The sequence below is a fragment of the Myotis daubentonii genome, chromosome 5 (assembly GCF_963259705.1).
Source record: "Myotis daubentonii chromosome 5, mMyoDau2.1, whole genome shotgun sequence".
Lineage (NCBI taxonomy): Eukaryota > Metazoa > Chordata > Mammalia > Chiroptera > Vespertilionidae > Myotis > Myotis daubentonii.
In genome coordinates, this window is record NC_081844.1 from 71,972,034 (window position 1) to 72,043,609 (window position 71,576).

General features: G+C 45.0%; 3 protein-coding genes and 1 long non-coding RNA gene across 9 annotated transcripts in view; 1 reads left to right on the forward strand and 3 right to left on the reverse strand.

Moving 5' to 3' along the window:
* Positions 1-10,629: 10,629 nt before the first annotated feature.
* Positions 10,630-15,564, reverse strand: SPRY1 (sprouty RTK signaling antagonist 1). 4 transcript variants are annotated; one of them, XM_059698089.1, is made up of 3 exons: positions 15,425-15,564; positions 14,597-14,847; positions 10,630-12,868 (listed from the first exon to the last, which is right to left on the reverse strand). In XM_059698089.1, the coding sequence occupies exon 3, from the start codon at positions 12,811-12,813 to the stop codon at positions 11,854-11,856; it is 960 nt and encodes a 319-aa protein (XP_059554072.1). In that variant the 5' UTR covers positions 12,814-12,868; positions 14,597-14,847; positions 15,425-15,564; the 3' UTR covers positions 10,630-11,853. The 4 variants fall into 4 exon arrangements, with proteins under 4 accessions (XP_059554072.1, XP_059554073.1, XP_059554074.1 ...); XM_059698090.1 differs by lacking the exon at positions 14,597-14,847 and having other exon boundaries at positions 15,425-15,557; XM_059698091.1 differs by lacking the exons at positions 14,597-14,847; positions 15,425-15,564 and adding an exon at positions 12,995-14,450.
* A 17,459-nt stretch (positions 15,565-33,023) lies between these two features.
* Positions 33,024-34,557, forward strand: LOC132234308 (uncharacterized). The gene is made up of 3 exons (XR_009452884.1): positions 33,024-33,242; positions 33,921-34,045; positions 34,170-34,557. It is a non-coding gene; the product is annotated as an uncharacterized LOC132234308 (long non-coding RNA).
* A 19,427-nt stretch (positions 34,558-53,984) lies between these two features.
* The window catches only part of AFG2A (AFG2 AAA ATPase homolog A), a 276,000-nt gene continuing 258,408 nt past the window's right edge, over positions 53,985-71,576 (reverse strand). For 2 of the 3 annotated variants that reach the window (XM_059698095.1, XM_059698094.1), the window contains one exon: positions 53,985-54,361. In XM_059698095.1, coding sequence (XP_059554078.1) covers positions 54,185-54,361 — 177 coding nt within the window. In that variant the 3' untranslated portion in view covers positions 53,985-54,184. The remainder of the gene's footprint in view (positions 54,362-71,576) is intronic. The other variant, XR_009453050.1, reaches the window with a different exon arrangement.
* LOC132235551 (CXXC-type zinc finger protein 1-like) lies at positions 66,105-68,413 on the reverse strand. The gene is given in 3 exon segments (XM_059698093.1): positions 66,105-66,764; positions 66,767-68,141; positions 68,143-68,413. Coding segments are annotated over 3 exon segments (1,971 nt in total). The 5' UTR covers positions 68,353-68,413; the 3' UTR covers positions 66,105-66,378.

Sequence of the window (71,576 nt, forward strand, 5' to 3'; positions counted from 1 at the left end):
TCGAGGAAAGAAGGAGACATGTAATACTTTAAACAATTTAAAAAAATAAAAAGGTAACGAGCAGTGTACACAATGCTGTTACTAAAGAATTTCTGGGAGAGAATATTTTGGCACGATTCAGTCAAAGAAGGAGGATTTAAACCCAGCAACACAAGAACAGGGTTAAAAGGGTAAAGGATGTCCCTGAGGTCAGGATTCACAGGTGGGTTTCAGGACACAGGGTGAACCAGTTGCACAGGATCAAAGATTTGTCCTGCGGAAAAGCGGGAGAGAAGGGTGAGAGGGCAGGTGGGGAGTCGGGAAGCACAGCCATGGGTGCCCAGAGGTGAGTTTTACTTTAATTCTATACTAATGTCAAGGGTGACTTCAGGAAAAGAGGGCAGGGCCAGAGGGACAGAGAACACTGGGGCTCCAAGAAGACATACAGTCTGATGAACTGGAAAAGATTAATTTTTAATATGCTTATTTGTTATGCAGTCATGCTGTAGGCCAGGAACATCATATGATAAATGACACAAATGTTTCCAAGCGTAAATCATCATATTCCAACGAGGCAGCCACCAGCAGACACACATTTTCCATTGGGTCAAAAGGACCCAAAATTTTATTTGCACACAAAAATACAGCTCTGTGTTTTTCCCCTTGAGAAACTGCCCCATAGGTAACACGTGAACGGCCCAACGTGAAATCACCGCTCTGCGCTGAGCGCACCCTGCGGTTGACTTAGTCACTTGTTGTGCCATAGGAAGGGGGTGACAGTTACTGCCTGGACGGCTTGGAGGCCATAACCTCAGAGGAACTTCCTCACACTCTATAGTAGAAAGGAATAAATGTTTGTTTTGAAAGATAAGCGTGGGTAAGTAGGAAAAAATGCTGGAGGGCAAATACTTTTGGGGGGGAAAAAATGCTTCATGAAAGAATGTTGGGTTTTGTGTTTTTTTGTTTTGTTTTGTTTTGTTTTTTTTCAAGAAAAGCAAGTTCAAACAGATCTTTTTCTTTTTTTTTTTTTTTCAAGAGTACTGCCTGCTTTCCTTCTTTCCGAAATTTTCCTGATTTTACCATCTATAGGAAGCATATTTTCCCTAAGGATTAAGAGAGACTCCCCCCAGATAAAATTTTTAGTTAAGAAATGAAGGGACATGGTACCTAGTTCAGGGCCAAGGAGGAAAGAAAACCCTATTATCTACATAGGACACAAAGCAATGTGGACTTTCACACTTGACTTCTTTTTCCCCCACTAAACTTCTGAAATTAAGCAGTGCCAGCTTCCCTCCAATTCAAGTTATTCTGCTTTATAATGATCACCTCTAAGAGCCCGTGCAAGCCTCCACATGCGCCACATACCACCTATAAAAGGTAGACATTTTAACTCCAATACTAGCATTTACAAGCGTTTCAAAATACAAGAGAGAGACAGACCAGTTCCAATCCCAAAGTGACTTGGCTCTTTATTTCCTAGAGCTTCTGCAAGACTGTGGATTTTCTGCACCTGCCTATTGCCATGTGTATTTCAGAAATGTAACATAAACTCCCAGGTTGCCGGCATGGACCAGGTCTACACAATGGAAATAGTACAGACCTTTACAAAGTACTTTTCACATCCTTTTCCCTTTCTGCTGGTTCCCTTTGAGTTTTCCCTTGAGTAAGTCATTTCACCTCCCTTCCACCCCACATGAGGTCAACTTTCTTTAAACTGAAGAAAAGGAACAAAGTGGCCATTATGGTCCCTCCCAGGTTTGAGTTTGAGTGCATTCAAACTACTCTATAACCCTAATTCCCAATCATCTAATACCCATGTTCCCCAATCATCTCCTTCCTTTGTCCATTATCACGGCCATTTCTGACTTTGACAAACAGAAACATACAGGGAAGAAGGACAACCAGGATACTGAAGTTACAGACGTTTTTAAGACACTCCAGTGATTGAAATGCAACGCCTGGGGGCGGGGTGCAGAAAGCATGGGGGATTAACGTTTTCAGACAACCAGGAGAAAGTGGTGGGCTTGCTGAATTTTCTAGTTCTGGAATTTAGTTATTTCTCACAATGAAGTCTGGATATATGATTCACTTCTCTGAGTGATATACGATGAACTCTGGGGAGCGGGGGTGGAAGAAAGAATTAATAATTTAAGTTTGTTTGATTTTCAAAGCCTTTGATTTTTCTCTGCCTTCTTGCTCCCTGCCTAACGTCCACTTCATTACTCATTAACTGTTCTGGGAGAGATGTTGTCTAGGAGGAAAAAAGGATTCTTGAATCTGCATGAGTGCTAGAATGCTCAGTGTGGAAAATTTTGGTCTCCTTGTGCAGTTCACTCTTACAAGTGCTCTCTCTGCCTTAGGTTACCAGAGAGGAGTTGATCCAGTACCGAGTCACCAGATTCCTCCTCACTCATCTTCCTCAATCCATCAAGTCACACCCATCACCCATTCACCCTTTCCTTCCAGTCTCCATGGCCCCGCCCCATTCATTACCTTGGCCATGGTATGACTACCTTGCTGGCCTCCCTCCTCCACCCCAATGTCTCCTCAAAAGTGCTGCCCGAAGAATCTCCTGAAACCCCCATCTGGTCATGTCACTCTTCTGTTTACACTCTGCCCTGTCTGTGACTCCCTGCCACCCACAGGAAAGAGCTCAAACTTTCCAACAGGACAGCCACACTTCCCATGACCGGCTCCCATCCTTCCCACAGGCACCTTACAGCCCAAACCTACTAACATACCTGCGAGTTTCCCATCATGCCGAACTTGTCTACCTGATGGATTACCGATCATCTCTGTGGTTTCTCCATGAAGCCTTCCCCAACGTGCACAGACAGATGTGGCCACTCCTCCCAGAGTGTTTTCACAGCCCCAGTTACCACCGCACATAATCGCACCAATCACATGGCTAAACACCTGTGAATCACTAGTCATAGACTGGGATCCTCAGCCCCTAAGATATTGCCAAATGAATGATTAAATACAGCAGTTCTTATTTTCCTCAAAATTGCCAATATTGTTGATACTAGAAACAGTATCAAAAACCCTGCAAAACCAAAAATTCAATTTGGTCACTAATCTCAGCATCTGTCCTTAGTCTGAAGCTTTTAGAAAGACAAGTATCACATGATCTCACTCATGTGTGCAATCTAATGAACAAAATAAACTGATGAACAAAATAGACCCGGAGACATAGGCGTATGGAATAGGCTGATGACTTTCAGAGGGAAGGTGGGCGAGGAGAGATTAACTAAGGAATGTATACTAGTATGCATAACCCATGGACACAGACGATAGCGTGGTGAAGGTGGGGGTCTCAGGGGGTGGGCAGGCTCAGGGTGGAGGGGGTCAATGGGAAAAAATATTTTGTAATACTTTCAACAATAAAGATAATTTTTTTATAAAAGAATAAATCTAGCAAGGCAATCAGCAATAAATATTAACTGAGTTCTTAGTCTATGGTAATAAGCACTGTTCTAAGCATTCGATGGCAAGAAATTAAACTGATAAATTTTAGTTTTATCTTTATTTCATCTACCCTAATTGAATTGTGTTTCTGGTACTAAAGGACCAAAGCTAAAAATAGCCAAAGGCAGACACAAAGAGGAAATTAGAGGTAATTCCAAGAGCAGGTTTATAAACCACAAAGAAACCAGTTAGAACTTCACCTACTCTGCAAATAACTCTGACACCAGCAGCTTTCTTTGTAAAGACAGGCCTCTCTACATTTGGAGTAGAAGGCAGGTTCTGGGTGAACTAGAAGAATAAAATGTACTTCTGCTACGGCAACCAAGTTTACTCACAGCTTGCACTGCAAATCTGCAACACGCAGACTGTGAGGTAGGCGGACTAGGCTCCGGGACCCAACCCTCTGCTTTCTGACCTGAACGAACGCTTCAAGGAGGGACTGGGAAAGCAGGTCTTTTGGCTCCGTGTACTATTTTGACTGAATTGACGAGTTAATCAATTTTCATGAAGTTATTTTCTTTACCAATAACATGTTTTGTGAATAGACCATGTGTGCTGTAAATGAAGTACATCCCATTGGAAACAAATTCTACTCATTCACTAGTTCATTCCTTATGAAGAAATCTGACATTTTTATCAAATCTGATATACTGACTTTATAATCCATTAGCTTAAAAACAAGTCCCTTCCGAACATAAACAGCAGCCTCTGAATTTTCCTCTCCACCTCCACCTCTGCATTTAATACCTAAATTAACAATTCTGCTGACACATGGGCCTGTGTTCGCCTCCTCTTCATCCTTCCCTCCAGAAGGCTTCCCGTTACCTCAGCTACCCATCAGCACAGAGAGTCCAGATCTCCTTGGCATTTAAAAACAGCCACCTTCTAAGATCATGACCTGAACACCTCCTGTCCTCAGCTGTATCCGGTCCTCTTCCCCTGCTCTCTGTGAAACTGTCTTTCCTCCTCATTGCAACCTTTGTACACTCTGGGCAGTCACACCAGCAAATACCCAGACCACGACTGCCCTAAGCCTCCTGACCTCCTTCAAGTTCACCATTTCATTCTGGCCCCTCATGCTCTGCTTTAAATGCCCCTCCAACCAGCTGCTGCAAGGAATGTCTAGATGAAATCTGAAAACTATTTAGTAGCTCACAAAAAATATTTTCCCGTCCAACGTGAGCTGAGCTCTCTGCACCGCTCTGCCCTTGACCTGTTGACTGTGTATGGGCGTCACCATATCAACCCATTCTAGACCCAAGTTCAGTCCCTGACACATCGTAACTATCAAAAGAAGACCATCCTCTACTTACCAAAATCAGGGTGTAGCTCCCTCTTCTTGTTTTCAAATTCCACTGTCTTTCTCTTCCTTCTCTTCCTTTACTCTTCGTTCTGGGAGAAGAGCCTTGCTTGCCCAGTGAAAGGACCCCTTGTGCCTCCTCTCCCATCCTTTCCTCCCACGTCGGGAATTGTGTCCCTTCGGCCCTTTCCTCTTTCCCAATTGCCCTCTCTCTCTTCCTCCAGAAAGGCTCAGGATTCTGTTAGTCTAAAAATCCTCCTCACCTGTTACCTGCCTCTACTTCCTTCCCTACCTCAAAATTTCTAGAATAGTCTAAACTATTACCTTCAGGTGCTCACCACCCACCCGTTTCTTCATCCCGGGCAACCTGGTTTTTATTATCACAACTTCACCTGAATACCATCCACCAAGTTGAGTTGGGAGTCTCTGCAGCATTTGACATTTAATGACTAACTTCCATCTTGAAAGTCTCCTGGAAATTTAAAACATACCAATCTCTTGATGCTCATGCTTCTTGGACCACCCCTCACCGACTGGCCCTATATTCTGCCTACCCCCTGAACGCAAGTTCGTTTCTCAAGATTCTGTCCCGTGCCCGGCAGCATGGCTCAGTGGTTGAGCATCGGCCTATGAACCAGGAAGTCACGGTTCAATTCCAGTCAGAGCACATGAACACTGAGGTTTCGGGGTTGATCCGTCATAGGAGGCATACAGGAGGCAGCCAATTGATGATTCGCACATCAATGATGTTTCTCTTCCTCTTTGAAATATATATATATATATATATATATATATATATATATATATATATATATAGTATTTTTTAAAAGAGTATGTCCCCAGCCTGATGTAATCCCGTCCTTTCCCTTCGGGATCTATCTTTAGGGATCTGTGACACAGAGTCATCGTCCTCTCCCTTCCACCCCACCTCCCCAGTGGGTCATAGGACCACTTGCCTCCTTTACACTCTAGACTTCTTTCTCAATGACCTGATAGAAACTCACTGGCATTTTCAGAGTTTATTCCAACAGAACTCACAACTTTTCCCATTCCACACACCTCCTAAGTGAATACCACCCATTTCTTCTAACAGAATTATGGTTTGCCTGGTCACCTAGGTCCAAAATCTCAATCTCACCTTCAATTCTTTCCTCCATCTCAAGCCCACATACAAATAACTACAAAGTCTTAAAGGTTGACCATTTGTACTACTTCCCACATTGACCCCTTCTTCCCATTCCCACTAACCCAGCGATTCTGAACCTGTGGGTCGCGACCCCTTTGGCGGTCGAATGACCCTTTCACAGGGGTGGCCTAAGACCATCCTGCATATCAGATATTTACATTATGATTCATAACAGTAGCAACATTACAGTTATGAAGTAGCAACGAAAATAATTTTATGGTTGGGTCACAACATGAGGAACTGTATTTAAAGGGCCAGAAGGTTGAGAACCACTGCACTAACCTCTAAGCTAATTGTGATCCTTAATACCTCTGCCTTTCTTTTTCTAAATCTGCCACTTTAATCTCACACAATCCCCCTCACATACCTAGAATCTACTCACCTGGGGTGCTTTTAGAACAAACCAAAGCCAAAGCCCCATCCCCAAAATTCTGACTGACTGGCCTGGGGAGGCAGGGGTGGTCTGGGCACAGGTATTGTTTGTGGCTGCTTTTTACTCTCAGGTGATTTTAATGTACAGCTGAAGTTTTCAACTGCGACCCAAACCAGAACTCAGTTTTCCCAAATGCATACCTTGTTTTCTTGCATCAAATTTATTCAGCTAGTTTTCTCTGATTCCCTTCCATTTCTTTCCCTCAGAGTACCAGTAGTCCATAGTACTTTAACAAATTTGTTCAATTTAATAACATAAATTAACCTGCAACTTTCATTCAAACCATCACCAACTTCCTTCCTTCCAACCATTTACCACGGGTACATATACAGCAAGTAGGTTTCTATAAAGTTTGTTTTATTTTTGGCACCTAGACCTGACTTCCAGTAAGTAACCTCTCTGAACCTGGCTTTCTCATCTCTAAATTAAAGATTAATTAAATGACCGTTAAGTTTCTTTCTAGCACTAAGAGTATGAGTCTACAATTATTTCATCAAAAGGAACTCGGACTACTGGTGAATGATGGAAGCTTCTGGTATATGTTTCCAGGTACCTAGTTTAAAACAGTTTTAGGTTCTCTGATGGTTTTTGCAGTTAGAATTACTACCATAACTACATGACTCTTCTGACAGGTAACACCAATCTTTTTAATAGGACAAAAGAGAACATTTAGGTCTGCTTTTTAGTCGCAGTGATCCCAATGCAACCAGGATAGTGGTAAGAAGTATGATCACACAAGTTCTTAAGTCTAGATGCCAAGTTCCTGCACCTTTCACAAACTGATTACATCAACTTGCTCATCTAAACCTGGCCAGAGGAAGCACGCATGCTCAGTCTTCAAATGAAGTGAACTTTAATATTAGCATATGAAACATGATCATGGCAATAAAGTCATTTGCTACTTATTCCTGGGCGCTAAGTGCAAATATATGCAGAAAAGCATCCCATGTCCTCAACTACGGTCAAATACATTGATTGGGAAGGGGAGGCCTGCTAGTGGAGAATGATGGTGAAGCTGACATGCAGGGGGGAGGTGCTGGGCTTGCTGCTGAGAGATGAAGAAAATCCCAAATCCAGCGAGGGTCCCGGTTCTGCCCTAGGCATCAGCAACCGTTTATCTGCACAGGCCAGGCCTTTGTTCGTCATCCTCAAACTGAAGACATCAAGCTAAGGAAACAGTTCAAAACTGCCTGATAAAAATCATCTGAGAAGTGTTTTTAGAAACCAGAATACCATGCCCTGGCCTGTGTTTCTCAGTGGTTAGAGCGTCGGCCCTCACACCGAAGAGCCTCAGGTTCGATTCCCGGTCAAGGGCATGCACCTGAGTTGCAGGTTTATTTCCTGGCACTGGTCCGGATGTATGGGGGAGGCAGCCAATTAGTGTGTCTCTCTCATACTGACATCTCTCTCTCACCCCTCCTCCATTCCACTCCGTCTACAAGCAATGGAAAAATATCCTTGGGTGAGGATTAAAAAACAAAACCTGAATACCTAGCTCTTGCTCTGGAAATGCTTCTGATACCGTGGGTCTGAGCTGTGGCACAGCCTTCTGAAATTGTTCACTTTTTAACTGGTGACCTATTTGTTTTCATACTTCGTTGAGAAACATTAAGCAAGACAGACTCTGAGATCCCGTTCCAGCTCTGGCATCCTTCTGCATACAGAATAATGCCCCTGGTAGGTGTTCAATAAATGTAGCGACATGGCTTGGGAGTAGTCTGAGCGAATATTAGAAGAATCAACACTTGTCAATTAAGTACATGGCTATTTGGGTTATATCTAATCAGTAAAATAATGGGAAAAAAGTCCTCCAACTGTCAGTTGGCCAGAAGAAGGACTTAATGTTTTGTTTTCGAGATATTCAAAGATTCCAAACTATTTCTTGCAAGTTAAAAAAAATCTATATGGTGTAGAGTTTTAGATGAGAACTGTCTAGACACTTTGTTTCAGTGTTTCAACAGGGAGTGTTTTTTGTTTTTTCTTTGCTAACCAGCTATGCGTAAAAATGGCCATGAAATATTAAGAAACACTCCATTAAGAAAAGATTTAGGAAAAGGAGACAATTTCAAAAACTAAATCAATCTTCCAGAAATGAATCCTCTGAGTTGCTTCCAATATCAATTTTAGGGTAAAAACACGATTAGTTTCTGACTTGCTTCCTTTCACTTTAAAGACCACTGTTTTTTAACTTTTCTTTTTCTTAGTCCTAACTGGAACATTCTAGGGTTTGGATTTTGAAAACCAGAAAATAATTGTAACCGACTATAACTTAAGGATTCACCTTAGGCCTTCACAAAAAGAAGCATTATCTACTTTTTTGCATTTCATTTTTCCACTAGGTTCCATTTTGTAAACTCTGTTGACAGGAAACTACTCAATTACAGGGATCCGGGATTGGTTTCATTCACAATTAAATTCTCTAAAACTCCCTGGGAAAAGAACTGGCAGTCAGAGACCAGGCTGGAAAGACTCTATTGAACAGAAAGGCCCACTCTGTCGAGCTGCAGAAGAGGAAGAGAAACAGGACTGAGGAACAGAAAGGACAGGTTGGCCCATCTACCTGGCATGTCCGTTTCCAGGGAGCAGGATCAACACAGGGCAGCGGGACTGAAGAGATGTCAGCTTTGCTGGTGCTTTCAGGGCCTTAGCACTTTAAATGATGATCAGTATCAGGTTCAAAAGCTCTTATGGGGACACACCCTAATATTTTTTTCCTTCTAGGTTTAAACCATTATATAGGAGGAAGTTTTGCCACCTGACAAGCCTGCATTCGCCTGCACCTCTAACCTGTTGCTGCTTCCTAATGTTGGCCTGACATTCAGGCAGAGGACACACAAACACACAGCGTTGAGCAGCAGCCAGCGGCTCAGTACTGTGATCTTAATGCATTCCGCAAAGAGCCAGAAGTTAAAACTCCCCAGCATACCTCGTGCTCATAAAAGTTACACATTTCTTTCAATAGAAACTACAGCTTCTTAGTCTGGTTATTATAACTACAGACAGTCCTCACACCAGCTCATTATGCCAAGGGTCTGAATAATAACAAAAACGTTACACAGTATTTTGAGGGAGCCTGTACTTACACTTCAGTCATTAAGGAGCCACATTCTCAATGAAACACTGAGTATTAAGGGGCCAGTGATAGCATCGCAGAACTTGAGTACCAGAGGGAAGAAGTTCACATCTTGAAATACTGGATCATGAAGTAGCCTCCAAAACACAGATATCCATGCGCTTTCAGAGATGAGAGATACCATTTGATTATCAAATGTCACAAGAGGTTTAGTGGCTTGATGGGGCAGCATTGAAACAGGCTTCTATCACGCATGCCTTGTCTGAATAAAACAAAACCAAGGCCAGGTTACAAAGAACAGGACTTCTAAAGCTAGGAGCCCAATTGTCTAAGAGATACCCATCCAAACAAAAAGGCTGGGTAGGAGTTTTGAAAGCCTAAATCCTGGGTTCACAGTATGGCACGTTCTTCTCAAACCCGAGGAATTGTTCAGGTTTGACATACCATTTAGGCACAGGGAGTCAGTGACACTGAGTCTGAGGACTCACTTGAACAAAATGTTGTCAGACCCAAAGGGACTAGCTATGCAGTGGTTTTAGCTAAGTAAAAAAATTAAAATATTTACTTTTCCCATAATATAGTTTCAGGCCCCCAGATTCCTTATTCCACAGGACATGATGACAGATAATGTGACTAGGCCACGTTAAAGACTCACTAAAGGACACGAAAAGGTAGGGACAGGAATATTTTTAAAGCATCTTTCTGCTATTGGGAACTACTCCCTTGGTGCACTCTGCCTTCTAGAATGTTTTATTACAGCGACAGTGCCTGAGACTCCTAGCATGCCTGCCGAACTAAATCCTTTTAAGTTTTGCTGATGAAGACTAACTTCTGATTAATCCAAGAGTTAAGATAAATATTTTTAAGAACTTCTAGATATGGGCCATTCCAAGACACTAAGACCTACACAAAGCCTCTTGCTTACAAAACAGCCAAAGTGGGAGTGATTGTTTATACTAATTACATTTTTACTTCATAGCAACTCACTTGGGAATTTGTTGAAACAGAATTTGGATTACAAATTTTGATTAATGCATTTTCCAGGAAACATCTAGTTCAAAATTTGAAGTCACCTGTGTCTAGATTCAGGATATTAAGGGAAAGAAATTAAATGAGTGTGCATGACCAGTCAAAGCAAATGACCAACATCACCATAACAGTACAGGCCAATAAATGAAGAAATCCAGAGACAGTTTTGTTAATTAATATATTTCTGCATTATAGTTAACATATGTACTTTCTTCGTATCACCTTATTTTCCGTTATGTATTGATATTTTGTTATATTCAGACATGAGTACATTTCAACAGTCTTTTGCAATAAATATCATAAAATAATAGAGATTCGCATAATAAATATTCTTTACAATAAAAAAGTTTAACAGACTTTTGTCTTAAAAATAGTCAGAATTCAACTTTGTGATTTATACATAAAATATACAAAAAGCACCACAATTTGTGGCTAAGGCAATGAGAACACAGAAGAGATTAGACTTACTCAGCTGTTAACTAACCAAGGCAAAGGGACCATTCAGGAGCCAAGATCACGTCAGGCAGCATACCTCTCTGACACCTGCAGACTGATGAGCTATAAATAGCACCTTCAGTAACCCAGGTGCCCTCAACACAAGAGAGATTTGGTGAAAGGTGTGGGATGTGGAAGGAAGGCAGCTGAGACCTTCACGAATAAGAAAGCTAGAATAAAGATCAGCAAGAGACAACCAATATATCTCCAATGTGAAGATTTACCTTGTAGAGTGAATCTAACATTCCATACAAAAAAAACCAAACAAACAAAACCATGGCATCGCTACATAAGACAATGCCAAAACTGAGGGGAGGGAACTCTGAGGGGCAAGAAGGCAGTGGTTAAAGGAAAACTTTTATGTTATAACAAAAATATATCCCCCGTGCTACTTAAGGGTCCAATGCTAGGAAGACGGCACTAACTGGAGAGAGACTGAATACATAGCTTATTTAAGCAATTAAAGGGTTGCTTTTTTAAACACCAATTTCCCTGCTCCCAGAATAACCCCATCAAAAACAGCTGTCAATCACTGTCCCCTAGGGGTGTGTGTGTGTGGAGCGGGGGGGGGGGGGGGGGGGGGGGCGGTTGTTGTGTGGGCAACTTTGGAAAGTTGCTTGCAGACCAAAAAGGCTACAAAAACCCCAAGCCAGTGGCTCCCAACACCCTCTCGGTGGGTGGCAGAGGCTCTCGTCCTGAGCGGGACCCAGTCCATTCTCATTGATTGTCCACGAGAGGGTACCATCCACAAGTCAAGCCTTGGGAACAGAAGGAGAGAAGGCAGGAAATGGGAAAGTCGTAAAGAAAATAAAATCAGTATCAAATAGCATCTTTTTCAACAGCCACAGCTCGAAAGTTAGGAGTTCAAGAGGTCCAACCCACCTCCCAAATCATGAAGGCTTCCCCTGAGCCCGGGAGGGGCAGCTCTCCAGCTTACAGTAGACAGTGTTGGAGTTCTTACATCTGCACCCCGGGCGGTGGGTCCAGTCATAGCACCCCCTGCAGAGCTTCAGGCATCCCTTGGCAGGAGGGTAACAGAGTAAGCAAGGTAGAAACAGAGACATGGCTCCCATGCACAGGTACCGAGAGCAGCAGTGTGACTGGGAGCAGGAGCAAGGGCTATCCGAGTACGAGTCGCCCTCATCGTCGTTGGAGCAGTGGTAGAAGATGCCCTTGACCAAGCACATGCAGGTCCCGTACTCCACCATGCTCTCTGCCGAGCAGAGGCACTGCCGGTCACAGGCCAAGCAGGACGGCAGGGTCCTGGGAGCCGTGCACTCGCCACACTTGCACTTCCCACACTGCTCACAGATGAACTTGTGCTGGGTCAGGTCCTCTTTCAAAGAGCCCTTCAAGTCATCCACCGTCAGCTGCTTGGGCTGGGTCCGGATGGCCCTTTCAGACCGATGAGCAGGGATAGGTCTGGCGGGCGGTGACCTGCCCAGCAGCCCCTGCTCAGATGATGCGCTGCTATTGCTCCCAGAACTGGCCGCGCTCCCAGTGCTGGTAGATCTGCTCAGAACAGGGCCTCGGGCGTGATGTGAGAGTCCCGCGTGTCCCAGGTGGCTCGCAGGTCTATGCTCGTAGTTGTTATTCACATTAATTGGTATAATTTCATGAGTCCTCTCATGCTTTTCTTGTCTCGGGGCTGTTCGAGGAGCAGGTCTTTTCACTACTGACGGCCCTTCCGTGTACTCATTGCTGCCTCTGATGGCCTTGATCTGGTCTAGGGACAAAATAGCAGCAGGTGGGATCTCTCTGTCATAGTCGAGCCTCTGCCGGCTGTCCAGGGCGGGCGGCTGGGTCACGACCAATGAACTGCCACTGCCATGCTGGTTTGGGGGATCCATGTGTAGTGATCTCGAATTCTGGCAATCAGTGGAAACCTGGCATGCATCTGAAATCCTAAAAGGAAATCGAACATGAAAAAGACAGAGAGAAAATAAATGACAGGAAGTGTTTTGGGAGGGGGGTGCGGGGGGAGAAACCCTGTCAAGTCACAAATTGCCTAAAGCACCTGGTAATGATCACCTTCATCAGTGGATTACAATGATGCTGGGGTTCTGGCCAGAGTCCAATCCAGGAGAGGCCGAGGACCACATCATGGAAGAAGAATGCGAGCAAGAGACCCCATGCCATAAAAATTAGGCTATTCAACTTGTAAAAAGCAGAATCAAGAAGGAATGCCTTCCTGTTGGTGAAACTAACAAATAACGAAAATACGCCCTTGTAGGGAATACTGAGCATGAGCACTGGAATAGAGAGCTCAGCATCAGTTCACCTCCATAAAGGAAAGTCCCACTTAAAAACGGCTTTGGTGCTGCTGCTTTTGTGCCATTTGTTTGCTGTTACAAGCATTTGATTCATGATGAAGAAACTAGTCAAGGCATATACTTCATTCATTAAAAAAGAGATCCCAAACTAAAAGGGAGTCTCCAAATGAGAAGTCATTTTCTGTAGCAACCAGGATTTTCAAGCTAGCTCATGGACGAGACGCAAAATGAATACAGACGAGGATAGCAGTTCTTGCGTGTTTATAGTGTGTGTGTGTGAACACACACACACGCCTCAATGTACAGTTCCATTCATGTTGGAGTATTCACATTTGAAATCATGAAAAGACTTTTTAAAGTTTAAATAAGGGCTCACTCACATAACAAGATAACTTTTCATGCACAAACAAATGTCAGGCCTTTAAAGCAGTACGAGGAAATCCTGGCCATTTCAATTATCTGTATTTCCTCTAATTTAAAAATCTGCATTGACATGACAGCCTGATTTTCAAAAGCACTGCCAACTCCAAATTAACATGCTGCTTGCAATAAAATAAGTACGGCAATACCCTGATAAAAATGAGCAGTTGCGTTTCCTTACCAACAGTAAATGACTTCTCACTTATTATGCATTCCTTATAAAACAAACGACCAAACATAAAAACGTTTCCGTTTTCAATTAGTGGTAAACTAGAATATTTCTCACACAAATTCCTTCCGGAGTCTACAGATTCCACTCAATTCAAGAATGAAAAGAAAAATGCCCTTTCTCCACTGCCACTTTGAGCCCCCCCCAAAAAAAATAATAAAATAAAAATACAACCACCACCAGCTTAAGGAATAAAGCAAAAAGAAGTCCATTTCACCTAATAACTAGAGTGAATATCTTGTATGTTCATTTCTGGGGGTCCCTTCCCTCCTCCCAAGATTCTGCTTGATTCGTCCTCTCTGTCCATGGGGACCAACACGCGCACAACCTGCCGGGTTCAATCCCGGCGCCCTAAAGGCTGAGAAAAACCAGCCCGTCGCCACCGCACATCACTCCTCACTTGGTAACCCAGGGCTTGGAAAGCAGAGTGTGTCAGAAAACAGGAAGGAAACACGATGGAGAAGGATGTGAAGAGTGTACAAACCCCAGGCACGCTGTGGTCACCAAGTCCCCGCTGGCTGGGAAAGCCAGCAGAAGGTGAGCGAGCCACCTCTGGCCTGAAGCAAGGCTCCCTGGGCAGCAGGTACAATCCTCCCCCACCCCCCCACCCCCCCCCCACACACACCACCACCACCACCACCACCACCCACAACATGCTCATTGGCTCTGGGCAAGCGGTTCGCCCCGCGAAAACACGACCCAAGCCGATACCTTCTCGGACAAGTCGCTCATACACTGAGGACCGCCGTGGGTTCTCCAAAACCGGTTTGCGTCCCCACCGCGGGGGCGCACCGATCCCGAGCGGGCCCGCGGCACGGCCGGTCCGCCGCGCGCGTCTGCACCTGGACGCACAGCGGCCTCCGGGGCCGGGGACGGAGGCGCGGGGCCGGGGCCGCAGCGCAGCGCCGCCACAGCGCCCGGCCGGCGGGGGAGCGCGCCCTCTGCGCTCCGAGCCCGGAGCGCTGAATAAATAGTTGACGGAGAGGAAGGAAAAGGAAAAAGTTATGAATGAAAACAAGCTCTCTCCCCCGCTCCAGCGGGCGGGGGGTGAGGGGGGGCGGAGGCGGAGGTGTCCATGACTCGGAGGGCGGGCTGCCCTTTAAAGGGGCCGCGCAGTCCTCGCCGCTCCGCGGCTGGCAAACAGGCAGAACGTGGGGCTGGGGGACGCAGGCTGGTTCTGTCTGGGGGGGACCCGAATTCCGGGTCTGCTCACCGCACGCGCGCGCGCGCACACAAATACACACGCGCGCACATGCGCGTGCGCGAGCGCGCTCACGGCCCTGCCCGGTGTCCCGTCGCACGGGGACCCCGCCACAGAAAGCCCGACGCCCGCACAAACCCAAAAGCTCCGAGCCCTCCGGGAAGTAACCCCATAAGACTCCTCGAATCCACCTCTCACGTGGAGGGTTCCCCCAAAAGGACGCCCGGGCCATGGCGCCGCCGCTTCAGGACACGGGACGGAGACCCTGCCTGGTTGTCCTCCGCCCACCCGGCCCCTGGCCCGCGCCCGCACCTGCCGCCCGCCCGCCCCACACTCACCTAGGCCGCGGCGGGGGCGGGGGGCCCAGGTCCCGGTGCGGGCGGCGGGCAGGCGCCGCATCAAGCGCGGCGGGGCGGGCGAGGGGGCATGGCCCGCGCCGCCGCCGGGCAGGAGCGCTCCCCGCGGCCCCCTTCCGGCCGCGGAGCTCACGGCTCCGGCTCAGCCCGCTCACTGCTCGCCTTGGCCTCGCGGCTCAGTAGCATCCGCCTCTGGGCTCTTCTCCGGCGGCCCGTCCAAGAGCCGGAGCGCAGTCCCCCTAGGAGGCTCCGCACCCTCGGGCAGCAGGGGAGCGGCGGCGAGGTCGGTGCGCGCCGCGCGCGGAACGGAGGGCTTCTCGGTGCCGATCGCTGCTCGCGCGACAGGCGGCCGTGGACGGGCAAGCTCCGCGTCCCGGACTTTCGAGTCTCCGCGGCCCGAGTCGAGTCTCGAACCGGCGTCTGCGATGGGGCCCGGGAGCGCACGCCCGAGAGGCCGAGGCCGCCGCTCCCCCGGGGTGAGGGTGGGGGTGGGCCTTTTTACCCGCTCTTTTCGAGGGGCGGTGAAGGGAACGAGGTTGGGGGGCTCTCTTGGGGGAAGAGGCGGGGCGTCGTCCGGCCCGCGCAGGTCCAGGCACCGTCCCGATCCGCGCTCTGCGCAAGTGGGGCGCCGCGTCCCGGGCGCCGCGGTCTTGGCAGGTCAGCCTCCGGGGCCAGCGGTCACTCCCAGTCCTCCGAACCTCCCGGTCATCAGCCGAGGAGCCTGCACCCGAGGGTTGGAGATAAAAACACATTAATTTCCCTGTTTCCAGGCGCTCGGACGCGGGGCGGGCCGCCCGCCGCCCGCTGCCATGTGCTGGCTGTTGCTGCTCCCGGTGATTGACAGGCCGGCGCACAGTCGGCGTGTCAGCAGAGAACCACAGTAACATGCAATCTTGCACGTTTTTGCCGAAGTGCTTTTGCCCCTTCGGAATGCCCAAGAGTTCAAACAGCGTTCAAGCAACGCCTCTGCGCATTGGAAATCAATACACAGAGACGGGAAATTCAGGTTTTAAACAATTGCTTCTCCGACAATGCCTAAACAAACAGCATTTGGTCCACACGCCGACAGCCAGCCCCTCTTCCGCACAAACCGCCCAGTTTGCCACACACCGGACCGCTTCAGAGGTTAAACTTGTTACTTCTCGGATAAGGGGGGAAAAAAATCAAAGGGACCCTGCGGGTTTTCTTCCTCTTCCCCCCCCCCCGCTCCCCCCACCCCCGCCCGCCATAGCATTTACTTTGAGAGCACTGGTTTTAGCAGTGGGAAAGCTACTGGAAATTCGAATCGCAACCACATTATAAAGCGAGTTCAAAGAAACATTCAGTTCCTTGCAAAAGCCAACATTTCTCACCTAATCTTACCTAAGACGCCTACAGAAGGAGAGGAAGAAAACGGCTCTTACCTAACGCAAAGGTTGGAAATTGCTTTTCAGACACGTTTACAGCGGCCGTAGCTACTCCTCATCCGGGGCAGGGAACTCTGCTGCTATCACTCTGCAAACCACCGCATGCCTCGCAGAGCAATCCCACTCTAGCTCCCCACAATTTCAGCTCCTCGCCTCCACCTCCACCTCCACTCCAAGACACGCCTCCCGTGATATCATGTGTCAATCACATGGCTGCCTGAAAACCTGGAACAGGATTTCCCCCACAGTTGTTTCCTCTTTCGTTATAAGTGCACCAACTTGGAAATGTTGCACTGTACACGCATGCAGTAAACATCCTCTAAAAGGATGCCTCTGACAATCCTGCAAATGCAGTTTGCCGTAAAATACCTTCAAATTCAGTCATCAATCTTCAGTTATCTCAGTAAAAAAAAAAAAAAAAAATGGATTCTACCTTTAAAGTTGAGTTAGAAAATAATTTTGAAGCATAAAAGAAGATTAAAACGTTGTATGTGAAGCCATCGCTTCTGATCAGCTAGAGAGAAACTGTATATTGATATAAAAAGATGATAATATTACAGTTCCTATTTAAAGCAAAGTTCAGAATATGCAAAACCTGAAGGTTTGAAAGGTGGACTCCTTACTGCAAATGTGTATAACAGTATGTCATGGAGCTGAAATTTCTTGCTGTCCGTTTTATCATACTTGCTTTATCATCTTGATTTGTGATATAATTTCTAAAAAAATCAATCAAATTTTAAAATTCCAAATTCCTTAAATTTTGTAATATATTTGTATACTTTCGCAAAAAAAAAAGCGCAGCCCATTTATTTTTTTAAATTAGCTAAATGACAACCAATTAAAATAGAAATAATTTACCAAAAAGCTTTATAATTCTTTTGTCACTGGGGTTAAAAAATAATTTTTACCAGTAGGAAACTTGCTTTTTGTTTCCTTTGAAACAACTAGATTTTAGATGTTTATTATCAAAATCACACTTAATGCTGCAGTTAGGCTAACTAATGTAAAATTTAAGGTTCCTCAGAGACTTTTAAAAGACAGCTAAAAGTAAAAAAAAAAAAAAAACATAGTAAGTGGAAAGGAAATATTTTCTTCAGGTACTACATTTAAAAAGTAACTTAAAGTCTTCTCAGCAAACAAAATAAAACTCTAGGATTAAGTCCCATATAAATCTGAGTTTTTGAAATTTTCAGATCAAAGTAATTTTTACATCTCCTTCACAATAACAAGTGATTCTGTTGAAACTAGTTTTGTTCTCTACTGGACTACGCATGTTTGAGCATTAAGGTGTCTTTGGAATTACCTGTAAGGAACCGAGGGCAGTGCTCAGGCCATCAGCAAGAATAAAGCATAGACCAAGAATCATCTTTACTCTTACTCTTACTCTCTTAAATTGTAGTAAAGTAGGCTGTTTAAAAAGATACAAATCAACTTTATTATAAACATCTTCTATTTTTTTCATAGATCTCATTATATTCTGGGATGTAATGAACTTTAATGATGGATAGCCTTTTTTACCATTATGAATCGATGTGTAATCATCAAATCAGAAATAGAATATCATGTCATGGGACCTTATTTGTTTCTTCAAAATTGTTTTCTCAGCCATCAGCAACCGTTTGGGATGGAAGGTCAGTTCACCAATATGATAAAACCAGGAGAGGGAGCACTCAACATTCTACTTCCATAAATCCTACAAAATAGGTTTCATAGATTCCTATCACAAATAAACTTCCGACTATTTCCACCATAGATGTCTGAAATTACAATTTCCATGAGATTAAGACTTTTTAAATTATAATAATCTATAAAACCTGAGACATTTTATCTATAACACCTATCTATACATGGGTCATATTCTATTTAGAAATAAAATACTATGCTGCACAAAGTTGACCAGTGACCCTTTACATCATTTAGCACTAAAATACACCAATATGTTTTTTTTTTTAATACTAGATTACAAATAAATAGAGGGATAGCCTTGCCACCTGGATCTAGAAGACATTTAATAAAATCCCCCTTTCGTTTTGATTGCCTACAACTATAAGACTTTATAGAAATTCTAAATTTTCAGCTTAAAATAGTGTTTTTTGTTTAGTAAGTTTAATTACTGTGCACCTTGGCTACAATTATATAGCTGGAGTATAAAATTCTTAGAAGGAAAAACAATGTAAATAAATATCCTTGGGAAAGTCTTACAATAATTTTCAGTTTACTATAGTAAGATATATCTAAACGAATAAAGTGGATGGTAACTGAGCCCTGACTTGTTCATTGTCATGTGAAAACAAGATCAGCCATCTCTCCTGCTGATTTGATTTTTGAAGGAAAAAAAAAAAGGTAAAATGAAAAAACAATCCAGTAACTCCACCCAACTGCTAGTGATTTAAAAAAAAAAAAAAAGTGGAGTACGAAGAGGCTTAACTTATTCATTTATCTACGTTATATGCCAAAATTGCAGACCCATAATGTATTCCAAGCTCTCGAAAAATAATACCTTAGTAATTCTTGTAATGTGTCTGCGGAGTCGTGATAACAAACCCAATCTTTTATCTTGTTGAGAAGCAAACAAAAATAATCACAGAAGTTGGTGAGTTAGCTTATGAGTATCTAATAAACCAATGAAGGGCCAAGAACAAAACGAAGTCTTTCCTTTTAGGGCAATAGTCACTATTATTACTGTGCTTCCCAAGAAAAGCTGGCAAGCGCAGGCCATTTTATTTTCAGTTTCCTTTTGTAAACAATCTTTGTAGTTGACAGAAATAGACCAACATACTCTGTAAATTTTCCATAAACATTCTCTTCATTTTCATAAGCGTAATTCTCATCCTGCCCTATTTGAAATACAAATGTTCTGTATTAGTTTCAAATTCTGGAGGTGGGTACATCCAGCAATACATGGAGTAAATTACACTGAATGATTTGTGGGGTCTCTGTCAGCCCTCGAATTCCACACCTCGCCATTTGTGTCCTTTGTGACAAGTGACTGTTTTTCTACAAGTTGTAGGAAAAGAAAGACATGCAGATGGAAGGGCTCTGAATTGGTGCCTAAGTGTCATATTCCTTTGCAGAGAATCAAAGTGACAAGTTAGACAAACTGTATCACTTCTATACAGCAAGGATCTCACTAATTAAATGCACCTGGTAGGACTGTTTGAGGGCACACCTTTGCTCTGGTACAGTCTTCATTTCTTCTCTAGACAATTGAAGAATAAACACCGGTTTCTCTCCTCCTCCATGATAGTGTTTCCTTCCGAGCCCTCACTTGTTCTTCATTTTTAAAAGAAAACAGGTTTTTCCATCTCTTCTGCTGATTTGGTTTCTGAAACAAGCAGTGGAGTGGCCCTTTTCATGACCACTTGGTGTTACCTTTGATTCTGATCGGCAAAAGTTACTAATCTCCCATTTCCATTTCTGCCTACGGCCAGCTTCATCTTCAGAGACAAGTGCATAAACACATTGCTCAATTTAAACGTGTATCTGCCCCCACAGATAGGAGAGTAAACAAACAAAAACCATGTTTTCATTAAAACAAAAACAACTTAAAAGTCGTGCCCACTTTAATCTTTAAAATTCCTATTGAAATAACCTACGCCAAAGGCTATAGTTTATCCTTTCTATGGGAAAACAAAAGTACAATATTCGTTTGATGAGTGAATCTAGGCATGTCTTCTATCAGAATGCCTAATATTGAAAAAAAGAAAACACAGAAAACTTACAAGAGGTTTTCTTTTTAAAAGAGAATTGATCGCGTTTTCTCTGATTTGCAATTCTCTTGGAACATCCTAAATAATTCCACTTATAAAAACACTTCACACGGTCTGTAATCCTGATAGGATGTATATATTAAACTCGGAGTTTTTACTACACCCTTCTTCTGTGTCATGGTCTATAAATTCAGCTGAGATACCCCATTTTCTCATAACAACCCAAGTGTGAAGATGACATGGTATTGAGAAAAGGCCATCGGACGTAGGGTCAGTTGACGTGGAGTTCATGTCCCAGCTTTGTCACTTCCTGGCTGGGTGAGCCTTACTTATTCCTCTCAGCCCGCTTTCTCATTAATAACCCGAAGCAATAGCAATACTTTGCCTTCCCATATCACAGTGCAGGTGGGCTCAGCCCGTGGGCAGCTCTCTCCGAGCTTCCCAGCTCTGTGTAAATGCTTGTGTCATCATCGCCTTGAACACCCAGTGTGATGAAGGAACGCTTCAGGTCCCCCTTTCCTGGTGCTCCATCCCCAAATACTAAATTCATCTGTCTTCTAATTGTTTCGAGATAATTCAGTTTTACTTTTGTTTTTCTCAGGCTGAACGCTTAGGTTTAAGTAATTGAATGCTGTGGGGTGCGTGTGTGTGTGTGTGTGTGTTATGGAGAAGCTAACTGCCAATAATTTCAGATAACGGAACTTAATGAGCCCTGATCACTTCAATACTTATCTCGAATTTTTAATCTTTTACATTTTACTTCTAGTGAAGATAAAGGTCATTGCAAATATAAACAGGCACATCTATAAAATTTGTAAACTCTGTGATCATAAAGAGTAAAATAAAAGCAGATACGTGTTTTTTAAAAAGTAACTGAATAGCAATTTACAAGTTGAAAATAAGTAGAAAAGTAAAACACACACACACACAAGACACAAAAAACGCATTATCCTTACACATATTTCCAGAAAGTACATTAGAGCTGCTTCTTTTGGATAATCTCTTAGACTCTTAATTGTGATCATAAATATGGCAGATACAACTTCTGTCAATTACCAAAGTACTTTATGAATCTTTATGGTTTGTATTCATTTTAAAATATGTAGCAGAGATTATTTCACATAGCCAATGCATTTCAACGAGCCAAAAACCTATGAAACGCCACCTATTGTTGAAAATAAGTCATTTCAAAGTTCAATCAAAACCTGGAAGCTGTGATTGAGCCCTGGAAATGGGTATTCATGTTGACCACTGCTTTAGAGGATCGTGCCCAACTGTGGGCTAATGTATGTGTTCTGAGCACATGCCAGGTGGACGAGGCTAAGCTATGATGCTCGGTGGGCTAGCTGTGTTAATGCAGTTTCAACTTGCGATATTTTCAGTTTACAATGGGTTTATCAAGATATTGCCCACCCTACGTGCAGGAGCATCTGTACCGGTTCTAAGTAACTACTTTGAGTAGATAAGCACCTTTTGGATACATTCGTCCAAATGTGTTGGTTAAAAGTCAGTATCACTACTTCATTACCTTTCCATTGAGAGTGTAGCTTCGGGCAGGCACAGTGGCTTTGACTTTTAGATGCCTCCCAAAGCATCCAGAGTCAAAGAGGACACCAGGTGGTCATTCTAAGGGCCACTCCACTCCTTGTTTCAGAAACCAAATCAGCAGAAGAGATGGGTAGTCTTGTTTTCTTTTGACAGTGGAGAATGAGCGATGGCTCAGAGGGGAACACTTGCTGTTATGGAAGAGGAGAGAAGGCTTTATTCACCATCTCGCTGGTGTCCTCCTCCCCACCTTGCTTGCGAAGCCACGTGTCGTCGGAAAAATGATCCAAGGGAATAGCAGACTGCTCCCACCCAAGACCACTCACCGGGGCTTTGGCTCCTCTGGTTTTTCCTGTGTTCTTCTTCCTTTCACCTTCCCACCTCAGGGAATTTCACGTGCAGTATCTTTGTGAGACAGATTCCTGCTCAGGGCCCATGGTGTCCATGTGCATGTTAGTGCTTGACGTGCTATATTTAAGATCCCAAGTTTACCTTTTAATTCCATACTATTTTTGAATTCAGGAACAAATCAGAGGTTTCAATCAAGAGACATCTGGAAATAAAAGAAAGTTCTGTCTCTTATTAACACCTTTCCCTGCAATCCCTCCCCCCACCACACACACACACACACACACACACACACACACACACACACACACACACGGGTTAGGTGGAAAAAATGGGACAGCACTGATGATCAGATATGGTAAATAGAGTTCCTAGGTAGATTATATGAAACCCAAGTGAGAAATGAGTGAAATTTACCTGATTATGGGATGCAATTCCTGGGTGATTTTGGGCAGGTAATTAAACTGCTTGCCCTGTCGCCGTTTAGCCAAGAAAGCATGATATATACACAAATATGATATCATGCTTTAAAATTTATTTTCTGTGTGGCACTAAATGCATAAGAAATCTGCTCTTTTCTGACAACAATGTGCACCCGATAAGCCCCTTTTCTTGTGCCCCTAGTGGTGTCTATGCAGATGTCATCACAGAAACGGAATGTCCAGCACCCCTTAGCTCACCAGGGCTCCTCAAACTTTTTAAACAGGGGGCCAGTTCACTGTCCCACAGACTGTTGGAGAGCCGGACTATAGTTTTTAAAAAAACTATGAACAAATTCCTATGCACACTGCACATATCTTATTTTGAAGTAAAATGTGGCCCGCGGGCCGTAGTTTGAGGACCCCTGGCTCAGACCTTTCCGTTTCCATCTTTAACCGCCTGCATTCTCACTGCAGCAAAACCATCAGAGCCAAAAAGTGTTCAGAGCCGTTGCCCTGAAATGTGTAATATCGTGATTTGTCGGGCAGGGAGCATTTTCTGCCTCTAGGGGATTTGTGTTGAATCATAACAACTATACCCAGTAAGATGTTTATTAAAAATGAGGAAATAGCAAATGTCAGGAGATGCATTTGAAATGAATGTGTGCTTTTACTTTTTAACATGCACTTGCATCTTTTACCTGCTTTATGTTTAATTTTATACAGAAACCTCACTGACACAGTGTGGATTAGCCTCTTGCCCCTGAATTTTCTTTCTCTCTGGTGACAGGTGGGTCTGTGGTTAGTCACGTGCTCCCTGGGGCTTTGGGTTTGCAGGTGAAGGAAGTGAGGGGGAAAGGAGAGGGAACGGACATCCTGGAAGACGAAGAGAGGGGTGTCTTAACTGGTAAAAAGTCTAAACAGTAAGTAACATTCAAAAATAAACAGAGGTGTATGCCTTGTATACTACATATAAAACCTAAAGTTCCAGAAAGAGTAAAGTTAAACTCACAGCAGTTTACTGTCCCATAACTATTTAATACAGTCACTCTGGGTTCTGCCTTCTATTTTGAACAGTGACCTTTCTACTGAACAAGAATCACATCTACCAGGTCTGAATTATTGCCAGTTCCAAAGTGGGTTCTGAATTAATGAGATTAATGAGATTTTTTTTACACTATCCAGAGAACTTGATCCTGGGTAGGAGTTTTATTAATGAGTGGCCCTGCCCTCCATGACAGTGTGCTGTTTGACGGGTGTATTTTTATAAGGCCCTGTGCAAACATCACTAATTGGCTCTCGCTCGGTTCCCTGTGACAGTCAGGATCCTGAGCATACATCATAGCAGCGATCAGGGTTCGCCCGAGGAGGCTGGGGCTGAGGCTGTCCCTTCTGCAGCAGTGTCGTAGAAAGGTTATGCTGTGAACGTTGGTCTCAAGGATATTTCAGGCTTACCTCGAAGATACTGCAGGTTTGGTTCCAGACCACTGCAATAAAGGGACAATCTAGCCTGTGTGGCTCAGTGGTTGAGCGTTGACCTATGGACCAGGAGGTCATGGTTTGCTTCGGTCAGGGCACATACCCGAGTTATGGGCTCGATCCCCAGTGTGGGGTGTGCAGGAGGCAACCGATCAATGATTCATCATTGATGTTTCTATCTCTCTCTCCCTTCCTCTCTAAATCATAATCTAAATTCCAGCTTTGGGATTTTCACAAGTAGGAAATCAATAAAAAATATATTTAAAATACATAAATAAAAGGACGACCTAAATAAAGCAAGTCTCATAAATTTTTTGGTTTCTTAGTGTCTATAAAAGTTATGTTTACACTATACTGCAGTCCATTAAGTGTGAAATAGCATTACCTGTAATAATAAAAGCATAATATGCTAATTAGACCAGCCGGACGACCTCCAGATGAAGCTGGGGCTGTGAGGGCTGAGCCCCTTGCACGAATTTAGTGCATCAGGCCTCTAGTGTCTAAAATAAGAATGGACGTACCTCAATTTAAAAATGCTCTATTGCTAAAAAAAAAAAAAAAAAATGCTAACCATCAGCTGAGGCTGGGGCTGAGGCTTCCGTGAGTGGTCAGCTTTTCGCTGGTAGAAGCTCTTGCCTTGATGTTGATGGCTGCTGACTGGTCAGGGTGGTGATTGCTGAAGGTTGGGGTGGTTGTGGCAATTTCTTAAAATCAGACAACAGTGAACTTTGGCACTTTGGCTGATTCTTCGTTTCATGAATGATTTCTCTGCAGCATGTGGTGTGATCTGATTGCATTTACCCACAGCACTTCTCTCCTCTAAACCCCGGCCACTGCTTTATCAACTAAGCTTATGTCATATTACAAACGTCTGTTGTCACTCAACACCCTCCAGAGCACCTGCACCAGGCAAGGATTCCATCTCCACTTCCCCTGCTCATCCATAAAGAGCAACTCCGCATCCATTAAAGTTCCATCATGAGGCCCTAGAAATTCAGTCACAGCTTCCGGCTCCACCTCTGATTCTAGTTTTCTTGCCATTTCTGCCACATCTGCAGTTACTAGTACTTGCTCTACTGAAGTCTTGAACCGCTCAAGGTCTTCCATGAGGGCTGGAGTCAGCTTCTTCCGAAGTCCTGTTAATGTTGTGCCTCTTCCCCTGAATCTGGAATGTTATTCATGGCATCTGGAATGGGGAATCCTTCCCAGAGGTTTTCAGTTGACTTGCCCAGAGCCATCAGAGGACAACCAGCAATGGCACCTATGGCCTTATGAAATGTACCTCTCAAATAATAAGACTCGACTGTTCTGATTCCAGAACGACACGTATCAACATTTTGTATCATTTTTGTCCAGAATAGCTTCTATAGTGTGAACTCCCTAAACACTGGTCACTTTTTTTTTAACATAAAAACTTATCAATTGCTTCCCATTGTCCACAGTCTCCCATCCCAACTTGTGGCATGGCCTTGGGCCCCTGTGATCTGGCTGCTGCCTCTCGCTGCGGCCACATCCTGGTTCTTGGTGCTGCAGCCGCATTGGGATTCCTTTAGTTCCTGGAATGTGCCGAGGTTTTGCTAACCTCAGAAGCTTTGCCGGTTATTTCTCCTTCAGCTACAGGATGTTCCAACATGCTGTACTGCTTTGCATGATTTTGCACAACTGTAATTAATTATTTGTTGACGATGAGTACTTTGTTTAAAGTCCATCTTTCCTTCTAGACGGCGAGGCATGCGTGCAGACATTGTGTGCACATCACTGCCCCCCATCCCCAGCCCCTGTGGAGTCCTGAGGCTCAACCCACGCATGTGCGCAATTACCAGAGGTCCCTCTCTTACAGGAAGAACCTAATTCATTGATGAGGATGGAAATTCAAGTTCCTCCTGTGTTCTGTAACAATCAAATCAACAAAGTATTAACAAGAATTGTTTGTGTATTTCTCAGTGCAAACACATTGTTGTATCTTATTTTGGGGGGCTTCTCACTGTCTCCCCAACAATATAGGGATAAGAATATCTAATAAATCCCCTTCTCACACGATTGGCTCATTTGCATGAAGTTAAAAACATAAGGTAGAAAATGAGACAAATCATAATCTAAATTCCAGATTTGGGAGTTTCACAAGTAGGAATAAAGAACAAGCAGTAACTCGGTGATTTAGTAAGTCAGCTGTTTCCTTTCAGGTTAGGGGCGAATCACAAGGGTGCATGCTTAAGACAGCTTTCCAATCAAACATGGCTAATCCGCTGATTTCCAACATCCAAGAAACCCAGGAGAGACCCAACAGTGTAGTTCTTTGTGTTTCTTCTTTAATGAGTATTTGGCAAAACAATGAGGTGGAGGAAAATGTTCTTGAAGGCACAGAATCCAGTGTCACTTGCTTACAAAGCGACCATTGGGACCCGAGGTGACTGGCCATCTGTTTTCAATCGTAGGTCAAAATTTCTTTTAATCCAGGATGTAATTAAACCCCCGGTATGTACAGAGATATCTATTTCACATCTGTAATTCCCTAGATGTTTAATTATAAAGTAGTTGCAATCATTTGCACAAATCAGCTCACATGATGTTAGTCTGACAGCAGGTTTACATGTTTTGGAAGGAGCTGCATGGGGCTCAGATGGGAGGAGGTTGGCGTTGTCTCCTCTCCTTCGTTTTCATCTGCCCACCAGGCTGCTTCCCTATCTCGCCTCTTCCCCTGGCATTAAGACAGGGAGAGGTAATCTGGTTAAATCTACGCCTGGTGGATTTGTAGTTACCCGATCTAGGTCAGGGTTATAAGGGGATTTCTTATATTTTTCTTAAAATAGGAACATCATTTTCTTTAAACTATTAGTTATATAGAAAGCAATACTACTTTAAAAAGAAACCTTAACTCTGAGTAAAACAGGAGAATATAATAGATAGTATTCGTCATGTTGTAATGTCTGCGTCATGATTTCCTCCTGTCGGGCACCTGAGGTGGTTTCCAGATGGAAAAAAATCAGAGACTTTTCTTCCTGATTCATTTTCTCTAAATCCACATCACATAAAGAGTACAGACCCCCGTTACCACCCATGTATTCCATAGTTATATTTTTGTATTCTACACACAGTTATAGAATCAAACAGTACAATGAATAAATAATAAACAAATAAGCCGAGGTTTTCGGTCTATTTAAAGTAATAGGAAGAAGAAGCGGAACTTGCATTACAATTCCTTTGTAAAGACAGGCTCCTCTGAAAGTCTTACTGTGTGTTGTGTACATGATTCCTACATCTTGGTAGGACACCTGGAATGTAAAGTTATCTGTGTGTTCGTGAATACACCTTTCTAAAGTTCTTTCCTGGACACACTGGGAAATGTCTATTCCAGAATCGATTTCTATTTTCATACTTCATGGTGATGCTACTTCACACTATGTAGACATAGTTACTTTATAAAAAGGCAAAGAAAGAGACACTAGCATTGGTCTAGAAATGAGGAAACAAAATATTTAAGCTTTAAGCCAAATCCAGAAGCCAGAATGAAAACTGTAAATTAAAACATTCCATTGCCAAGAGATAAAATTTATTATCTTTCCTTCCTTTTAAAAAAAAGTCTTTGTCCCTTTTTAGTTTATAAATGTTTTTCTTATTTTTATTTCCCCAACACCTCATCTGCAACACTGGCATTTCCTTAGCACTCTGGTCAGCCGCTTCCTAGACTACTGCCCTCGCCATTCACCTTGTTTGTTTGTTTTACACTTTACCTTCTGTCTTCTCATCGGTCGGTCAATGACCGCTTTGAGAAGAACTTACTGAGTGTGGCAGTGGTCCTCCAGCAGTCACACTGTGTGCAGTGCTATGTGGCAGGAAGTGTAGCTCCTCCCTTCTTTACAGGATTAGGTCAAGGGCTACTGGAGGGCAGGCATCATGATCCTGCCACACAGGGGTCCTGTTCCAGCCGAGGGGGCCAGGCGGGCAGGCTGGGAGTGCAGACGAGGGTTACACTTGAGGAGGAGCCCATGTGGCGGAAGACCCTGGGGGCCCTAGAAGTTCCACTAGCCCGGTAATGGCGTGGTGGTTGCTGTGGAAGCCGGTCCTGTAGCGGAGCTGGGTGACAGGGGAAGGGGCCAGAGGAGACTTGTTCGGAGGCTATTAGAGTCGCCGTGCAGGAGGTGAGGCAGAAACGAAACAGAAGGCATTGGAGAGGGGGGCAATTCATAGGACGTGGCAGCCGCTGGGACCTGTGATTCCAGAGATCGAAAGGCAACATGAACGTTCTGTGCTCATAGGAGGCAGAAAAGGCACTACACCACATTTCAAATGGAGCTCATTTGGCAGGAAAGAATAAGTTATATTTGAACGCAACCGTGCGAATGAGATGTCTGAGTCTCATGCACAGAGCAGATGGTTGAATGTATGGAGAGAACCCCTAAGGGAGAGAACAAAAAAATAAAAGGAAAAAGAGGTTGAATGCAAAACATTAGGATTTAGGGGCTGTTCATACATTTAGCAAAAAAAAAAAACTTCACTGAGGCACGGTGCTAAGTGAGCGCTGCGGGATGAAGAAGATAAAAACTCAGTTCCTGCCCTCACATGCCTTACAGGTCCAGTGGGATGACAAGTCAGCAGTGTTTGGATGAACTAAGGGGGACACAGGCAGCTGCAGTCACAATCGTGGGGTCCGGGGGCTGGAGGATGAGAGGGGAGAGAGAGGCAGGCTATCCTGGTTGAGCAAAAGCAGAGGCCAGGAAGTGACAAAGATGTTCCAAGTCCTGCAAGTTTGGAAAAGCCCGGTGGATGTGGAGGACTCGGATGGCCATGCCGTGCTGGTGAAAGGAAGTGTGAGACTCACTGTCAAGAATGCAAAGCTCACGGGGTGTGTAGAGCCAAGCGCTGGTGCGTAGTGGGGAGGACTTGGCTGAGGGTAGCATTACCTGGCATAGAGCTGATGCTCAATAACTATTAAACAAGTGCATTAACAGCTGCAAAACACTCTTACATACATTATTGTGGTACCATCTCTTCCAGAGAGTAGCAAAGGAGAGAACACTTTCTAACTTCTTTTATGAGACTAGTATTATTCTCTTATCAAAACCAAAAATACAGGAGGCAGCTGATCAATTATTCTCTCTCATCATTGATGTTTTTATCTCTCTCACCCTCTCCCTTCCTCTCTGAAATCAATAAAAATATATTTAAAAACAACAACAACAAAATATTACAGAAAACAAAACTATAGACCAATATGTCTTAGCAGCTCAGATGTAGAAATCTTCAAAAAAAAATTAGCAAATTCAATACAGTGATGTATAGAAAGATTTATACACCATGTCTAAGTGGGATTTATTCGAGGTTTGCAAGATCAGTTTAATATTTTTTAAATCAATCAGTATAATCCGGGTAAAATATGAAAATCACATCAGCATATCAGAAAAAGCACTTGACAAAATCCAACACCCTTTTATGATTTTAAAAAGCCCTGCAAACTCTCAGCACATTAGGAATGAGAAGAACTCACCCAACTTGGTATCAAGTGTCTCCAAAAAACCTGCCATTATCATCTACCTAGTGCTGAAAACAAAATGCTTTTTCTCTAAGACTGGCAACAAGGCAAGGATGTTCACTCTCACTACTCATACTCAACACAGAGCTGGAAGCTCTTGTCACTGCAAAAAGGCCAGAAAAAGAAAGAATTTTTTACTGCTCACACAAGGAATCATGAGCCAAACAAATTAAAAAGGAAAAAACCCAAACTGTCTCTGTTTGAGATGACACAATTGTCTGCACAGCAAGTCCACGAACTAATAACTGATGAGAGATCAACATACAGAACCCAATGGTACTTCTATACATGAATAATAACATGTTGTTAAAAATTATTTAAAATATTTTTATTACATGAGATTTTTACATGGGTCAAAACACAGAAGTGCAAAAATGTGTAATGCCCTATCTCCCTAGTCCCTAATCCTTCCAAATAAGGAACCACAGCTATTACATTTTGAATATCCCTTTCAGAATTTTTTACTGCTCACACAAGGAATTATGAGGCCTGGTGCACGACATTCATGCATTGGGAGGGTGGGGGCGTCCCTCAGCCCAGCCTGCACCCTTTTGCAGTCTGGAAGCCCTCGGGGGATGTCTGACTGAAGGCTTAGGCTCACTCCCTGAGCCTAAGCCAGGGGTGGGCAAACTTTTTGACTCAAGGGCCACAATGGGTTCTTAAACTGGACCAGAGGGCCGGAACAAAAGCATGGATGGAGTGTTTGTGTGAACTAATACATGTTAACACTGCTGCTGGTGAAGGAGCAGAGGGGAGAGCAAAAGAACCCTCCGTTCTTTCGGCTCCGCGGGCCGGATAGAACAGCCGAACGGGCCGTAGTTTGCCCACGGCTGGCCTAAGCTATCAGTCGGATATCCTTAGCGCTACTGTGGAGGCAGGCCACTGCACTTGCCAGCTGTCAGCCCAGCTTGTGGCTGAGCAGTGTTTCCCCTGTGGGAGTGCACTGACCACCAGGGGGCAGCTCCTGCATTGAGCGTCTGCCCCCTAGTGGTCAGTGCACATCATAGCGACCGGTTGTTCTGCTGTTCAGTCGCTTTGCATATTCCCCTTTTATTATATAGGATATCTTTTTTCCACTTAGCCCACTATTTTCATATAACTAGTAACATAGTCTCCACACCATTCTTTTTAAAAATATATATATATTATTGATTTTTTACAGAGAGGAACGGAGAGGGACAGAGAGAAACATCAATGAGAGAGAAACATCGATCAGCTGCCTCCTACACACCCACTATTGGGGATGTGCCCGCAACCAAGGTACATGCCCCTGATCAGAATCAAACCTGGGACCCTTCGCTGCACAGGCCGAGGCTCTGTCCACTGAGCCAAACCAGTTAGGGCATCCACACTATTCTTTACCTTGCCCTTTTCACTTAACGTTATATCTCGGAGAGCTCTCCATCCTAGCATTTACAGAGCTTCCTCGGATTTGCAGCTGCATAGTATACTATTTCACAGATGATTATAGCTTACCGAAACACAGGCACTGAGGATTTTACTAATATTTTGCTATGACAAGAAATACCTCAAAGAATAAACTTGTTCATCCTTGTAGGAACATATCCGCAGGATGAAATCCTGGAAGTGGATTGGTGAGGTTTTTGGAGTTGTGATTTTGTTAGATATTTCCAAATTCCCATCCACCAAGATAGCACGATTTTTCACACTCATTAGAACTGTTAAAAGAGAGTTTTTTCCTCCAGGCCTCACCAACACAGTGTGTCATCAAGTGTTTGAATGTTTGCCAATCAGATAAGTAAAAAATGGCACTTAGGTGTGGTTTTATTTGACATTTCCCTGATGGTAGCAGAAGGGCGGGACATCTTTTCAGAGCACACTAAAGACTGGGTGTATTTCCTTTCCTGTGAACTAACTATTCAGCTATCTATTTGTCTATTTTATTGTATTTTCCATAGATTTATTTTGTATGTATTGGTATCTGCTACTGCTGTTCTGTTTTCCAATTTGTTAATTTCTGCTCTTATTATTGTACTCTTTTTTTTTTATTTCTTAGCATAAGTTGTGCTTAAGATACTTAATTTGTTGCCACTCTTTGTTTATTGATGTAAGCATGAAAGGCTATGAAGTTTCCTTCTACAAGCTGTTTTTGCTGTATCCCATAGTCCTGATATGTAGGTTTTCTATTCCTTGTATTTTCTATATATTTTCTCTATTTCCATTTGTATCTCCTCTTTGAGCCAAAAGTTACAGATTTTATTGGTTTGTTTGTTTTCTGTTTTTCATTCCTAGGTAGTAGGGGCTTTTCTTGTTATCAATATCTAGGTTGCTTCCATTTGTAATCAGAGAATTTTGTCTATAATATTTTAACTTTGGGAATTTGCTGAGGTTTCCTTCGTGGGCTAATCTAAGTTATCAGCTCAGGGACACTTAAAATGAAGATACGTTGCCCATTATGTAGGCCAGGAGTCCAGGTATGCGTTAGTTGGTTCCTGTGCTCAGGGTCTCACTAGGCTACAATCAGGGTATTGGCTGAGGTGGAAGCTTCACTGGGGAAGAACAGTCTTCCAAGCTCTCTTAGGTTGTTGGCAGAATTCCATTCCTTATGGTCGTAGGACTGGGGTCCCAGCATCTAGCTGGCTGTGGCTGGAAGCCACCCTCCACTCCTTGAGGCTGTACCCAGTTCCTAAAGGCCACCTGTGGGTCCTGTTCTCAGGGGCTTACAAAATGGCTGGCTAACACATTAAGCCAGTAAGGAATGTGTGTAGATGGAGTCGACCAGCAAGACGGAGTCTTACAAAACATAACAAAATCATGGGAGTTACATTCCGTCACCTTTGCCATATTCTGTTGGTTAGAAGCAAGTCACAGGTCCCCCATCCCTCCAGGTCATGCGGCCACTCCATGTCTGCCAACACAGTGATCAAATCTGAGTCTTTTCCTTCCGTTTTTATATTTGGGTCTCATTCTATATCACTTGGTGTTTCTGTTTTCATCGTGTTTTAAGAAGCCTTTCATTACATTACACTTCTTTGTGGGTTTGTGTGTGTGTGTCTATTTTTTATGTTGTTTTTCTAATATTTAGGGAGGTATTTATTGTTGTCTTATTTTGCTCTTCATAGTTATAACCTGATTGACTAACCTCAGTCCTCTATTTCTTTAGCCAACAGCTACCAGTGCCCTGTTCTCAGCATTGATGAAATTAGTACGTTCCCCTGTTTTCCAGGCTGGCTGCTGCAGAGACAGGCTTTTTCCTCAGACACGGCTCTGTGTGACTCTGAGCAGATCTATGGCTTCCGCTCTGAATGACCCAGATCCAAGGAGCCTTCTGCTACAAGCCCAGCTCATCACAACTGCCCCACCTCCTGTTGAAAAGATTCATATCAGTTACTTCAGCCTAAGGTATGTTGTGGGAACAAGTGGCCCCAAAATCTTAGTGGCTGACAACACAGATTTATTTCTCACTCATTCTGCAGCTGTTGACCTGTGGGTTGACTGGCTCAGACACACAGCCTCTTAATTCACATCCCCATCCGGGTCTTCGCTGGGCTGTGGCAAAGGGAAAGGAAGGGGCAGGCCATAGGCCACGTGACGTGGTGGCTCTTTAAAGCTCCCTCTCAAAAGTGGTACCTGTCCCTCTGCTCACACATCATTAGCCAAAGCAAGGTTCATGGCCAAGCCTGAGGCCGGTGGAGTGGAATATCCATCTTCAGCGGGGCCAGCCCTGCTCAGTGAGGGGCTAGATAGAAGGTCGGGCTGGTAGGAAAGAGACTGCTGGGGATGGCCAGTAAATATTCTGAACAAATAATCTAATCTGTCACCCAGGGCAAAGGCGTCAGCCCTCAGGACATGCCTCTCACCTTCCTAAGTGCTTGGTGTGTTTTTGCTGGCTGTCACCTAGATCTACCCAGCGTCATCCTCCCCGAGAAAGCCTCTCTCTCCATTTCCCCTTCCTCCTGGTAACCGAGCTGCACTTGGCAGCCTTTTACACAGTTTGGAATCTAGAAACTATACCCATTTCCTAGTTTCACCAAAAATGATTTATTTTCATTCTCCTTGTTGCCGCTGGATGACTTCCAGAAAGCAAAGGGGAAATGCCGATGCTCGCTGCTCTGCTGACCCCGCCATCGGCCTCCCTGCTCGGTCCGTCGGCCGGCTGCAGCCCCGCCACAGAGCCCACGCGGCAGGCTGCCCAGTGGGATGAGGTGTGTGAACAGTTTCATGCTTTTCCATTTGTACAATCATGTCAGGCCTTTCCTTGTGAAGTGAGTAGGACTGATGGTTCCTTTCTCTTATTTCCTTTCTTATTTGTCCCGTTGGGATGAACAGGAGTGGGATTGTTCAGTGATCACTCTACAGTAATTCCGCAAAATTCCAAGAAAAGTGATTCCCAGCACAAAATAGCCCCCTGTCCCTCTCTCCCTCGTTCCTTTTCGGTCCTGCCAGTGAGTAACGGATGCCACCGGGTGCACTGGTCTCCTGGGCCAATGCAACACCTGCGCTTCCTGACACCACCCTCTGCCACTCAGCCGGGGCAGCCAACGCACCCAGGCTGTGCGCCCACCTCTTGGTGTCACCTCTGCTGTTCACACATTCATTCAATGAACAAGTACGCCGCCTTTGTCTAATGTCCCCGGTGACTACCTTTGTCCCATGACAACCAGAAACGGAAAGGCATTCAAATAAATGTTGTAAAAATATCTTGAATGGAAAGAAAGGTGACATATTTTTGCCTGTGGCTCATCCTCAAAGATAAACTTTGGGGCCTGGTCAAGCTGTGCGGAGGTGGACGCAGATTCCTTTCATGGTTTTAAGAGCTTTGCGACAATAAACTCAAGCAACAGAGAAAGAGCCCCAGGACATGAACACATGGAAAGCTGTGAGAGGCAAATCATGAAAGTGATATGACAGCACAGCCGTGGCCCGCCTGACGCTGCACCTGGTCCCTGGCTGCCGCTCTCACACGGCACCCGGGGACCCTGCATTTCCACTGGCCACGTCTCCCTGAGCTAAAACGAAAACGCTGAACTTCCGTAATTCAGACACGCTTCCCATGCTCCGCTTTCAGATTTAACAAATGGAGAAAGTAATCTGTCCCACTCAGGGAGGTCTTTTGATGTGAGGGAACATGGAATATGTCCGTCGGTAAGCAAAATACATTTTAAAAAATAATTAGGTATTCTTCCGGTGTAGAGGAGGCCGGTGTGAGGAACAGGAAACAAGAGAAGGCTGGAATAATAAAAAAAAAATACATATATTGAATGGGAAAAACGTCATGAGGACATGGTAGGCTGCAGGGCCCGGGCTGGTGGTGTATGTGGGTGAAGGGGGCCCTCACTCATCACCCACTTCTTTTACCCAGGTGAGTAAGTGGGGGTGCCTTATAATCAAGACTGATAGACTTGATAGTACATGTCTGGGGGTAGAAAAATAGGAAGAATTATTCTAATTCAAGGTAAATACAACACATAGATTAGTGCTTGGGGCAGGCCTGAATCAGGGACTCAAAGCCAAGGATCAGACTAAGAAGAACAAAGGGAAACAGCAGAAGGGCCATGTGCCCTTCACTAGACTCAGGACACAGGTTTCAAATCACAGAATCAGCACGGATTCTAAATGATGACGCAAAAGAGAGTGAATTGAAATTATGACTCAGAAGAACCCAGTGGGACAGTCAGTACCTGCAAATGTTTCAAACACACACACACACACACATCCTTGTTTTTAAAAAAACATAAACTCACATTTGGGTCACCCTTAACAATTTGCAGAACCTTTTTTTAAATACACGTCACCAGAACTAAGTAAATGGAATCGGGAAGCGGCAGGAAGAGTCGATTGTTTCGCGGTTCAGAAGAACTGGAGCCATTTGTGAGTCGCTCCTTCCTTGTGGGGGGGAGACGTGCCGTTAGCCAGACACAGGGCCTGTGACGAACAGGAAGAACGGTTTCCTGGACCCAAGGAGGGGAGATGCTGCCTGGACAATAAGTACTCAGACTCTCCAGGTGCAGGGACTGGACAGTAAGCAAACACAGTCGTCCCCCTTCTCTCACCATTATTATAACTTCATGAAAAAGCACCTGCCTCATGTAGCACCGTGAGTGTGGTAATATTTTTTTTTTTTTAGTCAAATTGCTTACATAGATGAGGGCCTTGCAAAAAAGGCATGCCCTGCCCCCTGTATGCCCAGGGGATGGCTGTGACCTGGGCACAAATGGTACCTGACTCAGTGATGCCCCAACCCCGATCTATAGTTTAAAAACATGGGGCTTAGAGCCCTTCGAGACAATTATGATTCAGAATGAGAAAAGCAAAATGAAAACTTGCCCATAAGGGTGCCAGTGGTCTCCCCCGGGGAAGTGTGGGGGGCAAGGAGCAGGAGAGCTCCTGGGTGCGTCCACTCTGGCCCTGGGGAGTGGACACATGCCTATATTTGCTGTGATCATCTGTCGACTTGTGTATTTATGATTTGTGCACTTTCTGTATGCATGTTACTTAAACAATCCAGCAGACAAACATGAAAAATCGTCCATAGATTTTTCATCCAGAATCTTGCGAAATTATTTTTACAGCATAGGGTACAGAGGTCTGGGAGCCGCGGAGCCCCAGCAGCGCCCCGAGGTTAACGTGGGATTCCAGGGTCCCATCAGCCCTTCCTCTGGGCTGTCCCACAGCAAGTCATCTGCACAGTTAAACTCAGCTCTGTGCCACAGCCTCCCCACCCGCCGCAGAAAATAGAAACTCCGGTCCAGGTTGTGTCCAGACATGCACAACCGAGACCCACCCGCAGGGCTTGGAGGCCTCCCAGAGGCGGCTCAGCGTGATTATATAACATGCGAAGTCCGTGTTCCTTTTTCGGGCATAACCGAGCCTTTGCCAAAACAACTAATGGCCAGTCCTTTCCCACTGACCCAAATAAAACACCGTAAATCAAGTACAGTTCTGAGAAAGGAAGAAATGAAGCCACACCACGCAGCGTCCAATGACGTCACAGCCCCACGTGTGGGAGCGGCGCACCCAGGGAAGACTCGGACCCCGAATTACGCCTTTTTCAGTCATTCCACCTGTTGAGCCAGCTCCCGGGAGTGGGGGGAGGGGAGACATGCATGTCGTTAAAAGCCACCAAAGCAACAGCAAAAGAATATTTCCCTTCTGCTGACTGGTTTGGGTCAGAAAAAGAAAACAAGGCTTTTACTGAGCCCGCGGGCTTTAGGCGAGCCGTGATGCAGGCACGTGTCCCTGTGCCCACAGGCCTAATGAGACGCAAGCAGCCAGCCTGAAAGAGATTTAATACATTCCTTCCTCCCTTTCCGGCTCCCTTATGGCCGGTTTTTATAGGACTCCAGTTTTATGGAGGAACTTGGAGTGTTTGCCCACACGTGTGGCTTCTCTGGGTGCGCTCCCTCCGTTAACGTGGAGATGGCGTGTCTGTGCGGCCGCGGAGAGCCGCTCTGCCCAGGTCCCAGTCCAGAGACTTCCCTTTGGCAGCTCCAAATCGGCTGAGGCGGGGAAGGGACCGCCTGGACCCGCAGGCAGGCAGGCAGGCAGGCAGAGAGCGGCTTTGGGGCGGAATTCCCAGGCCCAGCTCTCTGCCGGCCACAGGCACCCCTTTAGCGAGGCCGGCCGTCCCATGGAGTCCCACTGAGACCCTGGGTCAGCAGGTCCGGTGGCTCCCCGGTGTGAGCGCACCAACTTGGGGTGTGGGAGTGGGGAGTCCAATTCTGCCTTTGGACAACCGCTCTGTTCCCTACAGCTAAGCACTGAGCATTCATGTGGGAGAGAACTCCAGAAAGTCAAGGTAAGCCTCTGCCCTTAAGTGATGCTACACAAATGAACCAAACACACACGGAAATGATACATTTCTCGGATTCACAGGCACCATTGATAGAAGGGCATGCCATCGAGGGAACTTTCGGGGAGAAAGCCGAACCTCATCGAGTGTCTGCATGGGAAATGTGGGCACGAAAGGGGCCTGGTGAGAGCAGAGACCTGGGTGCAGGAATAGGAATGAGACGCCCTCCTGAGAGCTGCGCCAGCTCTACCTGCTGCCCTGGGTCACCTGATTTCACTTCGTAGCAATCCCTGAGATGTGGGTATTGTTATTCCGATTTTTGCAAACAAGAAAATTGAGAGACAGACATTAAGCCATTTGCCCCAGGGAGGTGGTGAGCAGAGAGCTGGCCTGCACCCAGGCAGGAGAGAGGTGCCTGGAAGACTGACTGGGACAGAATCCGGGTGTCCTACGTGCAGGCCATGTGGCTGTAGGCAAATGACATCATCTCTTTGTGCTTTGGCTTCTAGATCTGTAAAATGGGAACCAATATAGCTCTTATCTATGGGTTGTGTTTTTTTCAGCTTTGAGATATAATCTATATATATAAAAGCCTAAGCAACCATCGCAACCAAACAGACAACCGAACAGGCTGCGTGGGGTGACCAGGCCGGCACAGGGGTTAGTGAGGGACGACCAAATGACTGAGCAGCAGGCTGCAAAGATGGCAGCGCCCACAGCCAATAAGGAGGGAATATGCTAATTGACTGCCATGACCTCCAAGATGGTGGCACCCACAGCCACAAGATGGCTGGCAGGGGAGGGCAGTTAGGGGTGACTAGGTCAGCAGGGGAGGGCAGTTGGGGGTGACCAGGTCAGCAGGGGAGGGCAGTTAGGGGCAACCAGGCTGGCAGGGGAGGGCAGTTGGGGGCAATCGGTCTGACAGTGGAGGGCAGTTGGGAGCAACCAGGCCTGCAGGGGAGGGTAGTTGGGGGCGATTGAGCTGGCAGAGGAGGAGTTAGGCATTGATCAGGCTGGCAAGGGAGTGGTTAGGGGGTGATCAGGCTGGTAGGCAGAAGCGGTTAGGAGCAATCAGGCAGGCAGGCAGGCAGGTGAGCGGTTGGGAGCCAACAGTCCTGGATTGTGAGAGGGATGTCCCTGTGGGATCGGGCCTAAACCAGCAGTCGGACATCCACCGAGGGGGTCCTAGACTGGAGAGGGTGCAGGCTGGGCTGAGGAACAAACCCTCCGCCCAGTGCACAAATTTCATGCACTGGGCCTCTAGTTTACAAATAATAGTGTAAGATATTTAAAGTACATGATGTGATGACTTGATACACGTTAACACATCCATCACTTCACATGTTTACATATTTGCCTTTTTTCTTTCCTTTTTTTTTGTGAGGACATTTAAGTCTACACTCTTAGCAAATTTCAGTTATACAATTCAGTATATTGTCAACTATATTCCCATGTTTCATATTAGATCCTCAGACCTTATTCACCTTATAGTTTAAAGTTTTTACCTTTTTATCAAAGTTTCTGTATTTCCTCCACCCCAGCCACTTTTCTACTCTATTTCTAGGAGTTTGATTAAAAAAACAAAACAAAACAAAAAAAAACCCAACAAAAACAAAAACAAAAAACAGCAAAAAACTGTTTGTATGAGTTCATTTTTTTTTAAATTTTTATTTGCTAGGATTCCACACATAAGTGACACCATGCAGTATTTGTGTTTCTGACTTATCTCATTTAACATACTGCCTTCAAGATCCGTCCATGTTGTTGCAAATAGCAGGATTTACTTCTTTTTAATACTGAATAATAGTCCATAGTGTGTGTGTGTGTGTGGGGGGGTTATTTTTAAGCTTAACAATGATGGTGTACTTAAAGTGCTTAGCCAGTGTCCGGCGCCCGCACGGAGACTGCGCAGTGAACATAAGCGGTTCTGCGTGACTGTCTGCAGGTCACGTGGGAAAATGCTCCTCAACACTAGGTGACACCCGGGCAGGCGGGGAGGTGACGGGGGCCAGCTTCGGAGGTGCAGGTCTCGCTAGACGGCTCGTTCCGCCAAAGGTAAGTAAGCCCGGTCATCAGTCCTCACTAGCCCCCGCGTGGGAACTCTATTCTTGACATAACTCTCATGAAAAAGAACTGGATGGCTATTGTGCAAATTCCAGGAACCCAGAGAAAAACCGACGGCATTATGGGTCGGAAAGAGGAACGAGACCGTCGGGCCGAGCTAACGTGAGGCCTGGACTTGGGAAAACAGGCTTTGGAAAGTTCAGAACAAAAAGGATAGGCATGTCCCCACTGGCCAGGAATACAATACAAGAAAGGGAAATTCTGAAAACAAACTAACCAGCCGAAAAAGCAGCGTCCGATTGAGCACGTAAATAATTCCTGTGAAGAAGAACAGGTGGTGACGGCCACGGAAAAAACTCCTCTGAATTGTTCCAATTTCCACAGGATGTGCTTAAAGGGCAGAGGATGGACCACAGGGCCAGGCTGTGCCAAGAACCCGGGCAAGAATATGAGGTAAGAGCCAGCCTGGGGGCGCGAGGGGGGTAGGGGAGGGGGGGCGGGGGAGATGACCCAGGAGGTCGTGGGCAGGAGAGGGCGCGAGGTGGCAGAGCCAGGCACAGTTGCACAGAGAGGGGGTCGTGCCTGAGCGCCGAAGGCTTTAGCTCAGCAAAGAGGGAAAGGCCACCGAGGACCCGAGGACCCGAGGACCCGGGGACGAGGGAGCAAACCACGCCAGGACACGGGTGGGGGAAGCGTGGGAGGGTGAGCGGCAGGGGAGAGCTGAGGCTTTCTGGTAGCAGAGCTGGGCATGCAGATGCGAGAGGAAGGAAAGCTTGGGTTGTTAGGAGGAGGCAGCCTGCGGAGGTGGACTTCCTTGGGAGGCCGGGGACCCACTGGAGGCGACGATGGCCAGATCCAAGGGCCAGGCAGAGGGTCAGAGGAAAGCCAGAGACCAGGAGGCCAGCATGCAAACCGCCTGGTGGATGAGACTGGGCTTCACTGGGCTCGGAGGGAACAGAAAGGGAGGAAGGGAGGGCCCTGAGCGACACAAACTTCTTTTTTAAAAAAAAAAAGAAAAGAAAATTCACCTGGCAGGCATGGCTCGGTGATTGAGTGTCGATCTATGAATCAGGAGATCATGGTTAGATTCCCAGTCAGGGCACATGCCTGGGTTGTGGGCTCAATCCCCAGTGTGGGGCGTTCAGGAGGGAGCCGATCAATGATTCTCTCTCATCATTGATGTTTCTCTCTCCCCCTCTCTCTTTCTTTCTGAGACCAATAAAAATATATTTTAAAAAAGAAAAAGAAAAGAAAAATCATCCGTAGCCCACCCCTTGGAGCGATGACACGGTCCGCACCTGGATCCATGTTTCCCGAGGCTCCTTCCCATTCAGGCGTGTCCTTGCTTGAAGCCTGTCTGCAGCTCCTTGCTGTGCCTCCCGAGCACGCTACGCCCCCTCTCAGGCACCTTGGGTCCCACTTTCCTCAACTCGCTCCCAGCCTGGCTGCAGTTTCCACCTCCATTCGGCTTCAGCGCTTGCTTCGCAGGATACAGCAGCCACCTACTGGCTGGCACACCGTTAGGATAGCTCGAGTGTGTTTTGTTTGGATGTGGGGTTCTCTGCTGGTACAAACAATGCTGCCATAAACATCCTTGTACATCTAAGTCATAAAAACGCCTTCAAAAGGTAGATTCCAGGAAGAGAAAGGCTGACACATTTTATCATTATTTTAAAAACTAGAGGCCTGGTACACAAAATTTGTGCACTCGAGGGGAGTCCCTCAGCCCAGCCTGCCCCGTCTCACAGACTGGGAGCCCTCAGAGGATGTCCTAAGCCGCAGTCTGGCCTCCCTCTGTGGGAGGTGACCGGGCTGATCAGGGGAAGGCGCCTGCCCCATTACCCCACTGCTGCTGCACAGACTCCAGTCCCTTCACCACGAAAAAATGACAACTTTCTTTAGGCATTTTCAAGATGTATCTTTCATAGGATATGACATTTCTTTCTTTCTTTCTTTCTTTTTTATCCTCACCTGAAGATATGTTTCCACTGATTTTTAGAGAGTGTGGAAGAGAAAGGGAAAAACAGAGAGAAACATCACTGTGAGGGACACTTGGATTGGTTGCCTCCTGCATGAGCCCTGACCTGGGCACCGGCCAGGGAAGAGCCTGCAACCTAGGTACATGCCCTTGGTCAGAATCGAACCCGGACCCTGCAGTTGGGAGGCTGGAGCTCTATCCTCTGAGCCAAACTGGCTAGGGCAGGAGATGACATTTCTCAGCCCCTCCAGCAGCAGACCTTCGTTTCTTCCTCCAGGAGTGAGGTGGAAAAACCCTACATCACCTCCTTGGATTATTACCCGTTATCAAGAACACTGAGTGGCGGTGTACAGGGAGCTTAGCCAATGAGCGGTCAGAAAAGGTGTTTCCTCTGCAGCTCATGCGCAGAGGACCCCCTGCATTGTATCCGCAGGGCTGGGGGCGTGCCCCGAGCCCTGTGGTGGCCACCAGGGGCACATCCCCGGCCTAGCAGCCCCACATTGTGTCTGCAGCCCTCTCTCCCTCCCTCTGCAGCCGGAGTGTGGGACGCTGGCACCGTCACCAGGGTGACAATGCCAGTTCCTGCCCCCGTCGCTATGGGTGCCGCCATCTTTGTGTTGGAGTGATGGTTAATTTGCACATTACCCTTTTATTATATTAGATGTAGTCTTTTTTATTGATTTTTAGAGAGAGGAAGGGGACAGAGAGAGAAAAACATTGCTGTGAGAGAGAAATATCTATTCGTTGCCTCCTGCACATGCCCCAACCGGGGCTCGAACCTGCAACGTGAGTATGTGCCCTGATTGGAATCAAACCCACCACCTCCTGGTGCACCGGACGATGCTCCAACCAACTGAGCCACACTGACCAGGACATTTTAAATGTTGATAGATAACATGTGATAGGAAGGATACCTAGGATTTAGTGGCTGCTTTAAGACAGAGAATGAAATCAAAGTTGGCTTAAAGATTTGTAATGAATATTTGCAAACAATTAAAAAGACTTTCAGAGAATGAGATTCTTCTCCCCCCTCTTCCACTTCCCCCCGGAATAACCCTTTGGAATGTACCAACGACCTTTCTACACTTTCTTCCACTCACACCGTTTAAGCCAGGAGTGCCAAAATGAAGAAACACTTTGAAAATGGCATGGTAAGTGCACGATAACGAGGACTATGTTATCGCCTTCCCCATGCCAAGGGCCTTAACTGCACATCGTTGTTATGGGGTGATTTGTGTCCTGACCCCCAGTACCTCAGAATATGACCTCATTTGGAGAAAGTTCAAATTCAGGCACTAGCTTGGCCCTTACTCTAATATGACCAGTGTCTTATAAACCAGAAAAGTGTGAGGCACAGACAGAGGGAAAGATGCAGGGCACAGATGCCGCCTACAGGCCCAGAGAGAGGCCTGGCGTGTCAGTCCCTCACTCTCAGAGGAACCGGCCCTGCCAACTCCTTGATTTGGGACTTCCCACCTCCAAAATGTGAGACAAGGAGTCTCCATTTTTTATGCCACCCAGTTTGTGGTAGCTTGTTATGGTGGCCCCAGGAAACTAGTGGAATGGTCATTCTTAGTTTTAATTTGGATTAATCAAGGTCCTTGGTTCATGATCCATTGTCATCATTGGGCTGTGAATGTACAGCTAAAATTTTGTTACTTATTTTTAATGAGGAATTCACATCTGTGAACCCATCTTCCAAAACAAAAATAGGACTGGGAAATGACTCACCTCTTCTCCTACATTCCCCATGAACATCACCCCGTCCCCCCCACCGTCAGCCTGCATCCTCCACTCACCATTTCCTTGCCTTTCTTTCTGTACAGTTTGTATTCCTAAACTGCACATTAAAAACAGTCAGCTCTTGCCTTAAACTATAGGAAGGGTATGTTTTTATTGATTTTTGAGAGAGAGGTAGGGAGAGAAAAACACTGATGTGAGAGAGAAATATTGATTGGTTGCCTCCCCTATGGGCCCTGAATGGGGATTGAGCCTGCAACCTAGGTCTGTGCCCTGATGGAATGGAACCTGCAACCGTTTTAGTGCAGGTCGACACTCCAACCACCGGGTCTCGGGGCCAGGCAGCTGTATTTGTTACCTTCTTTTCTGCTTTGAAATAACATGTCCTGATGATGTCACCACTGCTCATTGGAAACCACTTCCATTCTCATCCTTCCTTCCCCATTGTTCCTCCACTTTTAGCTGGAAGGCCTGATGGAGACCCTGAATTTCAGGAGGAGCCGCCCTGGTGCACATGCCCTGAGGCCCCGGGCTCACAGCTGCAGGGTGCTTCAGGCCTCATTCTTCGTCATAGCTTTGTTCATGGTGTCTGATTGTTCATGGTGATGCTCAGACACGTATCACAACAGCCCTGAGCACCTCATTCTTCAAGTGAAGCATTTCCCTTTGACACTAACCTGAAGCATTTCCCTTTGACACTAACCGGGAGGAAGGACTTGTGCAGGGGCCCCTGTTGCTCAGGTTTCAAATGGTGAGCAAAGGGAAATGTTAACATGAGTCAGAACTTACCCAGTTGTTTTGAGAAATAACCCCCCAAAATAGTCTTTCCCCCTTAGGTTCCTGGTGGGGGCTGCGTGGTCATCCTTTCCTTGGGAAAGAGGAGTTTGGAGAAATAGGGGGGGGGAACAGAAGCCTGAGTGCTTGTGACCCACCAGCCTGCCCCCCTCTCCCTCGGTGACCTTGGACAAGCCACTGAAACAAATGGTGCTTAGAGATGCCCTCTAATCCTAAGATCAGGGACAGACTGCCTGCCTTCTCTACTCTGCAAAACTCAACCCTTGCCTAGTTCTTAAAATGTCTAAGTGGGATCTATGGAACCAGTTCAGTTGTTTCTCATGATTCGAGTAAAATTTGGGGGGAACAAGGATTGGTGGCTCTATAGCATCTGTTTTGGCCATAACCCCCAGTCCTCATGCCCAGAGCTCCCCCTTGGAGCCTCTGGAGGAGGACCTTCTGGAGCTGGTGGGGGCAGTTCACGTGGGTCTTTCACTCCTCCTGCTGCTCTGGGGACCAAGGGTCCTAAAGGCCACAGACAGGACATTCTCAACGGGAGAAAACCCAGAGGCTTGGAGAGGGGATGGGAAGGATGAATGGAGGAGGCTAGCCAGCGCCAACATTAAAGGAATGTGACCTTTGTGCCATAAATTAGGGGGTTGGCAGAAATGGCTTATTACGCAGCTGGGGGTTTGAAGTGTAGAATTTGCTGGGCCGGCAGATTAATCCCATTTATGCTGGGGAAAGTATTCCATGACATTCAAGGATTTATTTGCTAATCTGCTTCAGACTCTAGAGGCCTGGCTACAAAAGTAGGAAAGGGTCAGAAAGGAGAGGTTAGGAAAAGGAAGCAGAGTTTTCATTCCTGGTTCTGCGGTAAGTTTTGTTAACCCAACACCCAACGAGGACTTCTAACACTACATTCTGTAAACACACAGGCAAGCATGCTTTACTGCTGCTAGTTCAAAGTTAGGGTGGTCAGCCCTTGTTTGAGAGAGAAACAAATGGAAAATGTATTTAGGTTTCTAACAAGCTTTCCTCTTCATCACTAGGTTTATCGGGAGCAACCAACAATACTTATTTTAATTTAGTGCAGCCTTTTCCAATTTGTAGAACCCCTGCCCCCTAAATGCAAACAAACATTTGCTTTCGGTTGCCTTCCCTCCTTTCAAAGCTCTTTTTCAGAGACTAGAACCTTCTCTTGGGTCAAGAGGTCCTTTTGTGTTGTTGCTCAACCGAGAGAACACAACCCTTGACTGAGAACAGAACCTCACCCTGTTGTCCATTCCCCTGTAGCCGGAGCGTTTGTGTTAAGAGACAGTTAAGCTTTTTTCGGTGAGGCATTTCCTTCCTTCCCTTCCTGACAGAAAGTTCTGCGTTATTTTTAGCACCACCCTGGCTCCGGCATTGCATCTGTGCACATGCTCCCTTCACCATTACGCTCAGCGCACCTTCCCTCCCAGGAACTCCAGGCCTGACACACGTCAGTCAGTTCTCCCTGCACCCCCATGAGATGCTGAGCGCGCCATTCCCAGCGGCATGTGATTACCCACAGTCTGTGATTAGCTAACATTCTTTGGCCGTCTTCTTCCCCAGTGTGCTCTCCAGTGAGTTCACCTTTAGTTGAGTGGGGCTGGCCGGTTAAGTCCAGGGTCAAGGAATGAACCAAAAGCGAAAGGCAAGAAAGATGTGCACTGTGGTGACAGAAAGAGACCCCACAGGCCGGGACAGACAACCTCCGCCCAGACAGCTGGACCAGCGCCTGGGATTCGGAGCTCCTGGGCCAGGCCAAGGTTGCTGGTCTGCGATGCGGAACCGTAACCCGCCCTACCAGGTGAAAAGTACCACTTACCCCAGAAGCCACTGGGAAACCCGTCCCGCTCCTCGGCTGGTGGAACTGGCCTTGCGCTACAGCCGCCCTGTGAGATGTCTCCAGGTGCACGGCTTACGGTAAGAAAGCCTCCCCAAGCCTCAGCATTTTACACGTTTGGGCCTTGGTGACTTGCAAAACGTTCTAATGTGTGTTAATATTTCTGTATCTCCTCCAATGACCCCCTCTCCCCCCACCTAGCTTTTACCAGGCATGCTGTTCCTAAACAGGAGCTGCGCGGAGGAATACAGTGGTGACGTTTTAAAGGCGAACCCTGGAGAGAAAGGGCCAGACTGACCTCTTGGCTGAACCCAGAGAGCCTGTAGAAGCGGTCAGAATGGCCAATATTGTCCGTCAACTCGCAGCCAACAGGCTCTTTTGCATTTATTCAAACTCCCCTTAAGTTTCTGAACAATTCAGGTCATATGGAGGGGGCAAAGCACAGAAGGCCACGGAAATGTCTTCTGTGGAAAAACGCAAATAAAGGAGGAGGATGTTGTTTTTAAATAAATCTGGCACAGAAGCCACATGATTTTCCTTCACTGACCATGAAAATTGGGGATAAAATTTGTGCGGGTTTTTTGGCTTTTCTACACTAAAATCGAGGAGGAGTTTTAAAAATGATATGAATTTGAAATAAAATGTAAGCATTTGATTGATGATGGAATCTTTGTGCTCTGATTTCCTGATCACGGACTGCAGTGGGCCCTTATTACACTTCCATGGGCCATTTCCTCCCTCCACCGTCCTCCTTCGTCCCTTCCTTCTCCTTCGTCCCTTCCTCCTCCCCCATCCCCAAACTCAGCTGAGAGTACAGCTTCCTATTCACTGCGAAAAGCTGTCCTACATTTCCACCCAGTCTCTCTGCCTGCTGCCTGAACCACCTGCCCCCCTGGTCCCTCTGCATCCAGAGGCCTCTGTGTGCTCCTGGTCACGGCCACGCCTGCCTCCGGCCCTGGGTCCTGCACTCTTTCCTGTCTTTGCCACTTCCAGGGCTAGATCTAGGCCTGACTACTTCGCCTTTAATATATCAGGGAAGCTCTGGCATCTCAACCTTATGAAACAAACGTAGGACACTGTTGAGACCATTTCAGACAACCAACTGGAACTCCACTGCATTTAGAATATTTCATGCAAATACCAAACTGATGATGGGCATAGAGAGAGAGGGAGAGAGGAAAGAGATACTTTTGGCTGAAAGAATTCCAAGAGATTTGAAATGAGAGAAGCTCTATAAACCATCAAACTCAACACAGCGCTGGCTTCCCATTGCCAACTGGATGAAAGCTACACTTCCCACGTTTCGCAGATGAGGAGGCATTGTTTGGGAATGGAGGAAAACAGTTATATAATTATGATCAAACTATGTTATATACCTTACTTCCAATCTAAATGGTGAGTATAATTATTTGTTTTTGTCATGAGAACTTCCAAGAAAGATTTTGACCATGTACATTTTAAAGACAATGAAATTATTCAGGAAATTCAAGAAACAAAGTACTTTCCTATAACAAACAGGCATGCTAGTAAATGTCACGATGTGCTCTGCAGGCATTCGGGAAGAACCCCTTTCCTTGTCTTTCCCAGCTTCCTAGGGCCGTCTGCCTTTCGTGGCTACCGGCTTCTCCCTCCATCTTCAAGGCCAGCAATGGAGCATCAATCTCTCTCACCTCTCCTTCTCTGATTGATTCTCCCACCTCTCCCTTTCCATTTTAAAGGCCCTTATGATTGACATCAAGAAAATCCAGCTCACTCATCTCAAGAGCCTTAATCATATCTGCAAAGCCCCTTTTGCCATGGAAGGTATCACTGAATTCACAGTTTCTGGGGGTTAGGACGCGGACATCCGTGTGTGTGTGTGTGTGTGTGTGTGTGTGTGTGTGTGTGTGTACTATTTCCACCACAAACAAGATTAATTTGTTTTACATTTTGTTCTCCAAAGAAAGAGCTGTTGAATCAATCATCTCTTGTTTTATTGTTGTCATTAATTTCAGCTCTTATCTTTATAGTTTCCTGAATTTTGGAGTTCTTTACAATAATTTATTTATTTTTAAAAAATATATTTTATTGATTTTTTTTACAGAGAGGAAAGGAGAGGAATAGAGAGTTAGAAACATCATTGAGAGAGAAACATAGATCAGCTGCCTCCTGCACACCTCTTACTGGGGATGTGCCCACAGCCAAGGTACATGCCCTTGACCGGAATCGAACCTGGGACCTTTTAGTCTGCAGGCCGACGCTCTATCCACTGAGCCAAACTGGTTAAGGCTACAATAATTTTTTTAGAACAATGCTTAATTTGGTTCATCTTAATTAATAGAAGTGTTTAGGTCTATACATTACCTTCCCTGAAGAGTGTTAATTGTATTGAGATTTTGATGTAAAGTATTTTCCTATTTTGATTTCCTCTTTGATTAAAGAATAATTTCAAAATGAATTTGAACTGCTAAGCAGATGGTGTTTTGTTTTCTTTAGGTTGTTTCTACATTTCTTTAGTTTTATTACATGGTGGTTATAGAGCAATTTTGCATCATTTCTGTTTTTGCAAATATATATATTGTGTGTGTGTGTGTGCACGCGCACCATTTTATATAATTATATAGATTATTCAATGAGAGCATGAAACAATTACATTATCTGTTTGCATGGTTTAAGTGTGTGTCTAAGTTTTTGGGTTCTCTATATCTTGGAGATAATTTCTAGGTCAGTTTATAACAATCTTTATTATTTTTTACAGTATTATAACGTTCCATTGTATGGAAGACCGTAACTTAAATATCCCCTGCTGATAAATATTTGAATTGCTCAGATATTTTGCTATTGTAACAAATGAGGCTGAAATGAATACATTACCATGATATGGTAAATAATATGTCATTCTGTGGGAGGATATCTGTGGAATAAATTATAAATCAATCCGTTTCCTGAGCTTTCTTCTCTTTCAGTCTTATTCAATTGTTTAATATCTCCCGAGTCACATTTCTGAGACTTCAAAGAAGTTGAATTCTAAAATTTTCTTCTCTTTCCTCAGAAAATGTCCCTCCTAATGTGCTCCAGCTCTGTTTTTTGGATTCAGTACTTTGTTTCTCCCCGACTTCCAACCTTCCCCCCAGATTTTTTGGCATAGTCCCCCTGCTGCTATTTCCATATCGGGTATTTCAGTCTGTGGTCATTCCTGGCCCCCAAATACTCTGTGCCCCACATCCTTGCCTCCCCTATTTACCTGTCAACATTTTCATTATTCTGATTATGCTGGTGCAAATAGTATTTTAATTGCTGTGGGCTTATGATTAATATGTGAACATATTATTACATGTCAGTTCCCTTCTACTTAACTCTATTTGACTGATTTTTAATATGCACGTTTTCCATATTTTCATGTTTCTGAAATCAGGGCGTGATAATAATATTCAAATCACAGTTCTTTATAGTTCTTCCCAAAAAATGTTTTAAAATTAATAGTCTTACCATTGATGGTGTTTTGAAACCAGTACAGTATTTCCTACACATCTTAAGCAGAGTGTGTGTTGAACTTCCTGAATTCTTTTTAAGTTGGTCCAAAATGTGTTGTACCGGACGCATAGTCTTTGAAGCATTTAACATCTGTTCCCTAATTTCAGTATAGTTGAACTTGATTTTCCTTCCTTTTCATTTCCTTGGTTTTTGTTGTGTGGTGTGTACGTGTTGACACTTTAACCATCTTTCCAGAAATGTTTACCATTAAGTATGAAAGAGGAGTCTGTAAGTTTCCCAATGATTTTGTAAGCCATTAAAAACCCCATAACATGTCTCTTTCTGCTCAGATTTGCTGGAGTGAATTCTGTTCCCCCAAAGTGAGCCGGCTTCCCCCGCAAGTAGAGTCTACTGGGGGTATATCTGGCAGAGATGTTAGGTTACAAAGCCTATCTATTCAATTGTAATCATGAAAAGTGAAGGAAGGAAAGCAAGAATGTGGAGCTTTAGAAGTGCTATACTTGGAAACTACTGTTAGTTCAATCCATATACAATTTCCGAGGTGCTTTGGTGTGTGCACCTCCCTAAAGAAAAGACTCAGGGAAATGTGACAAAATGAACTGAGACTCTAACAACCTCACATTCAGGCCAGGGAAGTCATTGTATTCTATCTCTACAGCAACTTTCTGTAGCTTTCTCTTGATTAAGATAAATTAAACATATACCCAAGTTTGGTTTTCCCATAAATCCAATAATTATGTTTCCAAAGTGGAAAACCTATACATTATTTTTAAAACCTGTTTTACACATTAGAAATAACACAGAACTGTACATTTTTCAAGCTAAGTTGGGGCAGTCAGTATTTAGCTTATAAATACACTTTCTTTGTCATGAAGAAGTACAAGTTTAAGCCATTTTTCTAAGTTTTGTTGTTATAAGGAAACACTAATTTCACTATTCAAACTAAAGTCTCTTGGAAAAAGAGTGTCAATATGAATATGCCCAAAACCCTGAAAAGAATCTGGACCAAAGACAAAATTTTACCAAACAGATGCCAAAAAAGCATTTTCTTTCATTGCTGAACTTAATTTTTCCATGAACTATACTGTGTATTCAATCACAAACAAACCCAATAACAGGATCATACACTGTTTTAAATCCACAAACACAAGACTTTGGAATCAGAAGTAAAACCCTCATGGAGATGACACAGAGGTAAACTCTTATTAGTGACACCTGACTCTTTTTTGTGACTCAGATTTTTACTGGTACTGTTGTCAATTGGCATAAATTTCAAATAAAGGAATATCATGGCCTTTTCAATGGTAATAACTAGCTATCTACAGATATAAAACATAATTGGTGTGTAATAAAGATGTAGTACTCTAAAAATCTTTTTCAAATCAATAAAAATCTATTTTAAAAACAAAGTCTTAACTTTCAACTTCTTTCTTCCAATGCTCACCTAAAAACTAACTTTTGTTACCAAGAAATGTCTCTCAACTTGTTTCCTGGCTCCTAAAAGCCTGACCTTTTATTCCCCTTCTTGCATTTTTATTCCATCATACCTAGTCCTCCTGATTTTCCAGACTTGTGGGGTAAGAGCACTGCGGACTGCTTTGGGAGACCATGGAATTGAGTTCAATGCTGTCTGCGATGTTGGTTAAAACACAGTAATGGCCACAGATGCATTTTGCCCTTGAACCGCAACATCTTTTAAAAATTATTATGAAGTACTTAGGCAATACAAAAAGTGTAGACTGTATTACAATCAATACTTGAAACCCCACCACTCAGCTTAAGATAGGACACTTTTCAACTTTCCTTCCCTGGCGAAATTACTCCCTAGTATTTGGTGCTTTTCATCTCTATTCAGGTAGTCTTTTACTTCACACCCCCACAAACAGCATATATTGTTCTGCATGCCTTAAACATTAAATATTATAAGTATTCTTCTGAAACATTTTGTTCTGCAGCTCTAGTTTTTTACTGCCTTCAGTACTACATTGGATGAGTATTCCATAGAAGTCCACTCTTGTATCGGTGGATATTAGGTTGTTTCCAGTTTCTTACTACTTCCGAACGATAGAGCTAAGATTTTCTGATTCATTTCTTCATTGAATACAACTTGCTCTGAGATACACACCAAGAACTGTTGAGTTACAGGGTCTTCCACATGACTTGACATGCCAGTTGCTTTCTGAAGTGATTGTACCATGTAAGCTCCTACAGCAGAGTGGGGGGCCTTGGGATTATAAACTCTGTAGGCAAGAGTCCTAGCTGTTGGAATCCCCCATGGCCGGGCTGAGGATCTATTCCTCCAACTAGTGCAACTGCTAGTCATCCCAAGGATATTTCTAGCTCAGACACATGCTTTCATGTTAATTTCCAGGCTTTGAGCTTCTGTATCACAAAAGTCTTGTGAATTCAAATCCTGAAGCCATGGTCAGGCGAGTCCAGTCGGAATTCTCAGAGGGGCCTTTTTTCTTTTTTAATCCAAAGCACAGACCAAGAGAACAGAGGCTCCTTGAGGTCTCCCTGGCCAGCAGGAGGATTTCTTGTCTAGTCTGTTTCTACACTGAAGGTCTTTAAAGATCTGGCATTAAATATGAGGCTCAGTTATAACTTCATGTCATCCGGGCTGAAAGGTCCAAGTGACCTTTAACATCTGAACTCCTGGCTGGCTGAGATGGCCACCTTCCTCTTCACCACCCAGCTTGCAGCCCACAAGCCTGTGTGGGTTCAAGTTTACTGTTCTGGTTTTTGTTTTATTGGCAATGGAGTTTAATTTTAATGTTCAGGCCTTTGGAAAACATTTTTCTCTTATTCTCTTGTGCCCCAGTACTTGTAGGAAAGAAGTTATGCTGCCCTCATAAGGGAAAATGGGAGCAAAAAAGTAATTTTGAGGTTCTATTTGTTTCAATGTTTAAGCCTCATTTTCTACATCAGCGGAATCCAACAGAATTTCCTAGGGATGGGAATCCTATATAATAAAAGGGTAATATGCAAATGGATCAAACAGCAGAATGACCGGTCACTATGACGTGCACTGACCACCAGGGGGCAGACACTCAAATAGGAGCTGCCCCCTCGTGGTCAGTGCGTTCCCACAGGGGGCGCGCCACTCAGCCAGAAGCTGGGCTCAGGGCTGGTGAGCATAGTGGCAGTGGTGGGATTCTCTCCTACCTCCGTGGCAGCACTAAGGTTGTCCAACTGCCAGCTTAGGCCTGCTCCCAGGGAACGGGCCTAAGCCATCAGTTGGACATCCCCTGAGGGCTCCCGGACTGCAAGAGGGTACAGGCTGGGCTGAGGAACACCCCCTTACACCCGAGTGCACGAATGTTGTGCAGCAGGCCTCTAGTGTTCTATAATGCCTTCTGTTCCATATGGCGGGCACTTGTCACCCGTGGCTGCCAAGTGCTAACATGTCTGATGAACTAAATTTTTAATACTATTTTAGTTAGAGTTTAAACTTAAATAGTCACATGTGACTGGTGTCTACTATATTTGACAGCACAGTTCTAAATAGTAAGTTTTCAACCCTCTGGTGATTTTATGTACTAACAAACCACTGAAGTCTGGGAACAAACCTTGCAAATCTACTTCTGATAGTTACAGAATGAAGTATTTGGACACGACTTCAGAATATCTGCCACCACAAAACTGTGTAGCCCCATTATTTTGATAATCAGGTATTTCTTGCCTGACTTGTCTTTCTGGGGATTTTCAAAGATCTACAGTGACCAGGTTTAAGTGCACTTCTTTCCATTGCTAGGAAGGTAGGGAATCAAAGTCCAACAACTTTTCAAGGATATTTATGGAGTACTCAAGCGTTAAGAAACCTCAAGGATAAAATAACCAGAAATATAAATAAATGTATTTAGAATGCAACATGAGACAATATGATTGAGTGTACAATTTGGTTCATCTTTTAACTGAAAAGTTTATTGGTGACTGAAAATGTGTACAAGTTAAAACATGAACACTTTATATGATTCATTTCTAGCATTTGATGAAAAAACACCACCAAGTACTGCTCTAGGACTGGACTGGGCTTATATTTTCAATTTTTTAAATTTTTAAAGGGCATTACAGTATATGAAGTGACTCTTATTTCTTTGTTCTTTAACTGCCATAAGTATAGATTAATGTGGCTGAAACAAAAATGCAGGTATGAATATAATGAGAACCAGTATGTATTTGGAAACAAGGCCACATAAGCTTGGCAGGTGCTTCTGGCATTTTATTGTTTGGCCTTCAAAAATAAAGATTTGTAAATATTTCCCACCATGCGTCATCCACATGCATTCTCTCTGTTCTTGTATAAAACTGATGCCTAGGTTTGGCATTTAGGAATGCACTGAAATGGGCTCTGAAGTAAGAAAAGCATTTCATGGGATGAAGGAACCAGGTCAAAAGTGAAAAAGCTAGAAGTTTACATTTTAAAACTCAGCACACATTTCCAGGTAAAACTGATTTAAACCTCTGTCCTGAGATTTTCATTTTATCCATATGATTTAAAATGTCTACAAGAACTGAAGCCCTTTAATTCCAGTCAACAAATTTCAGACATTTTGTTTCTTAAGAATTTCTTTTTTTAACATTCTCAACACAAAATTTTAAAACGAAACAAATTAGAAAGCATTTTTAGCATAACGAAGGGGTATGTTTTTTCAGAGTGTATGAAGCCCACTCTTCTCTTGATAATCTTCATAGAAACGTCTCAGTGACTCGGGAATTCTGGGCGTCACAGTGCTCAAGGCTTGAGTGAAATGTTTTTTGCTGATGCATTTGGCTGTAATGTCTTCTTCTAGCGCCAGAAGGGCGGCCTCTCTACAGAGGGCGATGACCTGAGGGGAGAGAGAAGGCAATTCATATTGGTTTTTAGAAATGTAGCATTTCGGTGTAAGTTCTGCAACTATAAGCACATTGCTAAACCTATTCCACTTAACATTTTCAAAAGGATAAAAAGTAATCACCTTCATTCCCAAACAACGCATTAAGTACTCAGAACCAGGAGCAGCAACATAATCAAGATAACGGCCCTTGCTTACAACTGTAAAGGTGGAACAGACCGGCTGGCACATTGTCTCACGCAGGACTATGAAGGATGAGTGTGTACGTGTGGCGGGGCAGGGAAGGAGGCACTATAGTGAGGTCCGGCTCATCAGCACACCTGGCCACGCACGGAACCGCCACATTCCTTTCAGCCTTTGATGTATTACCAACATGTAAAAGCATTTCTTTATGTGCATCTCTTTAATGAGTTCTTAAATCTCGGGAATATCGGATCGAGTTGTCTCTGTTTACTTTGGAGAGCTGCGTTAGAACAGAGAAGTGAATTCTGTTTATTCAGCCAGGGAAGCTGAAAGAATGGCAAAGAATGGGGGGGCGGGGGAGAGTGAGGGCAGAGTGGGCGGTGGGGAACCGGAAGGGAGGCAGGTTCAAGTCTCGAATCCTGAAATGTGTTTTTAAGCTCTCTACTCGTCAGACAGCGGAAGCAGGCTGATGGCAGTGTCATTCTAAAGATACATTACTGTGGTGAAAGGGGCTTGTGGGATGAAAAGAGAGATTGTGATTTTCAGGGCAACAGGGAAAACAGTGATTGATACTGACTGCGCCCTTCTATCGGTAAATGAAAGGGCCAGCTGAAACGCATTTGTCCAGCCATTCAGCATATTTTCTCTGTTTGTTCACTTATTGAAAAGGCTCCTCTGCTTATGCTGGGCTAATGGCTGCCAAAGCAATTCAGTCCCTTTTTAGGGGATTTAGCAGCATGTTTTTAGGAAGCTTTCAAAAAAACATGCATAGATTTAGGTGGCTTTGTCAAATTACGACAATGACACTGTTAATTCTGGGCTTCATTAATGAGCACTGAAGTTGACTGCCAAGGTTCTGCATGTTAATGCTTTTCCAGAAAGAGTGGCCACCAACTTGAGGGAAAACATAAAACTTCAGGGATTAGTAAAACACCTTCATCACATACCCTGGTGCAAAAAGAGTTATTTTGAAAATAAGACATGATAAATAATAAGCACGGTAAGAGAGTGTGGAGTGCCCAGCACGGTAACCTAGCAATTCAATGGTCCCACTATGCGCCAAAGAGAACTGGGGACCTTCTTGAAGGGCCTCAGCCCTCCCACCTTCCTTCTGAGCAGCACTTTCCTCATCCGGGTAAGAATGTGAAGCACTGATTATGAGGCTAAAAAGTCGGAAGAAGGTCCAGAGGGGAGGAGGCAGAGAGGACTGGATTTTCTGCTGGCAGCGGAGTCCAGCCCTCTGACAGTTCAGGAACGTTCCCACTGCCTTGCTCCCTCTCAGGCTAAGTGGAGTAGAGAAGCCATCACTCTGGGCAGGCCACGTCTTGCACACTTCAGAAGTGAGACTTAGCTCACAGAGCATCGAATGCTACAAACATTTACTGAGTACATGCCACGTGTGCCAGACAACTACTCATGACTGTGCTGACTGACTGCTATGTGACCAGTGCCCCAGGTTTTGTACAATGCAGTGATCAGCTAATGTGAAGTCTTGATGGGAGCATGGCAAATGGAGTGGCCAGATGAGCTCGTGTGGGGAGGTGATGGTGGGTAGGGAGTAGGGTGGTGGGGAGGTTGGTTGAGTTGAGGAAAGGAGAGGTGACTGAAAGGCTGCCTGGAGCCTCTCAAAGTTCCTGGAATTTGGTTCACAGAGCTACTTGGTAGGTGATTAATTCTGCTGGCACATGTGAGAAAGTTCACAGTCTAAGAGGCTTCCTCTCAATACACAGAAATAAAACTGGAAGAAGAAATGACTATACTCCTGTAATTCCTGGATTCTCCAGGTAGTCTGACGTGTCAAGGTAGAGCAGGTGGGTAGTGACAGGTCATTGAGGCCTCAAAGGCTGTCCTTGGGGTCAGCTCCCCTAAGTAATTTCTCTTTGCAGGTCAGCTTTTCTTCTTCCGTATCTGCATCTATAGCTTTTTCTTGAAGCGGTAAATTGCATTTTGCCCTTATGTGGTGGCTTCCATGGCAGTGACAGAGGGGCCTAGGTGGTGAGATGTGGTCAGAGCAATCACAGCCACTTGAAAGCTGGATGTTTGTAACTTGAGGTCTCTAGTGTATGTTAACATTTGAGAAATTCCCTGTAATATTTAGTACTGGCCTGACCCTTATTTAACAATTCCATCCAACCTGGAGATCTACAAATCTGTGAGATACAGAAAACTTGGACAGAGTTTTGACAAGAGTGCTGAGAAATGTGTGGATTAGGCACAGATGACCTTTAGAACCTTTGAGAGACAACGACAAGGGAAACAGCGGCAGAATCCTGGCCCTCGAGGACCGCCCAGGAAGGTGTCCTCCTGGGTTTGCAGCTGTTTGCACTTCCACGGTGGCAGGAGGACTACCTGAACGCAACACTTTGCTTTGATAAATGTCATCCTGCTTCTTTTTATTTACAAGGACACCCTGAAGAACCAGCCAATTAGGCAGTCCTTTCCACCACTTTTATTTTCCTATCATATTTACTTAGCAATACACAACCTGTAACTGAGAGGAAATAGTACACTACTCATAACTGACCAGTCATGCTTTCATCAATCACACCTACTGAATAGCTCCTCTGTGCAACACCTAGGTGAGGCCTGGTGTAGCATCTAGAGATGTCCAAGACACAGGACCTGTCTTCTGATGCTCCCAAACCAGGAGGTATAGACAGCAGCTAACTTTGGTGGGGAGAGAAGGCAAAGTACTTTGGTGGGGAGAGAAGGAAGGAATTAGTGCTTCATAAACCGGAGTGGGAAGGACAGAATTTAGATATTATACAAGGAAGGAAAGGGCATTCTGAGAAGAAGGACTAAAGTGAGCAAAGAAATGGCAAGATGGGGAAGGAGACCAAAATGGAGAACTAAAAGTAAAAGAGTAATTCTATAAAAAAAGGGGGGGGGCACTAAAAAGAGCAAGGATAGTTTTCAGAAGTCACGAGGGCCACAATGGCAGCGAGGGCTCGTCAATGACAGGCATCTCTAAAGCTCTCACCGACTTCACAAGCATCTGATGCACAAGCAGCGGACAGAGCACCGCTCCTAAAGTTCCTTTGTTTTTATTTTCCCCATGAAAGGGCTTCTTGGTAAAAATTCCAAAAGGAAAATCCTTAATGGTATTGCTGGTTCTTCTCTCCTGACCCAATGAAGAAGACAGGTTGAAAAACAGGCGTATTCTTGGGTTCTGTTGGCTCTGGGGTCACGGTTTTGGTAGGAGTGCCAAGTGACTGTACTTCCGAAGGAAGGTGCCGCTTTCCTGCTTGCTCCCATGGCCCATGCCAGCATTCCCCTTGAGCTATTAGTGTCTTTCAGAAGAAGTATTTCTCATCAAATAAGTTTTAGGTAATCGTGTTTATACTATTTCCCACGAAGCACGGTAGACTTTTAAAAATTTTGTGAAGCCTAATAATGATGATCTGCTTAATTTTTTTTAACCCAGTGTTTCCCACAGAACTCCCCCCCTGCCCTGTTCTTGGCAGAAAAACCTATAAATGGCCATTGTTAGAGTTATTGGGGATCTTTAGCACAGACTCTGGGAGGTGCTAACCCCCACCAAACAACTCAGTCAAGGCACAATGTGACCCTTGCCTGTCTCACACCTTTTTTCTTTTGCTCTCCCCTATTCCAGAACAGAGAGAAGAGGGAAAGGGCTGAGCAAAAGACAGAGGGCCAGTCTGTTTAATGAGGTCAAAGGGCAGTGGCCACAGCACACATTTGTACTTGGAGATATAAACAGTTAGTATATATTTGTTGAATTGAAACCAACAATTCTTTAATTTAAAACAAGTTTTCAAAAAGTGTGTGCTACATGCATCTTTCTCATATCAGGCCCATATCCTGTAATATTTTCACTTACATTTCACATGACCTAGACTTTGTCAGTTCTACTGAGGCTTTTGGAATGATAAAGTCAGTAACAAAAACTGCTTCACACTGTGATGGATGTTCATCTTCAGCAATGTGTCATCTGAGGCACTACTGGGACCCTAGTTTGTCCTTAGAACACAAATGAGGACTTCTGGCAGGAATGCCTGTGTTAGTCTGAGAGAAGCTTCCTTGGGTATCAGAATTTGTTACACAGGACAGAACATTTTTGCTGTGTTGTCATGGGGGAAAAGTGTCCTGTAATTGAGAAAGATTCCCGAAAACGTGCCAACAATGCAGTAATATGTATATTGGTTTAGAGGACTGAAATGGAAGCTTTGTTTAAAAAATTTGTGCAAATGGTGATCTACTCTTCCACTTGATGAAAGTAATCTGGCTCCCATTAGTTGCTGAGGGATTTTCTTTTCTGTATTAAACTTTGAAAAGGGAGGGTCTTTTCTGATAAATTTGCTAATACATCTCTGAGAACGAATACTATAGAAACTGAGTAAAAGGAGCTCCAATTTAAACTAGGACCTCCTCATTACTTTCTCAAGCTTGTAAGATAACCTACCGAGATGAGTATATGTATACGTATCTACCTCTCTAAGAGGCTACAGACACCACACGCCCCCCTTCTGCTGGCATCATATTCAAAAGCAGACGGAGTCGGGGACTCCACGGTAAGGGGCTTCAGCCGAATTTCCCCCAGGAGGGCACAGAAGAACCTCACTGAGAAGATGTAGCTGAATTGACAAACTGGAATCACGGGTTGTCTGGAATGTTAAACTAACCTGTTTACAAAGAAAACGCTGGACACTTGAGCACCTTACTTCTCTGGCAAAAAGGGTTTTGGAAGCTTTTCCCTGACCCTTCACCATCTTGTCCTCTTCCCCACAGGCTGCAGGCTAGATCATTTAAATAAATAGGGTGCCTTTGCCCTTAGGCTGTAAAAGCAAAAGGTTTTGGCTGCCTCTGTAAAGCTAGGTGTTATGTTGTGACCAAGATATTGATACCCGAACTTAAATATATATATATATATGTGCCTTGCTGCAAAGGTGAAAATACTATCTGTTTAGGGGAAATAACAAAGGAGACAAAAGATTAACAGTGGTCCAAGGTCCCGCGGTCAGAGCTAGACTAAGACATGTTGTTTCTGTGGCCATGACACCCATTTATTTGGTGCCAATGTGTCACCAATTCTCTTTCCATTTGTTCAGCAGTAATAATAGACCTATCAGATTCCTGAAAAATAACATAAATAATAGAAATCCTCAAAAGAAAGTCACTGAAGGAAAGAGTAAGTGACTGTTTTCAGTGATGCAAGGACCCAGGAGGCTGGATTTCATGCTGGGCTGACCCTCTGAGAAAGCAGTGCCTGTAGGACACCACTTAGCAGTAACTGGATTACGGGACGGCCACGCTCATGAGGGTGCGAGCAGCTTCCCAGGAGGAGGAGGCTCTTGACCACTGAACCTTGGGAAATCAAATTACCTCACTTTTAAATGCAAAAGCGCAAAAGAGGCAATTGTGCTGAATTCTGAATGCCATGAAAAGTAAGAACAATGTCTTATTTCACTGAAGAAGAAAAAAATGAAACCTTTTGTACATAGCCTACGGTTCGTTCCCATCCACAGACAAGGAGAATTGAAACAGGTGGGCCAGCTTAGTAACACAGAAGCAGGCTCACGACAAACATGGAAATCCGTACTCTTTCTAAGCAGGCAGTAACTGTTTTTTAAAACGATGTGATAAAGAACAGCAGTCAAGGCAAAGACTGTTTGTTTGCCAAAAACTAATCAACAGGCAGGAAGACCTGCAGTGTTGGGCAGTGTTCTGAGCACTCGTCCTGTGCGTGGCTACCTGCCCCGTGTCCTCAGCATCAAGGACACCACCTTCTCTGGCGCACTGAGACTCTTTTCCATTTCCAGACAAGGCCTGGGTAGTATGTGCACTTTTCTCCTGACTGTGAACAGACTGGGACAATGGCAGCAGCTGAGCACCTGAGAGTGCAGAGGATGTAGGCCTGCAGAAGAGGCGGGGGTGGGGGGAGGGGAGCTGGGGGCAGCTGGCTTCCAACAGGGACACTGCAGTCCTGTCCCATCCTTCAGCACTAAGCTCCTCACTCCCTCTGAGATGAACTGCACCCTCCCAGCGGGGTGGAGGGTAACAAAGTTCTGAAAGTGGCTTAAAGCGGTAGGGGAAGCCTAGCTTGGTTCTATCACTCCCCGCCCCTCTCCCTGACCTCCAGCCCCTTGCAGGCACAGGAGCCTTCAGATCTGTGGCTGAAGAGGAGGCTAATTGACAGGGTAACCTTAGGTGAGGAGGACAGAGGCTGTGAAGAGCAGGGTTCACGTTCCTCTCTAATCAGCACACCAGGGCTGCTGAGAGGTCCACAGGAATGACAAGTGCACCCTATGGGGTCTATGCGCACATGGGACCCCGGTGAGCTATATAGGAGAGTGTTAGATGTGGAGGACTGAACTGGAGGGGAGAGCGGCCAGCCATCCTCGGGTGCGCTATGTGCCCTGGGTGCATGCAGAAGCAGAGCTGCCTGCCCTCCCTGCCTGCTCCTGCTGTCTGGCGGGAGGAAAGTGCCTCCAGTGAGGCCTAAATGTGCTTTTCAGCCTCTTTGTATTTCAAGTGCACTAAATAGCTTTAAAGAATCTACCAAAAGGAATGGGCTGCAGTGCTTGAAAAAGTATTAGGTATTTTCAAGACAGCGGTTTTGTTCAAAGCGTCCTCTGTCTGGAACACCTGTGACCTGTTGAGCCTAATTGGGCTGCAGCTGGCCGGGACATTATGTGCCAGCTGTCCACGGCCCCGCCTTTCTTTTCACTTTCCCAGCCTGCTACCTCCTTCCCTGTGTGGGGATGGATTGGAAGCCAGGGAGGAGTGGTAGCCTGCTGTTCCAGAATAGCTTGCACTGGAGGTGCTTAGGAAGGAGGCTACCTGGGAGATTAGGTGTTCATTCTCCCGGCCCCATTGAGACCTGCTCAGAGGTGGCTGAATGGGACCGAAAGAAGCCGTAGAAGCTGAGAGCCACAGTGCGGCAGATGAAGTCCAACTGTCCCCGGCAGGAACCACGAGGGTGCCCAAACTACCCAGAAGGCAGCTCAGAGGGAAAATGCGGGCCAGAGAAGGGAGCTCTGGGGCGGGGAGGGGAACAAGAGGCCCTTACTTAAAGTCCTTTAAAATGCCACCTCATGGAAAACTTTTAAGTCATGATGCCAGAAATGAGGATTCGGGAGGACATATTTAAGAAATTACCTAAGTATTGCTCTTGGGCTACATACATTCCCTTGAATTGTCTGCAAAATAAGATGATGATGATGAATCCTTCTGGGATTATGTTAGGGTCATACTGTCTAGCATGCTATACACAGTACTGAGTCAAAAGAAAACAAGAATTTCTGTAAAGACACATTCAAAGGCAGTAAAAAAGAGGGGGAAAACCCTTGGTTGCTTACTTTTCACTGATCCAAAGTTATTTTGAAGCCACTAAAAATATAGCTGAGGTATATGAACATCCTGTGCATAACCCTTCATTATTATGGCATGGAGAAGCCCATAATAATTTTTACTTTTTAAAATTTACAAATGCATCAATCATTCCATGGAGTTCTGGGGCTGGAAAGATCAGGAGTTTTTATTCTTACTGTTTCTAGAACCATCTGCACCTGTGGGAATTTTAAATGTTTCTAACATTAACTGAACCATAATAAAATAAAAAGGAGTATTTTTAGTTTAGAAAAGAACTGGTATGGGAATGAAGAGGATGGGAACCAGGGCAGGGAAGGAGAGGGAGGAGAGGAAGGATGAACAGATGCTGAGAACCCCCTAGACCAGCCATGGGCAAACTACGGCCTGCAGGCCGGATCCGGCCCGTTTGAAATGAATAAAACTAAAAAAAAAAAAAAGACCATACCCTTTTATGTAATGATATTTACTTTGAATTTATATTAGTTCACACAAACACTCCATCCATGCTTTTGTTCTGGCCCTCCGGTCCAGTTTAAGAACCCATTGTGGCCCTCGAGTCAAAAAGTTTGCCCACCCCTGCCCTATACATTCGTTATTCTAGAAATCTTTATGACAACTAGCAAGTTCCGGGCCCTGGGGATATAGCAGCCAGGTCCCTTTCCTGGAGCAAGGTGTGTGAAGTCCCGGCTAATCCATTTATTTCCTCTCCAGGTTCATAATGAAGGTTTCACTGGGAGGCACAGCCTGAGGCAACTTCATTACCGCCCCACCCCCTCCCCAAGCCTGACTGATTGGGTCACTTGTTTTATGGTCTGGCAGCCACTTGTACTATTCGCTCACATCACAGCTGTCAGGGTGTAGAGCTCTTTGTGGTACATGTCTATTTCCCTCACAGACTAGGACCTCCAGCCTTGGCCTTGCTCTCCTCCCCAAACATATCAGGTTAGCATGCCCCTTGACCTTCGAGAGTCCACAAAACAGTCCCCTGCTGCGGTCTTCTATGAACTGAAATATAAACTAATTTTTGCTTTAAAAAAATATGTATGTGTGTATATATATACAAACACTCAGTTCCTGCTGTGATAACTAACTGAAGCCAAGACCACTGTCTATTATGGACTAAAAAAAGCAAACATGTCTGGGGCACAATGGGTCATTCTAAATAAAGAGGTGTATCTGTGAGCCCTTGAGGAACTAATGACCCAGCTATGACCAGAAGTTACTGGAGTCATGGGATAAAAGCACTTAGGAAGGGGAGAGCTTGAGGCTAGCGCCCAGGCAAAGAGAGAAGAGCCGCACGGACATGTTCTGGGGAGAGGAGACCAAGCAAAGTCCTAGCTGCTCTAGCGCTCCTCTCCAAGTCTGCAGGTGGTGGGAGCTGGGGAGGTGGTGGCTGCCAGAGGTGGGGCATTAAAATATGTTGTTTTATGAATTTAGTGTAGCCTAAGTACACAGTGTTTGTAAAGAATAAAGTCATGTACAGTAATGTCCTAAGGCCTTCACATTCACTCACAACTCACTCTCTACCTACCCAGAGCAACTTTCCATCCTGCAGGCTCCATTCATGGTTAAGTGCCTTATACAGTTTTTAGCTTTTATACTGTATTATTACACACCTTTTTTATCTTTAGGCATGTTTGGATACACAAATACTATTGTGTTGTACAGTAACATGCTATACAACAGCCTTATAATCAAGGAGCTAAGGCTCTATCATACAGCCTAGGTGTGTAGTGGGCTATACCATTCAGTTTTGTGTAAGTGCCTCTATGATGTTCACACAAGGACAGAATCACCTAATGATGCATTTCTCAGAACTGTCCCCATAGTAAAGTGGCACGTGACTGCACTCCATTCTGGGCATGCTCAGAGAACCCAGCATCCCAAGCTAGACGAGATCCAAAGATGTGAGTAAATTAAGCACAAGAGAAAATGATGTAATCAAGAGACTCGGTAAACAAGGGATGTAGGAGGCTGGCTGTCACCAATGTAACACAGCATAGTGTTTTATAGCAAACATTTTTGTATAAATAGGAAGAGTACATGCTAAAATAATAAAAATACAGCATAGTGAATACATAAAGGAGTAACAGTCGTTTATTATCACCAGCAAGTATTATGTACTGTACATAATTGTATATGCTGTACTTTTATAGGATTGGCAGCGTAGTAGGTTTATTTATACCAGCGTCACCACAAACACCTGAGTAAATGTTTTGTGATGGCTGCAAAGCCACTAGGCAATAGCAATTTTCTGCTCCATTATAAGCTTATGAGACCACCATTGTATGTGTGATTTGTTGTTGACAAAATGTTGTTATGCAGCACATGACTGTATTTGGGGTTTGCACATAATGCAGTACCTTTACACCTAGAGTTTTCTTTGAGGAGGAGAGTATAATCAACATATTCTATCTAATAAAAGAGCAATGTGCAAATTGACCATCACTCCAACACACAAGATGGCCACCCCCATGTGGACACAAGATGGCTAGCAGGGGAGGGCAGTTGGGAGGGATCAGGCCTGCAGGGGAGGGCAGTTAGGGGTGACTAGGCTGGCAGGTAAGGGCAGTTAGGGGCAATTGGGCCAGCAGGGGGGCAGTCAGGAGTCGATCAGGCTGGCAGGGAGTGGTTAGGGGGTGATCAGGCTGGCAGGCAGAAGCGGTTAGGGGCAATCAGGCAGGCAGGCAGGCGAGCGGTTGGGAGCCAGCAGCCCTGAATTGTGAGAGGATCAGGCCTAAACGGGCAGTCGGACATCCCTTGAGGGGTCCCAGATTGGAAAGGGTGCAGGCTGGGCTGGGGGACATACCCCACCCCCTGTGCATGAATTTTGTGCACCAGGCCTCTAGTAACATTATATTAGTTTTAGATTTACGCCATAATGATTTGATATATGTACACAGCGTAGGGCAAAAATAGGTGTACAGTTGTGTGTGAAACTTTATTCTTGTATTATTATTCATTAATTATTGTATTATTTTCCATACAAATGGTAAACCTACTTTTCCCCCACTCTGTATATTGTGAAATGATCATCACAAAATAATATCCATCACCACACAGTTACAACTGTTTTTCTTGTGATGATTACTTTTAAGATCTATTCTCTTAACAACTTTCAAATATACTCCCCATTATTTTATAATGTTTGTACCTTTTGACCCCCTGCACCCATTTCATCCACCCCACTCTCAGCTCATTACAGAATGAGCCCCTTTCTCTTTTCTCATTCTCCAAGCAGCTGCAGGCTGGTTCAGCCTGGTCAGTAGCCTTGCTTCTTACATCTAAAATCATTTTAAAGAGTATGTCATGGTGTTAATGCCTATCTGTGTTAAATAGAAAACAATTTGCATCTAGCTAGGGGGCATCTAAAGATAGGTCCTGATGAGAAACATGGAGTATACCACTAGCACATGACAGAGAGTGAGAATACCATATAATTACTTATCTTACTCTTATTTTAAGGATGTCATTCTCATTGACAACAGTATTGTCCTAAAAGAAAGAAAGCTCTTCTTCTCCCCTAGAAATGGATTTATATTAAGTGATGTCACCATCAAATAAAATATTCTAGAACACCCAGGATATATTCACATTTCTTCTTCATTTTTCCCTTCTGACTGATAATACTTATGTTGCTTATAAGCCATTTGTTAGAAGCTAACATTGTATTACTTTGTTTTAAATTCAGTGTCATTTATTACATAAACTGGATGCTATTTCAAGTAGTACTTCACCAGTTTTGTGTGCTTATTGAACATACTAGTGGCCTGGTGCACGGATTCGTGCACATTTAAAGGAAACTAATTAGAAGAAACATTTTAATATTGCTATTTGCACTTTCTCCCTCAGTGCCTGGGAGCTGGGTGGTGGCCCCACCCCCTGCTGCCATCGCTGGTGGCATCTGCAGGGCAATGGGGACCCCCGCTTGCATCTGCTTTGGCCTGGCACCGCCTGCTCACCTGCTCCACCATCCCACTGCGGTCCTGCTCTCATTGGGGCCCAGTGGGGCCGGCAGTGCCTCCACTGCTGCCTGCTGCCAGCCCTGCACTGCTGACGCCTGCCATATTTTGCGCTGCCCCTGATGGTCAGTGCACGTCATAGCAAGCGGTCAAACTCCCAGTCAACTGCCTGCCCGAGGGGACAATTTGCATATTAGGCTTTTATTTTTATTATTATTTTTATTTATTTATTTATTTATTTATTTATTTATTTATTTATTTATTTTGGTTATTCAAAATTTTATTAACAAAACCAGGAAGAAAGGAAGCAAGGGTGAGCAGACTGCACTGTCCCACTCAGGCATAAAGGATGAAGAAACAGAAGGATACAGAAAGAAAGGAAGAACGTTTGAGTCTGGTAAGGGTAGGTGGACAGTCAAATGATGGATGGGCACAAGGAGAAACTGAGAGACCGCTGGAGAAAGACAAATGGGGGATTCCAGGCAGCTCCCCAGCCTGGAGTGAAGGCTGTGAGGACATCTGAGCCAGAGAGGCTCAACGGTCAGCACTGGAGCGAAGGTCGGTAGTGAGTGGGTCATGCTGGATGGTTTGATGCAGCATCAGGGCCAGTAATCCTGCCGGGTTTGTCATGGCTGTGCGTACATTGCGCTCCTGCTCAAACAGCTCGTCCAGCTTGTACCACACGCGCACACGCTCCAGGTCCACTTCAGCACGCCGCAACTTCTCCCAGCAGTAATGGCGGTTGCACTGTCGCTTGGGCAGGCGGCAGAATTCACCTGTGAGCTCAAAGACATCACGTACAAGGGGGCACCCACATACCTCGTCAGCTGGCACTTTGGGGTCCCGTGAGTGCTCTGGGCACAAGACCTGGAGCCGCTTACAGTATGTCTTGCTCTGAGGATTGTAGACATCACAGAAGTGGCCCCTTCAATACGTGTGGGGTACATGGACCCAAAGGACGTCTGGCTCTCATACTTGGCATAGCAGCGCTCCATGTGGCGCAAGGCAACACGTGGATTGATGGGGTGCCCGCAGGAGACGCAGAAGATCTGCAAGTCTGTGTCGTCACTGTCACCCTCATTGCTCTCCTCATCCTCTCGCACAGCCTGCTGCTTGGCACGCGCAATGATGGCCTCAAGCTCATGGAATCAGCGCTCCATTTCCTGAAGGCGGGTGCGAGCACTCTGCTGCTCACGGCGAATGCGTTCAAGGAGCTTCTTGCCATGCTCTTCAGCAATGCAGGGGCTCTGCTGCCACTGCTGGATGCGCTGGGGGAGGATCTCGTAGATGCGGTTGGCTGCCAGCTTCATGCCACAGTGATCTGAGCAATACTTGGAGGTGGGCTGTGCAGCGCGCACACAGCCAGGCCCCAGGCACTGCGGTAGCGATGAGGGATCCCTGACATCGGCTCGCTCCGGGTGTTTCCATTTGTCTTTGTGCTTCTGCTTCTGCCAATGCCGCTTATATCTCTCCTCCTTCTTCTTCTCAGACTTCTTCACCCGACGCTTTACATGCTTCACTTTGACTGCCCTCTTCCGCAGCGCAGGGTCCAAGAACGGGGACTCCTCTGTGTCACTCATCCAGGGCAGGCTGTGGACATCAAAGGCCCCTGCACTTAAGTCCTGGTACAGGTCAGGGTCCAGTGGTAGGTCCTCATCTGAGAGTGGCTCAGGTGTGGCTGTAGCCTCAGGTGGGTCCTTGACTACTGATGACACCACTGCCCCCTCGTCCTCACGGATGCGTCCCAGCTTCTGTGATGGCTGTGGCTGCTGCTGGGTGGGCAGTGGCCGGCGAGGTCTTGGCAGGGACTCCAATGATGTCACTGGCGAGAGCGAGGAAGGGAAGTACTTGTACGATTCCCGGGCCCGCAGCTGGCACTGATGCAGCCGGCATTTCTGCCGGATCTTGTTGGGGCCCCCAAACTTCTTCATGTCCCGTCAGAAGTCACAGTGGCCACAGTCCTCAGGGCGCCGGCAGGCCTCACACTCGCCACACATTCGGGCTGACCGTTTGATCTGCTGCTGCTGCTGCTGCTGCTGCTGGCTGGGTGTGGCCATCAAGGGCTGTGGAGAGGATTTGTGGGGAGAAGCAGAGCCCCGAGCAAGCATAGCCCCAACCCCAGTGCCTGACCCCGCCCGACGCTGCAGGTCTGGATCCGGGGCAGGCCTCTTGCGCCCTCCACCCTCATCCCGGGGCTCACTGCCGTCTCGCTCATTGCTGTCCCGTTCCCGTGACTTCTTGTGCCGATAGCGGATCTCCAGCTTGGGGTCTTTCTCTCGGCACTCCAGGCAGTACCAGGCAGTACCACTCCCGGATGGCTTTGGCCATCTTCTCCGTGATGCAGATGCAGTCCCTATGGAACCACTCATTGCAGTTGTCGCACCCGATCATGAAGCAGTTGATGTCCGGTTTGCGGCAGATGCAGTAGATGGGCGCGTTCTCCCCGTTCTCCGACTTGCTGTCCTCCCCCGCATCCGGAGGCTCTGGGTCCAAGCCATTCCCGTCCATCGCCCCGCGCCCAGCGCCCCCTTGCGCGACCCCGCCGGCTGCCCGCCCACCCGCCGGCCACTCCGCGGCGGTTGCAAAGGTGCTCACAGCCCAAGGCTTTTATTATATAGGATAATAAAGATTCTTAACCTACGATCTATGAATATCTAGATCAGTGGTTCTCAACCTTGGCTGCACATTAGAATCACCTGGGAATCTTTTTAAAATCCTGATTTCTGGGCCTCATCCTCCAGAAATTCTGTTTCTTTGTTATGGGGTGGGGCTACATCATTAGTAACAAAGAAACAGAATTTCTGGAGGATGAGGCCCAGAAATCAGGATTTTAAAAAGATTCCCAGGTGATTCTAATGTGCAGCCAAGGTTGAGAACCACTGATCTAGATGGATCTAAGAATATACTGAAACTCATGAAAACTTTATAAATGCAACTTGTCTAGAATTAGCCCAGTACAGGAATTACACAATGGGGCTGATCACAGTTAAAGGCAGGGAGTTCTTGCTTTCTTAGACCTTCCTCTTGTACCCTAGGAAAATTAAACAGCTGCCCCTACATATAACTACATGCTACTGAGACCTTTATTGACATGAAGAAGAATCTAAAGACGTATATCCTATTTCATTTACTTGGGGGGGGGGAGGTGGGGGGCATGGCAGGGGGAGCTATGGTAATAAGACACTAAGACCGCAAATTTCAACATACTAGTTAAGGAATGCAAAAGCCAAATTCCTAAGATTAAATTAGAATTTACAAGTGGTGCGGATTAAATGTGTGATTTTAGTTAACCCATGAGTTTTTAAATTTAAGGGCATATTGGTTTGTCAGGTGTTGTTGTTCTGTTGTTGTTTTAAATTGATTTCGGGGGGGGGGGGAGAGAGAGAGAGAGAGATCAATGATGAGAGAGAATCCTTGATCAGCTGCCTCCTGCACAACCCCTACTGGGGATCGAGCCTGCAACCCAGGCATGTGCCCTGACTGGGAATTGAACCTGGGACCCTTCAGCCCGCAGGCTGACGCTCTATCCACTGAGCCAAACCAGCTATGGCTGGTCTGTCAGTTTTGATATTTAGAATAACATCACATATGAGGAATTCAGAAACTGAGGGACTGGCTTCCTTATCTGCAAAATTATATGGTCTGCTGCTTATAAGGAGTGATACACACTTTGAGCTTTATTCCCTGGGTGTCCACTGAAAAGGGAAAAAAAGAAATCTCTAATTTTACTAATTTGAAAGCCAATAGTGAGATACAGCTCTTGCCTTTTAACAATAAAAAGATATGTGATACAATGAAAAGAAATTACAAATACTTGTAAAAGTCCATCATTGACAGGACAATCATTTTCAATATAGTTATTCTTAGGCCAGGTCAGGGTGGAGAATAAGGAATGATTCGCTTATGAAAGCTTTAGCCAAAACATGCATTTGTTTTTCTTTTCTGATCATTAAGTCCACCCCTTACTTAATGACTACAAAACCTAAACATTTCTTCTTAACTACTATTACCCAAACTCCTTTGCAAGAACTATAATGAGAGAACAAGATTTGTGTCAAGGACATCATTGGAAAGAGACCAGTAGGTATTTCTAACTGAACAGAAATATTTCAGAGATGAGTTAACTGGACACAAGGGAATTCTACAATGGAAACTATTTTACAATCTTAGTCTATGTGTTCTCTACCAAGAATGATGAAATATACATACAGAAGCACCCAATACTGTTGAAACGGGGAGAAAATTGCAGTAAGTGCCAAGAATTTCCTCTGAAGGGCTATGCTTTCTCTTTTGGAAACCTAGTCACTAAGCTTCTGATGGGCTACACCTTGGTGACAAGCACCTCCAAGTTTTAGCATGCAGGCATCCAACTGGAAAGAAAACTACACCACCTTTCACATGGTGTGTTAAGGTGTCTTATGTGCACATTTTACAATTACACTGAAGAGTGTGAGCCATGAGAAATTCTGAATTACTTTACAGGTCCACCTACTCTCCCATACAACTCTGCTCTCTTTGAGAAAAAAAAACAAACACAAAATCAACATTTATATGTGTGTACTGTATATGTGTATATACACACTCATTTGCAGAAACAATATAAGTTCATGGGCAAAGCATGAGTCTAAGCACTATACTAAACTACATTTTACCATCAGTAGTACTGAAGCCCACTATTTATGAATCTTTCAAAAGTTAACTGGGCGGTTACGAGCCCATCACTTTGGCAACAACCCAGCAGAGCTGTGCCTTTAACAAAAGAATTTGTAATAAAACGAGATTTTACATGCTGAAACAAAATATTTTAAAACATCTTTCTGCTGATTGCTCATTTTGGTAATATCTGTGGAATTTAAAACCCACACACACAAACACAAATATTCCCATAGATTATGTTAAGTTTTGGGTTAACCTCAAAATTATTAAATTTTTATATCAATCTTTTAATGAACACTTTTGATTTAGTTTCTTTAGGAGGAAAACCAAGTTCTGAAAAGACATTAAGGCGCACAGCCATCCTGGGAAGTGAGGAGGCTTAGAAGGGCTGGAAGGGGAGGTGATATGAGGCAGGCCTGGGTTGGCTGGTTGGGGGAATGAGAGGATATTAAAAAGGCCCTTATTCCTTCTCTGCATAGGTAAAGTTTTGTTGCTTACACACTGCTTCCTCTCAAATACTGTCTTGGCAACACATTACCTCAGAATGTTCTGTAGAAAAGGTGCCACTTTGGAACCTGTGCCCCTGCTCCCTGCCAGCCACACTTCCGGCATGTACCCAGCCTGCTGCTGTGGAGCCAGTTGGTTCTAGCTGCCACTTTCTAGGGCTGTACTGCTCATTAGAGTCCAGATAACTTTTGGGCTGTACAACTGGTTTCTAGGCCACAGGTATCAAACAAATACGAGAAGGATGAAAAGCCTCAAGGCCATTAGTCAAGTTCTCTCAACTGATTATGGAATCTATAGGAAAAATTAAGGCTGTTCATTCTGGGTGATGATTCCAGTACAGGTCATGGTCAAAGTTTGAAGTTATCTTTGTATTAAATCCATTTTCTTTTTTGGCAACTGGAGCAGTCTCAATGAACATCATAAGAGAAAGCAAATAAAAATTCAACTGTTTTGTGTGGGGGCGGGGTCATAAATAGCTAATAGACTACAAAGCTAACGTCTAGAGCTGTTTAGTTTGGAAGTTTGTGGAAATTTTATTTGGAGACAGTCTCTAAATTCAATTAAAGTTG

Bases quoted from the DNA above. Each gene is read 5' to 3' on its own strand.
- SPRY1 (XM_059698088.1), bottom strand. From the start codon at position 13,210: ATGCTCAGTATTCCCTACAAGGGCGTATTTTCGTTATTTGTTAGTTTC. The intron at 12,869-12,980 runs GTGCTTTAGGCA...ATTTCCTTTTAG, and splicing joins ATGAAGGTGATCATTACCAG to GATTTCAGATGCATGCCAGG.